This window comes from Hyla sarda, chromosome 6 (assembly GCF_029499605.1).
Source record: "Hyla sarda isolate aHylSar1 chromosome 6, aHylSar1.hap1, whole genome shotgun sequence".
Taxonomy (NCBI): Eukaryota; Metazoa; Chordata; class Amphibia; order Anura; family Hylidae; genus Hyla; species Hyla sarda.
In genome coordinates, this window is record NC_079194.1 from 194,418,756 (window position 1) to 194,490,844 (window position 72,089).

The following is a 72,089-nucleotide window of genomic DNA, read 5'->3' on the forward strand; positions in this document are numbered from 1 at the left end:
ACAACATCCTTGACAAAAGTCTGCTCCTCAGGTTCTCAGGCTCCAAGAAGAGGGGGAGACCCAAGGGGGGGGGTACTGTTACGCCGAGCGCTCCGGGTTCCCGCTCCTCCCCGGAGCGCTCGCTTCACCTCCTCCGCTGCAGCGCCCCGGTCACGTCCTCTGACCCGGGGCGCTGCGATCCTGCTGCTAGCCGGGATGCGATTCGCGATGCGGGTAGCGCCCGCTCGCGATGCGCACCCCGGCTCTCCTACCTGACTCGCTCCCCGTCTGTTCTGTCCCGGCGCGCGCGGCCCCGCTCCCTAGGGCGCGCGCGCGCCGGGTCTCTGCGATTTAAAGGGCCACTGCGCCGCTGATTGGCGCAGTGGTTCCAATTAGAGTTATCACCTGTGCACTCCCTATATTACCTCACTTCCCTTGCACTCCCTTGCCGGATCTTGTTGCCTTAGTGCCAGTGAAAGCGTTCCTTGTGTGTCCCTTGCCAGTGTTTCCAGACCTTCTGCCGTTGCCCCTGACTACGATCCTTGCTGCCTGCCCCGACCTTCTGCTACGTCCGACCTTGCTTCTGCCTACTCCCTTGTACCGCGCCTATCTTCAGCAGCCAGAGAGGTGAGCCGTTGCTAGTGGATACGACCTGGTCACTACCGCCGCAGCAAGACCATCCCGCTTTGCGGCGGGCTCTGGTGAAAACCAGTAGTGGCTTAGAACCGGTCCACTAGCACGGTCCACGCCAATCCCTCTCTGGCACAGAGGGTCCACTACCTGCCAGCCGGCATCGTGACACAGTTTACAATTCTTATTTCTTTTTATCAATTTCAAATCCCCTGCACTCTCTTGCTCTTTTCTATAGTGAACTACAAGCACCATCACTGCAGCCTGCATTCTGACCAGTGGTGTCTTTTTCTTACTGTTTCATGTCAGTCCCAGCCATTTTGGTATATCTGTGCGTAATAGCACATACTGTTGTTTATTATTCTATGCACCGTGTGGATGGTTGTGGTTTACTTTATCCTCACCCTATCTACGTGGTTACTCTCTGATCCTCCTTAATCCCATATTCACTTCTTATTCGCTTGTATCACACAGGATGCCTTCCATTACCGCCTTTTACTTCCTCTCATGGTCCCTATCTGGGATGGTCTTGCGGGGTCGCTCTTTTAAGGACGAGTGTTCTGCGATAGATAGGTAGGGACTCCAAATAGGGAGGGGTTCCTGGCGGAGTCGCCCTTATTGGAGGTGGGTGCCCTACGTTTTAGGTAGGTAGGCAGGGATAGCTTTCAGGGCATTTTTTGTGATAGTATTTGGTTACCCCTAGTGTATCCTTACTATCACCCATCCGGTTGGTATAGTAGTTTTTATGCATTAATATTCCAAATATATTATGAGCTATTAATTCAGATTTATTATATATCATCTTGATATACTTCATTTTATATCATACTTTATTTATGCACAGATACCAATACTCCCCTATTTCTGTCTGGCCATCGGTATCTGGCCTTAATTGGTCCCTTCTCTTCTGATTTATCTTAGCCTTATCAGCAATGGCGGTCCGTTTGGCTGGGTGACTAATACTGACCCTCTTATCCCTTTTTATTTGGTAGCATAACAATGAGCCCCCCCCCCTATTCATTCATTACTACATTCATTTTTTTAATGAATATTTAATATTACAGCTGCATTAACATTGCATGCATACTTAGGACATAGCATCAAATGATGGCTACTCAATCAGCTGACTCTGACTGGATACTGCTCATAGGGGGGCATTATTTTGCTTCATGTTTCAGCGCCCTTTTTGTCTATTTATCAGTATCCCAAAACAGTTGCAATTGAGGTTTTGTATATTATGACTATCATTGACTTACCACCAGGATCTGAGTGAGTGGTCCCATAGTGGACCGGGTGATTATACCTACTGGCTGACGTCAAATTATGCTTACCTGTATCTTTGTTGCTTTCTAGTTGCCTCTAGTCCCCTGATAAACCCTGCTATTATTTATGATTATATAGTGTTCTGTTAAACGTGTTGGGATGCTTTAACCATGTACCATATTTAATGTTTCATTAGTAGGAATTGTTAACAGTACTTTAAATACAGTGGGGCAAAAAAGTATTTAGTCAGCCACCAAGTGTGCAAGTTCTCCCACTTAAAAAGATGACAGAGGCCTGCAATTTTCATCATAGGTATACCTCAACTATGAGAGACATAATGAGAAAAAAAATCCATAAAATCACATTGTCTGATTTTTAAAGAATTTATTTGCAAATTATGGTGGAAAATAAGTATTTGGTCAATAACAAAGTTCATCTCAATATTTTGTTATATACCCTTTGTTGGCAATGACAAATGTCAAATGTTTCTGTAAGTCTTCATAAGGTTTTCACACACTGTTGCTGGTATTTTGGCCCATTCCTCCATGCAGATGTCCTCTAGAGCAGTGATGTTTTGGGGCTGTCACTGGGTAACACAGACTTTCAACGCCCTCCAAAGGTTTTCTATAGGGTTGAGATCTAGAGACTTGCTAGGCCATTCCAGGACCTTGAAATGCTTTTTACAAAGCTACTCCTTTATTGCCTGGGCGGTGTGTTTGGGATCATTGTCATGCTGAAAGACACATCCACATTTCATCTTCAATGTCCTTGCTGATGGAAGGAGGTTTTCACTAAAAATGTCACAATACATGGCCCCATTTATTATTTCCTTTACATGGATCAGTCATCCTGGTCCCTTAGCAGAAAAACAGCCCCAAAGCATGATGTTTCCACCCCCATACTTTACAGTAGATATGGTGTTCTTTGGATGCAACACAACATTCTTTCTCCTCCAAACACGACGAGTTGAGTTTTTACCAAAATGTTCTACTTTGGTTTCATCTGACTATATGCCATTCTCCTAATACTCTTCTGGATCATCCAAATGCTCTCTAGCAAACTTCAGATGGGCCTGGACATGTAATGGCTTAAGCAGGAGGACACGTCTGGCACTGCTGATTTGAGTCCCTGGCGGTGTAATGTATTACTGATGTAGTCTTTGTTACTTTGGTCCCAGCTCTCTGAAGGTCATTCACCAGGTCCCCACATGTGGATCTGGGATTTTTGCTCACCATTCTTGTGATCATTTTGACACCACGGGGTGATAATAATGGGAGACTTTAACTATCCTGATATAAACTGGCCGACCAGAGGGGGCACCCTACTAGACTTAATATTAACCAACAGACCTGACAGAATAACTAATGTGCAGGTAGAAGGATACCTAGCGAATAGTGATCATAATATAATACATTATAACTTGTTCTGCAATAAGGTAACCTCTCGAGGGGCTACAGAAACAATGAGCTTTAGGTAGGCAAAGTTTGATCAACTCAGAGAAGCTTTTAACAATATAAAATGGGATAATGTCCTCAAAAACTAAAATACTGACACTAAATGGGAGACTTTTAAGAAAATTTTAAATTCTCTCTGTAAGAGGGAATAAAATGTTCAGGAATAGGAGAAACCCAATGTGGATAAATAAATATGTTGAGGGAGAATACATGACAAAAAGCAATTAAACTACTAAAACAGGACGGCAGTGAAGAAGCATTAAAAAGCTATAGAGAAAAATGTAAAATATGTAAAAAATTGATAAAAGCCCCAAAAATTGAGACAGAAAGACTCATTGCCAAATAGAGTAAAACTAATCCCAAAATGTTATTTAACTATATAAATAACAAAAAGGTAAAAAATGAAAGTGTAGGACCTTTAAAAAATGATCAGGAGGAAATTATAGACAGGGATCAGGAAAAAGCAAATATATTAAACACATTATTCTCCACTGTATTCACCAAGGAAAATGAAATGCCAGGTGAAATACAGTGAGATAAGGTAAACTTCCCAGTACAGGTCACCTGTCTAACCCAGGAAGAAGTACAGTGCCGCCTACAAAAAATCTAAATAGACAAATTGCCAGGTCCAGATGGTATTCACCCCTGTGTTCTAAAGGAATTAAGTAATGTAATAGACAGACCCCTATTTGCAATATTCTAGGACTGGGAAGGCTGCCCAGGACTGGAGCAAATGGGGTGCCAATATTTAAAAAGGGGTCAAAAGGTAACCCCAGAAATTATAGACCTGTTAGTTTAACCTCCGTTGTATGCAAATTGTTTGAGGGTTTTCTAAGAAATGCTATTTTGGAGTATCTTGATAAAAATAAATGTATGACTCCCTATCAGCATGGTTTTATGAGGAATCGGTCCTGTCAAACTAACCTGATCAGCTTTTATGGAGAGGTAAGCTCCAGACTGGACAAGGGGAATCGCTGGATGTCGTATATCTGGATTTTGCCACATAAAAGATTAGGACATAAAATGAGGAGGATTGGGCTGGGGAAGAATGTGCGTAAGTGGGTAAGTAACTGGGTCAGTGATAGGAAACAGAGGGGGATCATTAATGGTACTTATTCTAATTGGGTGACTGTTACTAGTTTTGACACTCACCGGAGAAGACTGGAGGTGGATCCGCTGAGCACCGCGTGGCAGATGTAGAGAGCCGCACCAGGGAGCGGAATCTAAGACGCCGCTGGTCTTCACCAGAGCCCGCCGCGAAGCAGGATGGACTTGCTGCGGCAGACGACGTCCAGGTCGCTTCCGCTGGTACGACTCGACCACGCGGGCGGCCGAGGTGGTACTTGGCACAGAGAGGAGTAACCGGGAGGTAGGGAGCGGGCAAGCTGTCGGGCTGATGGTAGGGCTAAGGTCAGAGGCTGGAGACTGGGTGCGTAGTCAGGGACGTAGCAGAAGGTCAAGGGCTGGCGGCTAAGGTACGAAGTCGGGGACGTAGCTTAAAGGTCAGGTAGCACAGGTAGTCAATAGTAGTGGTACGCTTTCTCTAGGGCAATAGCACAAAGATCCGGCAGGGAACAAGGGAAGTGAGGTGCTTAAATAAGGTGGGACCAACAAGTGACAAATAGAAAGGGTACTGTCCCTTTAAATCTCACAGAGTGGCGCGCGCGCGCCCTGGGGGAGAGACGCGCGCGCACCAGCACTGCAGGAGGATGCACGGGAGACGCGCCGAGAGAAGCCCACAGACGCGGCTCCCGTGCGAGCGGGACGAGGATGCTGCCCAGCTGGAGTGACAGAGGAAGAAGGTAAGTGGCGGGGAGGAGAATGCCGGGGCACGGGCACACAGGAGCGAGAGAGGAGGCGCAGACGGCCCCGCGCAGGACACCGGGACACGGAGCGGGCCGTGACAGTACCCCCCCCCTTTGGCCCTCTCTTCCTTTTGAGTTGCAGGAACTTCTGGATTAAGTTCTTGTCCAGGATGTTCTCTTCGGGTTCCCACGACCTCTCCTCAGGACCAAATCCCTTCCAGTCAACCAAAAAGAACCGTCTTCCTCTGGAGAGTTTGGAGGCAAGAATTTGTTGCACTTCAAAAATGTCGGAGACACCAGAGATTGGAGATGGAATACAAGACTTGGTGGAAAATCGATTCAAGACCAATGGTTTGAGGAGGGAGACATGGAAGGTGTTAGGGATGCGAAGGGAACGAGGCAGGAGCAGCTTGTAGGCCACCGGGTTAATTTGATGAAGAACCTTGAATGGGCCTAGAAAACGGGGTCCTAGTTTATAACTGGGCTGTTTAAGGCGAACATGCTTGGCGGAAAGCCACACCTTGTCACCGGGATGGAAAATTGGTGGAGGCCTTCTCTTCTTGTCAGCCTGGAGTTTCATACGGGAGGAAGCATGGGTTAATGAACGTTGGGTGTCTTTCCAAATGGCCTGGAAATCTCGAACCAGGGAATCAACCGCAGGGACCTCGGAGGAGATGGGCAGTGGGAGAGGAGGGCGGGGATGGTGTCCATAGACAATCAAGAACGGGGAGTTGCCTGAAGAACCAGAGTCATGGTGATTATAAGAAAATTCGGCCCAGGGTAGAAGAGAGGACCAATCATCTTGTCGTGCAGAGACGAAGTGACGAAGATAGGTACCAAGGGTCTGGTTCACTCTTTCCGCTTGACCATTGGTTTGAGGGTGGTACGCAGAGGAGAAATCCAACTTGACTTTGAGGCGATTACACAGAGCACACCAGAACTTTGAGACAAATTACACCCCCCTGTCAGACACAATATGGAGAGGGAGACCATGGAGCCGGAAGATGTGACGGAAAAACAAACTTGCTAGCTGGGTTGCGGATGGTAGACTGGGGAGCGGGATAAAGTGGGCCATTTTAGAGAATCTGTCCACTACAACCCAGATTACAGTGCAATTGGAGGACGGTGGCAAGTCCGTGATAAAATCCATGGCTATATGGTCCCAAGGAGATTCCGGAATGGGAAGCGGTTGCAGTAAGCCAGCAGGCCTCTGGCGAGAAGTTTTATTCCGGGCACAAATGACACAAGCACGAACAAAATCGGAGACATCGCGTTGAAGGCTGGGCCACCAATAGTGACGGGAAATGAGGGAGATGGAGTTCTGGATCCCCGAATGTCCTGCTAGGAAGGAGGAGTGGCCCCAGTTCAAGATCTTGGTTCTCAGGTGAGGAGGTACAAAGGTCTTCCCAGGAGGTACCTGAAGAAGGGAAGCCGGTGCTGAAGGAATGAGGCGGTCAGGAGGAATGATGTGCTGAGGCTGCGAGTCTAGTCCCGTAACATCAGAGGCCCTGGAGAGAGCATCAGCTCTGATATTCTTATGGGCTGGACGGAAGCGGATCTGGAAGTTAAAACGAGAGAAGAACAAAGACCACCTGGCCTGTCGGGGGTTCAGCCGTTGCGCGGTTTGCAGGTAAAGGAGATTCTTGTGATCCGTATAAATGGAAATTGGGAGGACTGTCCCCTCCAACCAATGACGCCACTCCTCCAGAGCTAATTTAATAGCCAAGAGCTCCTTGTCCCCGATGGTATAATTTCTCTCTGCTGGAGAAAAGGTCTTTGAGAAGAAACCGCAGGTGGACATTTTGCCCTTGGTGGATTGCTGCATTAAGACTGCTCCAGCTCCCACGGAGGAGGCGTCCACCTCCAGGGAAAAAGACTTGTCTGGGTCGGGGCGTGTCAAGACCGGAGCAGAAGCAAAGGCAGGCTTGAGTTGGGAGAAGGCTTCCACGGCAGGGGGAGGCCAAGACTTGGGGTCCGCTCCCTTTTTAGTCAAAGCCACAAGGGGTGCTACTAGCGTAGAGTAATGTGAAATGAACTGCCGATAATAGTTGGCAAAGCCCAAAAAGCGCTGAATAGCTTTTAATCCAGAAGGCTGAGGCCAGTTCAGAACAGCGGACAATTTATTTGGGTCCATGCGAAGCCCTTGGCTAGAGATGACATAACCAAGAAATGGGAGGCTGGTCTTCTCAAAGAGGCACTTTTCGAGTTTGGCATAAAGATGGTTGCTTCTCAGGCGACGAAGAACTTGGCGTACTTGGGTCCGGTGAACCTCTAAACTGGGGGAGAAGATGAGAATGTCGTCGAGATAGACGACAACACAGGAGTACAGGAGATCCCGGAAAATGTCGTTGACGAATTCCTGAAAAACTGCTGGTGCGTTACACAGGCCGAAAGGCATAACAAGATATTCATAGTGTCCATCTCAGGTATTGAATGCAGTCTTCCATTCGTCCCCCTTTCTGATCCTAATCAAGTTATAGGCACCTCGAAGATCCAACTTAGAGAAGATCTTAGCTCCGCGTAAGCGATCAAAGAGCTCGGAAATGAGTGGAAGAGGATACCGATTCTTGATAGTGATCTTATTCAACCCTCGATAATCAATACAGGGGCGTAGCGAACCATCCTTCTTTTCCACAAAGAAGAAGCCGGCTCCCGCAGGGGAGGAAGATTTTCGGATGAATCCTCTCTGTAGGTTCTCCCGGATGTAATCCGACATGGCCTTGGTCTCGGGCGCGGACAGTGGATAAATCCTACCCCGAGGAGGAGAGGTGCCTGGCAGGAGGTCGATAGGGCAGTCATAGGGACGGTGAGGAGGTAGACACTCCGCTTGCTGCTCAGAAAAAACGTCGGCGAATTCACGATAGTGGACTGGAAGGCCAGGTAAGACAGAACTGGGAGGAGGGAATCTAGGTTGAACCGATTTCAGGCAACGGTTGTGGCAATCCGGACCCCAACGAGTAACCTCTCCGGAGCGCCAGTCCAAGAGTGGGGCATGAAGCTGCAACCAATGAAGACCCAGGAGAGCATCAGAAGTGCAGCGAGGTAGAACGTAGAAGACGATCCTTTCCTTATGAAAGACCCCAATCTGCATCTCGAGTGGAGCAGTCACCTCAAGCACTGCGGTATTAAGGCACTCCCCACTGATGGAAGATATGTACAAAGGTTTAGTGAGCCGAAAGACAGGAAGGCGGTACTTAGAAACTAGGTGAGCGGAAAGAAAATTGCCGGCAGAACCAGAGTCCACAAGAGCGGAAACAGTAAAGGTATTACCCTAAGGAGAAGTGATCTGAACTGGGATATTCAAGCGGGGAGAGGAGTTCCTCTCACCTAGGGTCGCCTCTCCTACGTCTCCTAGGTGTGAGCGTTTCCCTGGCGAGGAGGACGGAGAGGGCAACGATTCAAGAAGTGTTCTGGGCTGGCACAGTAGAGGCAAAGATTCTCCTCCCTGCGACGGGTTCTTTCCTGAGGGGTAAGACGGGCCCGGTCCACTTGCATGGGCTCGTCAACAACTGAAGATGAGGAGGCCTCTGGTGGGTGTTGTAATACCGGAGCCAGCCTAGGGAAGCGACGTGGTCTTGGTTGCTGGCGCTCCTGGCGGAGTTCCCCTTGCCTCTCCGCAAAACGGACATCGATGCGGGTAGCCAAATGGATTAAATCCTGAAGAGAAGAGGGGGGGTCACGAGTGGCCAGGGCATCCTTGACCCTACTAGACAGGCCCTTCTTGAAGGTGGCACACAGTGCCGGTTCATTCCAGTCCAGTTCAGACGCTAGGGTGCGAAACTGGATGGCGTAATCACCGACTGACAAATCTCCCTGACAAAGGTTCAAGAGGGCAGACTCGGCGGAAGAGGCTCGGGCAGGTTCCTCGAAGGCGCTCCGGAACTCGGTAAAAAAGGTTTGCAGGTCCGATGTAATAGGGTCACCTTTGTCCCAAAGAGGGGTGGCCCAGGCCAAGGCTCTTCCAGAAAGAAGACTGAGGACGAAGGCCACCTTGGCCCGTTCCGAACGGAACTGGTCTGCCATTAATTCTATATGCATGGAGCATTGGGACACAAAACCCCTGCACGCCTTGGAGTCACCCTCAAACTTGTTGGGCAGAGAGAGTCGCAACTTGGGACCGAGAGCAGAGGCTGGAGGCTCAGGTCCAGGAGCAGGCTCGGGAACGGGTTGCCGTGGCTGCGGCTGCTGAAGCTGCTGCTGCTGCATGGTGAGGAGCTGCTCCATCATGGCGGATAATTGGTTCAGTTGTTGAGCCTGCTGTGCCAACTGCTGGGACTGCTGAGCCACCCCAGTAGAGAGATCCGCGATGCTGTGAAGAGGCACCTTGGCGGGATCCATGGCCGGATCTTGATGTGACACTCACCGGAGAAGACTGGAGGTGGATCCGCTGAGCACCGAGTGGCAGATGTAGAGAGCCGCACCAGGGAGCGGAATCTAAGACGCCGCTGGTCTTCACCAGAGCCCGCCGCGAAGCAGGATGGACTTGCTGTTGCAGGCGACGTCCAGGTCGCTTCCGCTGGTACAACTCGACCACGCGGGCGGCCGAGGTGGTACTTGGCACAGAGAGGAGTAACCGGGAGGTAGGGAGCGGGCAAGCTGTCGGGCTGATGGTAGGGCTAAGGTCAGAGGCTGGAGACTGGGTGCGTAGTCAGGGACGTAGCAGAAGGTCAAGGGCTGGCGGCTAAGGTACGAAGTCGGGGACGTAGCTTAAAGGTCAGGTAGCACAGGTAGTCAATAGTAGTGGTACGCTTTCTCTAGGGCAATAGCACAAAGATCCGGCAGGGAACAAGGGAAGTGAGGTGCTTAAATAAGATGGGACCAACAAGTGACAAATAGAAAGGGTATTGTCCCTTTAAATCTCACAGAGTGGCGCGCGCGCGCCCTGGGGGAGAGACGCACGCGCACCAGCACTGCAGGAGGATGCACGGGAGACGCGCCGAGAGAAGCCCACGGACGCGGCTCCCGTGCGAGCGGGACGAGGATGCTGCCCAGCTGGAGTGACAGAGGAAGAAGGTAAGTGGCGGGGAGGAGAATGCCGGGGCACGGGCACACAGGAGCGAGAGAGGAGGCGCAGACGGCCCCGCGCAGGACACCGGGACACGGAGCGGGCCGTGACACTAGTGAGGTAACACAGGGGTCAGTCTTGGGTCCTATTCTATTTAATTATATTCATTAATGACCTTGTAGAGAGGTTGAATAGTAAAGTAGCAATCTTTGTAAAGTGGTCAACACAATCAAGGACTGTGCACTGTTACAAATGGATCTGAATAGGTTGGAGGTTTGGGCTGGGAAGTGGCAGATGAGGTTCAAAATTGATAAATGTAAGGTAATGCACATGGGGAAGAAGAATCCGGGCTGGGATTATGTATTAAATGGGAGAACACTTGGGACGACTGACATGGAATAGGACTTTTAGCTGTAGTGACCAGTGTCCGGCAGCTGCTGTTGGCAAATAAAATCATGGGGCGGCATCAATAGGGGCATAGATGCCCACGACAAGGAAATCATTCTACCACTGTACAAATCACTAGTCGGACCACACAGAGAATACTGTGTACAGTACTGGGCACCAGAGTACAAGAAAGATATAGTGGAGCTGGAGAGGGTTCAAGTAACCAGAGTAATAAGGGGAATGGGAGGACTACAGTACCCAGAAAGATTATCGGAATCATATATCAGGGGAACGTACAGAGATGGCATCAATGATCTATTTATACCCAAGACTGTATCTATAACAAGGAGGCATCCTCTAAGTCTTGAGGAAAGAAGGTTTCTACACCAGCAGAGAGACTATGAAACTTACTGTCAGAGGAGGTGGTCATTGTGTACTCTGTAAAAGAGTTCAAAAGGGGTCTGTATGCATTTCTGGAGAGTTATATTATTGCTGGTTATGTACACTAGATTTATAGGAACAGAACAGTGATCCAGGGATTTATTCTGATGCCATATTGGAGTCGGGAATCAATGTTTACCTCTAGTATGAGGGTTTTTTCCAATCATCTGGATCAACTCAGTAGGGACTAATTAGGGTTATAGGTTGAACTTGATAGACTCTATTTTTTCAACCTTATTAACTATGTTAATATGTGGAACCCCAGACCGAGGGAGATTATCAGTGGTCTTGTATGTCTTCCATTTTCTAATAATTGCTCCCACAGTTGATTTCTTCACACCAAGCTGTTTGCCTATTGCAGATTCAGTCTTACCAGCGTCGTGCAGGTCTACAATTTTGTCTCTGGTGTCCTTCAACAGCTCTTTGGTCTTGGTCATAGTGGAGTTTGGAGTGTGACTGTTTGAGGTTGTGGACAGGTGCCATTAATACAGGTAACGAGTGGAGGACAGAGGAGACTCTTAAAGAAGAAGTTACAAGTCTGCGAGAGCCAGAAATCTTGCTTGTTTGTAGGTGACCAAATACTTATTTTCCACCATAATTTGCAAATAAATTCTTAAAAAATCAGACAACATGATTGTATTGATTTTTTTTTTCTCACTCTGTCTCTCTCTGTTGAGGTATACCTATGATGAAAATTACAGGCCTCTCTCATCTTTTTAAGTGGGAGAACTTGCACAATTGGTGGCTGACTAAATACTTTTCCCCCCCCACTGTATGTGAACCTACTCGTTATCTTGTGGTCAAAATAGCTCGACCCCAATTCCAGTCATTATCGTTTTTTCTCACTTTAGTACTGTGTACAGTGTAACTCTATTGCCAGACAAGTTTTGTATTGTCTGTAGCACACTTTGTGACATTCGAAGGACGATTATATTTTAATGTCATCTGAGTAAAAGTTATGTTTTAAAAGAGCCATGCTACTTTATGTGATACCCTTATACCTATATCATGCATGCCTAAACTCCTTCACTGTATTTGCAGCGACCACTTCTGCAGAAAATCTTTCCATGCATTCACTACTCTCTCAGTAAACTAATACTTCCTGATATTACTGCATAAACTTTTTTCTTTTGCCTCTCTAACTTAAAACTATGTCCTCTTGTGGTAGTTTTTCTTCTTATAAATTTGCTCTCCTCCTTTACCTTTATGCATTTAAAACTTTCTATCATATCCCCTCTGTCTTTTCTTTTTTTTAATCTATACATGTTAACCCCTTCAGGACCAAGCCCATTTTGGCCTTAAGGACCAGAGCGTTTTTTGCACATCTGACCACTGTCACTTTAAACATTAATAACTCTGGAATGCTTTTAGTTATCATTCTGATTCCGAGATTATTTTTTCGTGACATATTCTACTTTAACATAGTGGTAAAATTTTGTGGTAACTTGCATCCTTTCCTTGTGAAAAATCCTAAAATTTGATGAAAAATTTGAAAATTTGGCATTTTTCTAACTTTGAAGCTCTCTGCTTGTAAGGAAAATGTATATTAAAAAAAAAAAAAATTTATTCACATATACAATATGTCTACTTTATGTTTGCATCATAAAAGTGACGAGTTTTTACTTTTGGAAGACACCAGAGGGCTTCAAAGTTCAGCCGAAATTTTCAAATTTTTAACAAAATTTTCAAACTCACTATTTTTCAGGGACCAGTTCAGGTTTGAAGTGGATTTGAAGGGTCTTCATATTAGAAATACCCCACAAAAGACCCCATTATAAAAACTGCAACCCCCAAAGTATTCAAAATGACATTCAGTCATCATTTTAACCCTTTAGGTGTTTCACAGGAATAGAAGCAAAGTGAAGGAGAAAATTCACAATCTTCATTTTTTACACTCGCATGTTCTTGTAGACCCAATTTTTGAATTTTTACAAGGGGTAAAAGGAGAAAATGTATACTTATATTTGTAGCCCAATTTCTCTCGAGTAAGCACATACCTCATATGTCTATGTAAAGTGTTCGGCGGGCGCAGTAGAGGGCTCAGAAGGGAAAGAGTGACAAGGGGATTTTGGAGAGTACGTTTTTCTGAAATGGTTTTTGGGGGGCATGTTGCATTTAGGAAGCCCCTATGGTGCCAGAACAGCAAAAAACTCTCACATGGCATACCATTTTGGAAACTAGACCCCTTGAGGAACATAACAAGGAATAAAGTGAGCCTTAATACCCCACAGGTGTTTCACGACTTTTGCATATGTAAAAAAATAAATAATTTTTTTTCACTAAAATGTGTGTTTCCCCCCAAATTTCACATTTTTCCAAGGGTTAATAGCAGGAAATACCCCCCAATATTTGTAACCCCTTCTCTTCTAAGTATGGAGGTACCCCATAAGTTGACCTGAAGTACACTACGGGCGAACTACAATGCTCAGAAGAGAAGGAGTCATATTTGGCTTTTTGAGAGAAGATTTTGCTCGGGGGGCATGTCGCATTTAGGAAGCCCCTATGGTGCCAGAACAGCAAAAAAAAACACATGGCATACTATTTTGGAAACTAGACCCCTTGAGGAACGTAATAAGGAATAAAGTGAGCCTTATTACCCCACAGGTGTTTCACGACTTTTGCATATGTAAAAAAAAATATTTTTTTTTTCACTAAAATGTGTGTTTCCCCCCAAATTTCACATTTTTCCAAAGGTTAATAGCAGGAAATACCCCCAAATATTTGTAACCCCTTCTCTTCTAAGTATGGAGGTACCCCATAAGTTGACCTGAAGTACACTACGGGCGAACTACAATGCTCAGAAGAGAAGGAGTCATATTTGGCTTTTTGAGAGCAAATTTTGCTCGGGGGGCATGTCGCATTTAGGAAGCCCCTATGGTGCCAGAACAGCAAAAAAAAACACATGGCATACTATTTTGGAAACTAGACCCCTTGAGGAACGTAATAAGGAATAAAGTGAGCCTTATTACCCCACAGGTGTTTCACGACTTTTGCATATGTAAAAAAGTATATATTTTTTTCACTAAAATGTGTGTTTCCCCCCAAATTTCACATTTTTCCAAGGGTTAATAGCAGAAAATACCCCCCAAAATTTGTAACCCCATCTCTTCTGAGTATGGAGGTACCCCATAAGTTGACCTGAAGTGCACTATGGGCGAACTACAATGCTCAGAAGAGAAGGAGTCATATTTGGCTTTTTGAGAGCAAATTTTGCTCAGGGAGTATGTCGCATTTAGGAAGCCCCTATGGTGCCAGGACAGTAAAAAAAAAAAACACATGGCATACCATTTTGGAAACTAGACTCCTTGAGGAACGTAACAAGGGGTACAGTGAGCATTTACCCCCCACTGGTGTCTGACAGATCTTTGGAACAGTGGGCTGTACAAGTTTTCATTTTCACTGACCACTGTCCCAAAGAGCAGTCAGACACCTGTGGGGGTAAATTCTCACTGCACCCCTCATTACATTCCGTGAGGGGTGTTGTTTCCGAAATGGGGTCACATGTGTTTTTTTTTTTTTGCATTTGTCAAAACCGCTGTAACAATCAGCCACCCCTGTGCAAATCACCTCAAATGTACATGGTGCGCTCTCCCTTCTGGGCCTTGTTGTGCACCCCCAGAGCACTTTGCGCCCACATATGGAGTATCTCCGTAGTCGGGAGAAATTGCGTTACAAATTTTGGGGGGCTTTTTTTTCCCTTTTACCTCTTGTCAAAATGTAAAGTATAGGGCAACATCAGCATGTTAGTGTAAAAATTTTTACATATTTTACACTAACATTCTGGTGTAGACCCCAACATTTCCTTTTCATGAAGGGTTAAAGAAGAAAATACCCCCCAAACCTTGTAACGCAATTTCTCCCGAGTACGGTGATACCCCATATGTGACCCTAAACTGTTGCCTTGAAATACGACAGGGCTCCAAAGTGAGAGCGCCATGTGCATTTCAGGCCTAAATTAGGGATTTGCATAGGGGTGGACATAGGGTTATTCTACGCCAGTGATTCCCAAACAGGGTGCCTCCAGCTGTTGCAAAACTCCCAGCATGCGTGGACAGTCAACGGCTGTCCGGCAATACAGAGTTGTTGGAGCTGGAGGCTCTGCTTTGGAAACAGTGGTGTACCGGATTCTTATTGGGGGAGGGGGTGTGTGTAGGGGTAGGGGTATATGTAGTGTTTTTAACTTTTTATTTTATTTTGTGTAGGTGTAGTGTAGTGTTTTTAGGGTACAGTCACATGGGCGGGGGATTACAGCGAGTTTCCCAGCGCAAAATTTGCTGCATCTCAAACTTGCAGCGAGAAACCCACTGTAAAAGCCTCGCCCATGTGAATGTACCCTGTACAGTCACAGGGGTGGGGGGTGCACCAGCTGTTGTAAAAAACCACAACTCCCAGCATGCATGGTCTGTTAGTGCATGCTGGGAGTTATAGTTTTGCAACAGCTGGAGGCACACAGGTTAGGAAACACTGAGTTAGAAACAGACAATGTTTCCCAACCAGTGTGTCTCCATTTGTTGCAAAACTACAACTCCCAGCATGCCCAGCCAGCTGAAGGGCATGCTGGGAGTTGTAGTTCGGCAACATCTGAAGGGCCAGATGTTGCTGAACTAAAACTCCCAGCATGCCTGGACAGTCAGTGCATTCTTGGAGTTGTAGTTTTGCAACAGCTGGAAGAGCACAGATTGGAGACCATTATACAATGGTCTCCAAACTGGGGCCCTCCAGATGTTGCAAAACTACAACTCCCAGCATGCATGGTCTGTTAGTGCATGCTGGGAGTTATAGTTTTGCAACAGCTGGAGGCACACAGGTTAGGAAACACTGAGTTAGAAACAATGTTTCCCAACCAGTGTGTCCAGTTGTTGCAAAACTACAACTCCCAGCATGCCCAGACAGCTGAAGGGCATGCTGGGAGTTGTAGTTCGGCAATATCTGAAGGGCCAGATGTTGCTGAACTAAAACTCCCAGCATGCCTGGACAGTCAGTGCATACTGGGAGTAGTAGTTTTGCAACAGCTGGAAGAGCACAGATTGGAGACCATTATACAATGGTCTCCAAACTGGGGCCCTCCAGATGTTGCAAAACTACAACTCCCAGCATGCCCAGACAGCCAAAGGCTGTCTAGGCATGCTGGGAGTTGTAGTTTTCAGACTCCTAGAAGCAGCAGTGAAGTTCTTCACTGCTGCTTCTGAGGACCATATACTCACCTGCCGGTCCCGTCGCTGCTCGTCCACGTGGCCGGTCCCGCGCTGCTCCTCGGTCCCGCCGCTGGATCTGGTAAGGCTGCCGGTCCCCACGTGTTCCCCCACCTATGCCGCGAGCCCCCGCAGCCATCGTCCCCCGTTCTGCCCGACTTCCAGGGGCGGGCAGTGCGGGGGATCTAAACTTTCACCCTAGATCACTGTGATTGGTCCACAGGGACCAATTACAGTGATCGCTGACCAGGACCATCAATGGATGGTCCTGGGGGTGAAGCAGAAGTTGTCCCCTGCTGGAAACAGCGGGACTTCTGCCAGTTAACCCGTGCGATGCTGCGCATCGCCGGGTTAACTGAATGTCATTTATAAACGCCGGGATGCGCGAACGCACTGCACAACCCGGCGTTTATATATGCCATTCTGCGGGAAGGGGTTAAAGGGGTTATCCAGGAAAACACTTTTTTTTTCATATATCAACTGGCTCCAGAAAGTTAAACAGATTTGTAAATTACTTCTATTAAAAAATCTTAATCCTTTCAGTACTTATGAGCTGCTGAATTAAGGTTCTTCTTTTCTGTCTAAGTGCTCTCTGATGACATGTGTCTCTGGAACCGCCCAGTTTAGAAGCAAATCCCCATAGCAAACCTCTTCTAAAATGGGCGGTTCCCGAGACACGTGTCATCAGAGAGCACTCAGATAGAAAAGAACAACCTTAACTTCAGAAGTTCAATAGTACTGAAAGGATTAAGATATTTTAATAGAAGTAATTTACAAATCTGTTTAACTTTCTTTAGCCAGTTGATATATAAAAAAAAGTTTGTTCCTGCATAACCCCTTTAAGGTCCCTTAACCTTTCCTGATAAGTTTTATCCTGAAGTCTATGTACTAGTTTAGTGGCTCTTCTCTGAACTCTCTACAATGTATCTATATCCTTCTGGAGATACAGTGTCCATTAGTGTGCACAATTCTCCAAGTGAGGTCTCATGAGTGTTCTGTACAGCGGCATGAGGACTTCCCTCTTTGTACTGCTTATACCTCTCCCTATACATCCAAGCATTCTGCTAGCATTTCCTGCTGCTCTATTACATTGTCTGTCTACCTTTAAGTCTTCTGAAATAATTACATAGTGAAATGATTTATAAGGTTTAAAAACAGACAAGAGTCTATTAAGTTTAACCTAAAACCCTAAGTTTGACCCAGAGTAGTATAAAAAAAAAAACAAAAAAAAAAAAACATGAGGCTGATGCCAATTTCCCCATGACAGAGGAAACATTCCTTCCCAAATCCAAAATGACAATTAGAATTTACTCAGACATCCCAATATCATGTGGCAGAGAGATCCATAGTCTTACTGCTCTTACAATAAAGAGTCCCTGTCTATGATGATGATAGTAAAACCTTTTTTCCTCTCTAGTTATATAGTTTGTAAGATGGAAAAAAGACAAGAGTCCATCATTTCCATCTTGACTCCTTAACCCCTTTCCTTAGATACTGAGGTTAGGAGTGTATCAAATACAGTGATACCTCGGTTCACAAACTTAATTTGTGAACTGACTCTGGTCGCGAACCGAATTGGTCGCGAACCGAGGCACATTTTCCCATAGGGTTCAATGTAAATCCGGTTAATCCGTGCTGACCTTTTTTGTGGGGTTTTTGAAGCACAAAAATATGAAACAAATTACAATACACATTAGTACAGTATAGTAATGTATAAACAGAGGACACTAACCTTGCTTGAGATGACTTCTGGCCTGGAGGAAGGCAGGTGGGATGCAGTTATTGTTTGGAGGGAGAATCCCCCTCCATAAGGACATCAGGGGGATCTCCTTCAGGGGTTTCCTCTCTCCTTTGTCTCCTAGCTGCAGGCTCAGTTTTGCTGAAAAATCTGTCGAATGTCACTTGTCTCTTCCTGCGCTGCATAACCCTCCGGACATGAGAGACCACATTATCATTCATGAGATTTAACACTCTGTTCGTGACAGTTATGTTGGGGTGGTGCTTTTCAAAAAAATCATGGCACTCATTCCATTTTTGCATAATGATTTTATGGCATCACTGCTAACCTCCTCCCTTTCTTACTCTTCCTCAAGAAGTGCCTTCTGTTGCTCACTGTGGAGTTCAGAAAGTTCTTCCGTGGTCAGCTCCTCCCTATGTTCCTCAACAAGCTCTTCCACATCAGCACCATCAACATCCAGACCTATACTCTTGCCCATGGACACAATTTCCTTCATTACCTCTGCATCAGACCCTTAAAAGTCATGTTCACGTTCAGCGACACATTCTGTCACAGTTTCCTCCAGGCCGAAATTAGGGTTCGGGGAGTGACCTCTTCCCAGGCTTTGTCAATGAGATTAATGCAGTGGACAACATTGAAATGTTTCTTCCAGAAGTCTTTCAAAGTCAAGGACGTCTCTTCAGTGACATTAAAACACCTAGTGAAGAGCGCCTTTGTGTACAGCTTCTTGAAGTTGCAGATGACTTGCTGGTCCATGGGCTGCAGAAGTGGTGTTGTGTTGGGGGGGAGGAGCTTTACCTTGATGAAGTCATACTCAGCATCCATATCATCCACCAAGGCTGAGGGTGTGCCGGGGCATTGTCCATCAGAAGAAGGCACCTTTCAGGCAGCTGGTTATCAGAAAGATATTTTCTGACGGTGGGTGCAAACACCTCGTGCAGCCATTCCATAAACAATTGCCTTGTGACCCAGGCTTTGGCATTGGCTCTCCACATGACGGGCAGTCTGGCCTTGTTGACATTTTGTTCCCTAAATGCACGAGGGGTCTGAGAATGGTACACCAGTAGTGGTTTAATTTTCAGATCGGCGCTTGCATTGGCACACAGCAAAAGGGTCAATCTGTCCTTCATGGGCTTGTGCCCTGGCAGTGCCTTTTCCTCCTGCGTGATATAGGTTCTGTTCGGCATTTTTTTCCAGAAGTGCCCTGTTTCATCACAGTTGAACACTTGTTGAGGGACGTATCCTTCTGTCTTCATGAATTCCACAAAGTCTAACTTGTAGGCTTCTGCTGCGGCCTTGTCAGAACTGGAAGCCTCACCATGTCTAATCACACTGTGGATGTCACTTCTCCTGCGGAATTTTTCAAACCACCCCCTACTGGCTTTAAATTTGTCACTTGCTGCACTTGTAGAAGGGCTTCTTTGCAGTAAATCACTGTGCAATTTCCTGGCTTTCTCACAGATCATAGCTTCACTAACGCTATCACCTGCCAGCTGTTTCTCATTCAACCACACCAACAAAAGTTTTTCCACCTCTTCCAGCACTCGCGTCCTTTGCTTGGTTAACATTGTTACTCCTTTTGCAACATCAGCTCCTTTGATGGTGGCTTTGTTTTTCAGAATAGTCGGGATTGTTGACTTTGCCATCTTGTACTCCGAGACCAGATCAGTCACATGAAACCCACGGTCATGCTTTTCTATAATTTCCTTCTTCAGCTCAATGGTTATTTTCTTCACAACCTTGCTGTCACCTTTACTACTGCTCTGCACTTTCTTTTTGCCACCATGCTTGAGCTGCACATTCTTGTCACCTGCATTTCAACTTTGCACATTGTCACCTGCAATTCCACTTTGCACATTGTCACTTGCATTTCCACTTTGCACATTGTCACCTGCATTGCTGTTCTTGTCACCTTCATTGCTGCTCCGCCCTTTCTTCTTTCCACTATGCTTCTTGGGAGCCATATTGGGTGTCCAGTGAACTGTACAATACAGTAAGTACAGTACTGTAGTACAGTACAGTACTGTATGTGCTAAAAAGCACACCAAAAATCTAAAAATCACTTAAAATGTTTGCAGAGTACTCACAGTACTTCTTTCTGTGTCTCTTCTTCTCTCCACGGTCTTCCTACAGGAAGTCACGACCATGTGACAGCCTGGAAATAGCATTAAAATGGCCGCGGCTCCTGTTCGTGAACCGAGGCGGAGTTCGTGAACCGGAGCATATTTTTATGAACTTTTCTGTTCGTGAACCGAGTTGTTCGTGAACAGAAGCGTTCGTGAAGCGAGGTATCACTGTATCCTACATTTTGCCCTTGGGTTTTTAGGCCCAATGTGCATATCTTGCACTTTTCTATATTACATGTCAGTTACCAAAGTTCTGACCATTTTTCTAGTTTACCTAAATGATATTCCATTTGCCGTATCCCTCCAAGAATATCAACATTGTTACAAACTTTATGTCATCAGCATAAAGACCAATACCAAAAGTACAGATCCCTGAGGTACAGGTCCCTATGGTACATATATCATCATTACATTCACAAGTGTAAAGTTTAATGCTATTCCAAAAACATGTGGTGCATTATTATTTTTGTCAATGAGTGTAATTTCAGTGTCCTTCCCTGGATGTATGCATTATAAAGTCAGTCATTCAGTTATTCATATAAAGGGCTAGCACATAACAATATGTTCCTCTTGCAGTGGAAGCATAGATAGCCAGATAAGGGGGGGGAGGGAGGGGGGGAGTGGCTTGACATCACTCTGAACACCGGAGCAGGAGCCAGAAGCTCGTGACATCATAGCCCCGCCCCCTCATGATGTCATGCCCCACCCCCTCAATGAAAGTCTATGGGAGGGGGCGTGACAGCCGTCACACCCCCTCCCATAGACTTGCATTGAGGGGGCGGTGCATGACATCATGAGGGGGCGGGGTTATGATGTCACAAGCTCTTGACACTGGCTCCAGCGTTCGGAACAGTTTGTTCCAAATGCTGAGCAGTGGAGTACCCCTTTAAGTGTTTCCTTTACAAGAGTGCCCTTTTACATGCCTTGTCAACAACTCTACCCCTTTAAGCATCTTTTTGTCAGAATTCTCTTTCAACTCTCCCTAGTCCATATGCGTGCTCCTAAAGTGTGCCATCCATTGGCTTGCTCTATAAGTGACTCATTCACAGATCTCCTCAGAAGTATAGCAATAATCAATGTTTTATTAAGTGCCTCAGCCAGACATTTATTTTTTCAGAAGCCTTAGTTATGAGCGTTCTTGATTAAACATTTGCCCTAATGATTGGCATAAGCTGCTTATCACCCTCTGATGGGTGGCTAATGATGAAGTTATAGTGCCGCACAAACGATCTAGCGATAGTTTGTGAAGCCCGGCTGCACTATTCCTCGAGCCGTGAAAAATCTTGGTAAACAATACATTGGCACTCATTATCGGGCCAAAATGGCTTGAAGTGATCACTCTATGGAAGTGTACCTCTACTATAGATGCCCTGAATATTTCCCAAACTTTGTCATAAAAAGAATCACAAATTCTAATGTTAAAGACCAGACAAATGTGTTCATTAAGTTGCAGAAAACAGCTTTTCCCTGACTTATGAATGATCAATATAACATTATAACGTTAAAACTACCTGGTCTTATCCACAGCGATCTTATTTGTGACACATCTCGCCCACCGCAAGCCAGGATTATCAACTTATTCCATTCATTCAATTCATTTCATATTTATCTCATTCCATTTCAAAGCCTGCTGAGGGCCAGACACCAGGGCGGGAGAGAGATGAAGGTCATAAATCGTTGACTGGTTTCAAAAGACTCTTTACAGATAGAGAATGCAAAGCTTTGACAACTTTTTGTGACTAGCTTTGAAAGCATATGTAATATAGATTTTTTTTTCTATTTTTATTTTTAAATTATTCACAGTTTGACACATAGGAATTATCCAGATCACCACTGGGCTATATTTCAGAATTAGCATACACAGGAACAAGTGGTAGAGTCTCTTTCAAGAAAATTAATTCCTCATCCGAGGTGGTAACAGCTGCGATCTGTGTGGTAACTGTGCATCTGTGCTAAACATCCATTAAGACCAGGAACTTGTGGAAAAATACGCTTATAAGCAGATTAACTCTTAAACCTTTCTTTTTTACCAGAGGTTTTACTTGTCTAAAAATGCATTCACTGATGTAGGAAACCTAAAATTGTTATTTAACTCCTTAACGGCCATGGATGTGTATACACGCCCATGTGCCGTTAAGCAGGTATGGTGCGGGCTCCCGACTTGAACCTGTGCCATACTGGCCTGCCCCCAGCTGATTCCTGTTGCTGGGGGTCAGCGTTAATAGAAGACATTCTGCGATTGCCGCTGCCAGCTATTAATCCTTTAGATCGCCACTCTCAAAGCTGACAGTGGGGTCTATTGGTACCTTTAACTGCTCCCTGGTGGTGTAGTGGGGTGGATTGCCCACTGCAGTGCGATTGCGGGGGTTGGGGGTGGCAATCCACTTCTGAGGTAGCTGGAGGGCTTACCTCTCCTTCCTGGGGGGCTGCTGTGCTGTGAATGATAAAGCCTGGCAGGACCAGGCTTTATCAATCTACGGCAGAGCACACAGATGAATGTGGTTCTGTGGAACCACGTTGTTCTGTATGAGGAATCAATTGATTCCTCCTAAAAGTCCCCTAAGGGGACTAAAAGTGTAAAAAAAAAAGTGTAAAAACACACACATTAACCCCTTCCTTATTAAAAGTTTAAAGCACCCCACTTTTCCCAAATTCTATATAAAAAATATATAAACATAATAAAAACTAAATAATGTGTTATTGCCGCGTGCATAAATGTCCAAAACTATAAAAATATAAGGTTAATGAAACCGCACGGTCAATGACATACACATAAAAAAGTAAAAAATCCAAAATTGCGTATTGTTGGTCACTTTGTATACTCTTAAAAAATGCATAAAAAAACGATCAAAAAGTCCCATCAAAACAATACCTATGAAAAGAGCCCTCACACATTCCCGTATACAGAAAAATGTATAAGTTATAGGGGTCAGAAGACGACATTTTATCATACTAATTTTCATGCATAAAGTTATAATTTTTTAACAGAAGTAAAACTTATATAAGTTGGGTATCATTTTAATCATATATTATATATATATACATATATATATCTCACAGAAAAGAAAACGTCCGGCACTCGAGAAGATGCAGGTAAAACTTGTCAATGGCTTTATTCACACGCTTAGGCAGGACACAATCTGACGCGTTTCGCACCCTCAGGTGCTTAGTCGTAGATAGACATACACTCAATAATGCAGGTTAAAATACACATGAGTTTGGTCACATGACCACATGGATCTTAATTAAAAACAGTTGGTTACAAAACATGGCATTGGGAATCATGATCACATTTGATCGTTCGGAGAGAGTTCACACAAGGATGCAATCAATGCGGCTTTAAATTTCACATTTCAAGTAACATTAAATTTCAAACTTGAATGGTCCAAAGGCTAATCTACCAATACTACCGATATTCATATTGATTTAGGGGTGCATATTTAACCGTAATAAGCAATTTAAATTATATCTACACATCAAAATCCGAGATATTTTTATATATAAATCGATAACCGCATGGTGTGTATCACACCATGTGAACAACCCCCTATAATTTGCGACAATTCAAAATTTATTATATGTACCGATATTCATATTGGTTTAGAGGTACATATTTACCGAAATAAGCACTTTAAACTATATCTAAGCATCAAAATCTGAGATATTTTTATATATAAATCGATAACCGTATGATGTGCATCACGCCGTGTGAACATCCCCCTATAATTTACAACAATTCAAAATTTATTATATGTGCACAGGAAACGAAGAATGAATATTAAACCGGGGACTAAACTTACGTGATTAATGATAAATTGTATACATCCACCATATTTACTTATTCAATTTATGCACACGTTAACATTAAATCCAATCTTTTATTTAATCCTTGCGGGAATCTTGTTCCCAAGAGGAACATCCAATGTGCCTCTCTATTGTATAATTTCTTTCTAAGATCGCCTCCCCTAGGTCCTAAGGTGACTTTTTCTACTCCCAATACTCGTAAATGGGTAGTGTCCCCTGAATGGGACTCTCTAAAGTGACGTGACAGCATGGACATGTTTGTCAAACTACTTTTAGCATCCGTAATATGTTTCCTAAACCTCACTTTTAATGAATTCCCCGAGCATCCTACATATTGCAAATTACACGCAATGCATGTGGCTACATATATGATGGATTTAGTATTACAATTGATGTATTGGTGTATATTGTATGTCCTATTTGTTGTGCAAGACGTTACAGTATTTGTATTCACCATATGTGTACATGTGATGCATCTGGTATGACCACATTTGCGATTACCTATATTCCTCATTAAAAGTGAGGTTTAGGAAACATATTACGGATGCTAAAAGTAGTTTGACAAACATGTCCATGCTGTCACGTCACTTTAGAGAGTCCCATTCAGGGGACACTACCCATTTACGAGTATTGGGAGTAGAAAAAGTCACCTTAGGACCTAGGGGAGGCGATCTTAGAAAGAAATTATACAATAGAGAGGCACATTGGATGTTCCTCTTGGGAACAAGATTCCCGCAAGGATTAAATAAAAGATTGGATTTAATGTTAACGTGTGCATAAATTGAATAAGTAAATATGGTGGATGTATACAATTTATCATTAATCACGTAAGTTTAGTCCCCGGTTTAATATTCATTCTTCGTTTCCTGTGCACATATAATAAATTTTGAATTGTTGTAAATTATAGGGGGATGTTCACACGGCGTGATGCACATCATACGGTTATCGATTTATATAAAAAAATATCTCAGATTTTGATGCTTAGATATAGTTTAAAGTGCTTATTTCGGTAAATATGTACCTCTAAACCAATATGAATATCAGTACATATAATAAATTTTGAATTGTCGCAAATTATAGGGGGTTGTTCACATGGTGTGATACACACCATGCGGTTATCGATTTATATATAAAAATATCTCGGATTTTGATGTGTAGATATAATTTAAATTGCTTATTACGGTTAAATATGCACCCCTAAATCAATATGAATATCGGTAGTATTGGTAGATTAGCCTTTGGACCATTCAAGTTTGAAATTTAATGTTACTTGAAATGTGAAATTTAAAGCCGCATTGATTGCATCCTTGTGTGAACTCTCTCCGAACGATCAAATGTGATCATGATTCCCAATGCCATGTTTTGTAACCAACTGTTTTTAATTAAGATCCATGTGGTCATGTGACCAAACTCATGTGTATTTTAACCTGCATTATTGAGTGTATGTCTATCTACGACTAAGCACCTGAGGGTGCGAAACGCGTCAGATTGTGTCCTGCCTAAGCGTGTGAATAAAGCCATTGACAAGTTTTACCTGCATCTTCTCGAGTGCCGGACGTTTTCTTTTCTGTGAGAGTTCTACTAAGCCGGGAGCGGTACCGGTGTCCGTAGCACGAGATAGTGCAGCAAACGCGAGAGTGGTGAGCAGCCTGACCTTATCTGCATCAAACAGTTCCCGCATTGGAGTGCTCCCACCACGTGGATTAACATGGCTGAATCTAATTTGGAAACGCCAAGGCTAGGACTGGGGGAACCTGTAACCGCTGATGTGAGTAATATGGACAAATATGGTCCGAGCAGAGATGCGAAAGCTCAAACAGTGTTCAATGATTTTGTAACAACCACGGTTAACGTGGTTCCCCCTGACATGCTTGCTATTACAAGACAGTTGGAGAATCTCATGATTAAAGAGACGAAGACCTGGTGGGATAACAAAACTCTCACTACATATTTAGAAAAGAACATTGTACCAAGGGGTCTCAGACTGAAAAAAAGACCCATAAAAACATACTCACAGGGATTCATTACCAAATGGGACTCCGCATTGCTGGAATGTTCAGCCAAACTTATGACATATATTGTGGAGGAGGAATCCCTGGAACTAGCCAGTATGCAGCAAGAAATGGAGGGCCTTAGGACCCAGCTGGCTATGTACAAAGAGCACAAGGATTTTGCCAGCGTGGAACAAGCAGCATTGGAGAAACTAGATAGTGTGGAAAACTCCATAATGGACATTAAAAAAAGTAAATTCCAAAGAGATATTTTGGACTACAACAAAGACCAAGTATTCTCGTGGCATCTCAATAAAGGGGACAATCCAGACACACCGCGCTCTATTTTACGCACACCACGATCCAGATCCAAACGCAGAAATCATCCAAGGTCCCGATCTGCAAGGAAAGTGAGCTTTTCAGACCCTGAAAGTTCCCAAGAGGAAAACACAGGTGCACAATACTCATCAGTACAACAACAGAAAAAGAAATTAACATCGATTGCCGCACCATCCAAAGAACTTGGAGCTATTCCAAAAAACCGTCTGGGTCAGACCGACAGCCTAAAGGGTCAAAAGCAAGGAGAGCTGGACGCAAACATAGAAGAAAGAAGATATCCCCTGCGCTCGCTACTGGTTCCGAGATAAATCCGGTAATGAACTTATCTGCATGCATCTTATCTGCTGACCAAATTACTGTACTTGGTAAAGGACTGAATTTTGTGCCGACAAGTAAGTTTGAACTTTTTAATACCATACTAGATGTTAATAAATTGGCAAGAGGACTCACTCTCAAAAGACATTTTCACAAGGGGGTTATGAGTCATGAGGAGGGAGAATCCTCAGGTACAGTTGTGGAAGGATCAGTAGCGAACGATGGTGATGAAATTAATGTTAATGTTACTAATTTCAAGGATCAAAATGTATTATTACAGCTTACCTGCTTGCAGAAAGAAAATGCAGTTGTCGATGATAGTAGGAATAATAACTACCGCTCGGCCAACCCTGGTTTCTATCCTGTTGCCTCCCGTTCGGAGGCGCTGGATAGATTCCAGGAGTTGGTCGAGCGGGACCTAGTGAAACTCAATGAACAGGTGTCTCGGAATAATGCTTATGACAATTTAAATAAAAATGAACGTATAGCATTGAAGGAATTATCTGAGAATAAATCTATCGTAATTCGTAATGCTGATAAAGGTGGAAATATTATTGTTCTGGATTCAGGGTTATACAAACAACTCAATGAGGATATGTTATTAGACACATCAACTTACTGTAAATTAAGAAATGACCCTACTAAAACGTACCAAATGGAACTTAAGAAAATATTGGAAGAGGGTGTAGCACTGGGGGCAATTAACAAAAAACTGGAAGAATATCTATTTGTAGAGAATCCAGTTACTCCAGTGTTCCACTCACTCCCCAAGGTACATAAAGGTGTATTTCCACCTCCCCTTCGGCCAATAGTTGCTGGCATTGGGTCGCTGGGTGAGCGCCTTGGAGAGTGGGTGGATCACCATCTCCAACCCCTGACTAAAATCACCCCCACATTCACACAAGACACTAAGCATGTGATCAATATCTTAGAAAAAATTGTGTGGGATGAGCAGTTGTCATGGGCAACGTGTGATGTTATAGGCTTATATCCATGCATTCCCTGGTCTAAAGGCCTCGAGGCCCTGTCCATTCATATGGAAAAGTTCAGCACATACTCCCCTGGTCTGCGGGAATTTATCACCATCGCCACGGAGTTTTTGCTCAAACACAACTACTTCGTGTTCGATGGTGGTTTCTACCTGCAGACCAGGGGAGCATCAATGGGTGCCAAATATTCCCCGTCTTTTGCAAACATCTACATGTTTCACTGGGAGCAACTTTTTATTTTCAGTCACAAAAACCCATATTATGATAACATACACTGGATCAGTCGCTACATAGACGATTTATTGATAATTTGGAGGGGTACAGAGACACTATTTTCGGAATTTGTTAAGTATATTGGGAATAACAACCTAAATTTGGGGTTTACCTCACATTTCGATAAAAATACAATTAATTTTTTGGACATTTCGTTGATTAGTGGGAGTGATGGCATAGAAATTCGCCCCTATAGAAAAGATACAGCCTCTAACTCCATTCTGTTAGCCTCCTCCTGCCATCCACGACATGTCCTGGATAATATTCCCTATGGCGAATTATGTAGAATAAAACGTAACTGCTCTAGTGAGATACAATTTAAAATTGCAGCAGAGGAACTTCATACTAGATTGGAACAGAGGGGTTATAGTGAAAAAATATTAAAAAAAGCAGAAATAAGAATAGAAGGACGGGGACGCGAGGAACTAGTATCCTATTCCAGCAGGCATCAGAATAGAAGGGACTCACATAAGGTTGGAAACAAATCAGCCAAAAATACAATCGAAAATGAAAATGTAAATTCGAGTAAAGATAGACCACCATTTTTCGTGACCTCATACAGTACTCAATTTGGACAGATTAAGAAAATAATAAATAGATATATTCCGGTATTAGAAACAGACCCAATATTAAGAGACTTATTATCAGAAGGTATTTCTATTGTGTCCAGGAGAGGCCCCACTATTGGAACCAGAGTCTCACCCAGTCTATTCATTAGTCAAAAGGAAAGTGTAAAGGACCGGGACTAGTTGAGGAATATAGGTAATCGCAAATGTGGTCATACCAGATGCTTCACATGTACACATATGGTGAATACAAATACTGTAACATCTTGCACAACAAATAGGACATACAATATACACCAATACATCAATTGTAATACTAAATCCATCATATATGTAGCCACATGCATTGCGTGTAATTTGCAATATGTAGGATGCTCGGGGAATTCATTAAAAGTGAGGTTTAGGAAACATATTACGGATGCTAAAAGTAGTTTGACAAACATGTCCATGCTGTCACGTCACTTTAGAGAGTCCCATTCAGGGGACACTACCCATTTACGAGTATTGGGAGTAGAAAAAGTCACCTTAGGACCTAGGGGAGGCGATCTTAGAAAGAAATTATACAATAGAGAGGCACATTGGATGTTCCTCTTGGGAACAAGATTCCCGCAAGGATTAAATAAAAGATTGGATTTAATGTTAACGTGTGCATAAATTGAATAAGTAAATATGGTGGATGTATACAATTTATCATTAATCACGTAAGTTTAGTCCCCGGTTTAATATTCATTCTTCGTTTCCTGTGCACATATAATAAATTTTGAATTGTTGTAAATTATAGGGGGATGTTCACACGGCGTGATGCACATCATACGGTTATCGATTTATATATAAAAATATCTCAGATTTTGATGCTTAGATATAGTTTAAAGTGCTTATTTCGGTAAATATGTACCTCTAAACCAATATGAATATCGGTACATATAATAAATTTTGAATTGTCGCAAATTATAGGGGGTTGTTCACATGGTGTGATACACACCATGCGGTTATCGATTTATATATAAAAATATCTCGGATTTTGATGTGTAGATATAATTTAAATTGCTTATTACGGTTAAATATGCACCCCTAAATCAATATGAATATCGGTAGTATTGGTAGATTAGCCTTTGGACCATTCAAGTTTGAAATTTAATGTTACTTGAAATGTGAAATTTAAAGCCGCATTGATTGCATCCTTGTGTGAACTCTCTCCGAACGATCAAATGTGATCATGATTCCCAATGCCATGTTTTGTAACCAACTGTTTTTAATTAAGATCCATGTGGTCATGTGACCAAACTCATGTGTATTTTAACCTGCATTATTGAGTGTATGTCTATCTACGACTAAGCACCTGAGGGTGCGAAACGCGTCAGATTGTGTCCTGCCTAAGCGTGTGAATAAAGCCATTGACAAGTTTTACCTGCATCTTCTCGAGTGCCGGACGTTTTCTTTTCTGTGAGAGTTCTACTAAGCCGGGAGCGGTACCGGTGTCCGTAGCACGAGATAGTGCAGCAAACGCGAGAGTGGTGAGCAGCCTGACCTTATCTGCATCATACATATATATATATATATATATATATATATATATATATATATATATATATATATACATTGGTTTTGCCTTAGATTTTGTGTGAAATTATTGATGTCATTACAAAGCAAAATAGGTGGCGCAAAAAAAAGCCCTCATATGGGTCTGTAGGTGGAATATTGAAAGAGTTGTGATTTTTAGAAGGTGAGGAAGAAAAAATGAAAGTGGAAAAACGAAAAAACCTGTGGTCCTTAAGGGGTTAATAGGTTATTTTCCTTAGACCATTGGGGCACTGGCTGTCAACACACCTACTGATCAGCTTTGTGTAGGAACCTCATCACTAAAGCGAGTGCTGCAACTTCTTTGTTGCCTACATGGCTCTGTACCCCTGCATGCTATAAGTTTAGTAGTTAATTCTTTATGGGAGACACCAGAGACAGTAGAGTACATTGCTCAGCAATCTGCGATGTTCCTATAGACAATAAATGGAACCGTGACCTGCCAGTCCTTTCCAACTGTAGACTTGGGTGCCTGTTCTCAAGGTCAAGGGGGTCCTATAATCAGACAATTCCTTATCCTATTGATTTGGAATAGGTGTTAAAAACTAGAATACCCCTTTAATTTGGTAACCCACCTTAATAACACCATGTGCCTCATGTAGGCCTTTTTCACATGTGCATTTTACAGACAAACTTAAAGGGGTACTCCTGTGGAAAACTTTTTTTTTTTAAATCAACTGGTGCCAGAAAGTTAACCCCTTAAGGACCAGGCCAATTTTCACTGTAGAACCAGAGCGTTTTTTGCACATCTGACCACTTTCACTTTAAGCATTAATAACTCTGAGATGCTTTTACCTATCATTCTGATTCTGAGAATGTTTTTTGTGACATATTCTACTTTATGTTATTGGTAAAAAATGTGTCGATACTTGCATCATTTCTTGGTGAAAAATTCCAAAATTTGCTGAAAAAATTGAAAATTTAGCATTTTTCTAACTTTGAAGCTCTGTTCTTGTAAGGAAAATAAACATTCTAAATAAATAATATTTTGATTCACATATACAATATGTCTACTTTATGTTTGCATCATAAAGTTGACATGTTATTACTTTTGGAAGACATCAGAGGGCTTCAAAGTTCAGCAGCAATTTTCCAATTTTTCACTAAATTTTTAAAATCGGAATTTTTCATGGACCAGTTCAGGTTTGAAGTGGATTTGAAGGGTCTTCATATTAGAAATACCCCACAAATGACCCCATTATAAAAACGGCACCCATCATAGTATTCAAAATGACATTCATTAAGTGTGTTAAAGGGGTACTCCGCCCCTAGACATACTATTAATATACAAAGGCGTAGTACCCCTTTAACCCTTTAGGTGTTTCACAGGAATAGCAGCAAAGTGAAGGAGAAGAAGGAGAAAATTCAAAATCTTCATTTTTTACACTCGCACGTTCTTGTAGACCCAGTTTTTGAATTTTTACAAGAGGTAAAAGGAAAAAAATCCTCTCAAAATTTGTAACCCAATTTCTCTCGAGTAAGAAAATACCTCATATGTGTATGTCAATTGTTCGGCGGGCACTGTAGAGGGCTCAGAAGGGAGGGAGCGACAATGGGATTTTGGAGAGTGAGTTTTCTGAAATGGTTTTTGGGGGGCATGTAACATTTAGGAAGCCCCTATGGTGCCAGAACAGCAAAAAAAAAAAAAAAAAAAAACACATGGCATACTATTTTGGAAACTACACACCTCATGGAATGTAACAAGGGGTACAGGGAGCCTTAACAACTTACAGGTATTTCATGACTTTTTGTTAAAGTTGGATATGTAAAGGAAAAAAATATGTTTTTGCTAAAAAGCTGTTTTTTCAGCAAATTTTACATTTTTACAAGGGGTATTAGGAAAAAATTACCCCCAAAATTTGTAACCCCATTTCTTCAGAGTATGGAAATACCCCATGTGTGGACGTCAAGTGCTCTGCTGGCGCACTACATGTTCAGAAGAGAAGGAGCGCCATTAAGCTTTTGAAAAGGGAATTTGTTTGGAATGGAAGTCAGGGGCCATGTGCATTTACAAAGCCCCCCGTGGTGCCAGAACAGTGGACCCCCCCACATGTGACCCCATTTTGGAAACGACACCCCTCACAGAATTTAATAATGGGTGCAGTGAGCATGTACACCCCACTGGCGTTTGACATATCTTTGGAACATTGGGCTGTGCAAATGAAAAATTACAATTTTCATTTTCCCGGACCACTGTTCAAAAAATCTGTCAGACCCCTGTGGGGCGTAAATGCTCACTGTACCCCTTATTACATTACATGAGGGGTGTAGTTTCCAAAATGGGGTCACATGTTGGTATTTATTATTTTGCATTTATGTCAGAACTGACAGCAAACTGCTGTTTGGGCATGCTAGGAGTTGCAGTTTTGCAACATCTGGAGGGCCACAGTTAGAGATCACTGCCAGTGATCTCCAAACTGGGGCCCTATAGCTGTTGCAAAACTACAAATCCTTGCATGCCCTAACAGCTGTCTGGGCATGCTGGGAGTTGTAGTTTTGCAACATCTGGAGGGTTACAGTTTAGAGACCACTGTATAGTGGTCTCAAACTGTACCCTCCAGATGTTGCTAGGCAACTTACCGGCTTCCGTCGGATCCAGGTAGCCAGCCGCACGACATTGTCGGACTCCAATCTCCTCCACCGATGGTCGCCCGCAGCCTCGTCCGCGGGCTTAGTGGACGTCGGTGCCGGGCCTCTGTCGGTTCCCCGTTCTGCCCTGCCTATTGTGGTTGGGCAGAACGGGAGACCGAAAGTAAAGCCCCCCGCCCCTGATCTGCTATTGGTGGTCGCGTCTAGACCACCAATAGCAGGGATAGGAGGGGTGGCACCCCTGCCACCTCACTCCTATGCCTTTAGGGGGATCGTGGGTGTCTTGGACAACCGTGATCCCTGTTATATTCCGGGTCACCAGGGTCACCATAGACCCGTATGAGCCGGAATAGCCACAAATCGCAAGTGTGAATTCACTTGCGATTTGCGGCGATCGCCAACATGGGGGGTCTGATGACCCCTTTGGGCATCTGCGCGGGTGCCTGCTGATATCAGCAGGCACCCCCATCTGGTTCCCGCCTGGTGCGCGGCAGGGACCGAAATTCCCATGGGCGTACAGGTACGCCCTTGGTCTTTAACCCCTTAAGGACCAAGGGCGTACAGGTACGCTTTTGCTCCCTGGTACTTAAGGACCAAGGGCGTACCTGTACGCCCATGGGAATTTTGGTCCCTGTCACGCGCCGGGAGGGGACCGGACCAGGGTGACTGCTGATATCGATCAGCAGGCACCCCGCGCCAATGCCCAGTGGGGTCATCAGACCCCCCCATGTAGGCGATCGCCGAAAATCACAAGTGAATTCCCACGACCCGGAGATACAAGGTGATCGGGGGTGTAGAATACACCCCCTATCACCCTCTGTATCTATGGGGAGGTGGCGATTTCGTCACCCCCCCCAGGAACGCTGCTATTGGCCGGCATGGGAGGGGTTAATGGCCCCTTCTCGTGGCTCTGCTAGTCCCCTGAGTTCATTCAGCGGGCAGAGCCAGGGACCCCCCTCTGTGAAGATCGGAGCCCCTCACAGAGGAAGACCCCCCTTAGAGCAGGGAGAGAGTACCGCCCAAGGGACAGGTAGCGTTAACCAGTAAAGTAAAAAAAAAGTGTAAAAAAAAGTAAAAAAATGTTGTCGTCCCCCCTGACCCCCTAATAGGACCTAAAGGGTCCGCCACAATTTTTTTAGTGTGACCCGGGCCCTATTAGGGGTTCAAGGCACTGCATTTGGCCCCCCTTTTTTTTTTTTTGGCCACAGCGCTTTTTTCCCTCCATACAGTTACAGTAACACCAATCACACACACTACATACTCACCCCCCCCCCCCCCACACACACATATAAAATGACCCATATCTGCAGCATTATACAGTAGGTCAGTGGGATGCTTTAGTTTGGGTCCCTAGACTCACATTCAGGCCAGGACTCATTGTGGGGCAGGATAACACACATATGAAAGTGGCCTAAGGTTGTATTCCCACACAGTGGTTAAGGTCCATGTTAAAACTGCACCATAAGACAAACAAAGATATTGCAGTACAGTAATTGGCCACAAAGTTTTTATAAGTGAAGAAAAAAAAGAATGATTTTACATTTTTACCCTGTAAAGAAAACTGTGTGGTCATTAAAGGGGTACTCCAGTGGAATTTTTTTTTTTTAATCAACTGGTGCCAGAAAGTTAAACAGATTTGTAAATTACTTCTACTTAAAAATCTTAAAGGACATCTGCACAAAAATACAACTTATCCCCTATCCACAGGATAGGGGATAAGTGTCTGATCGCGGTGGTTCGACTGCTGTGACCCCCTCGATCTCCCAAATGGGGCTCCACATTGCCGCTCTATATGAGCAGCTAAAGTGCGTAGCGTCAACCTCTCTGAGGTCAATGATATGCCCCCTCCCCATACAGTTCTATGGGAGAGGCGGGGAGGCACGATCGCTGCCTCCCTGCCTCTCCCATAGATATACATGGAGGAGGCGTGTTGGTCGCGACGCCATGCTGCGGCTGGCGTGCAGGAGATCAAACTCTTGCACGCGATCAAACACTTATCCCCTATCTTGTGGATAGGGGATAAGTTGTATTTTTCTGCAGATGTCCATTAATTCTTCCAGTACTTATCAGCTGCTGTATACTACAGAGGAAGTTGTATTTCTTTCTGGAATTCTTTTCAGTCTGACCACAGTGCTCTATGCTACCTCTGTCCAAATCAGGAACTGTCCAGAGTACAAGCAAATCCCCATAGCAAACCTATCCTCCTCCAGACAGTTCCTGATATGGACAGAGGTGTCAGTAGAGAGTACTGGGGTCAGACAGAAAAGAACTCCAAAAAGAAATACAACTTCCTGTGGAGCATACAGCAGCTGATAAGTACTGTGTGGCTTAAGACTTTTAAATAGAAGTAATTTACAAATCTGTTTAACTGTGTGGCACCAGTTAATTTGATTAAAAAAAAATATTCCACCAGTGTACCCCTTAAATTACTTAGCAAAACCCACTGAAAGGAACATGTGATCATTCAACATTGGTAAAACATTGTCCAGGTTCTTATCCATTCTGTTCAGTAGCTGCCAAAGTTTAACCATTTTGACCTTAAGGACGCAGCCGTTTTTTGCAAATCTGACCTCTGTCATTTTATGCATTAATAACTCTGGGATGCTTTAATTGAATTTGATTCAGAGGTAGTTTTTTTGTGACATATTCAACTTTATGTTAGTGGTAACTTTTCTTCGATACTTGCATCATTTCTTGGTGAAAATTTCAAAATTAAATGAATAATGTAATTTTTTTTGCATTTCTCTAACTTTGAAGCACTCTGCTTGTAAGGAATATCTATTTTGTGTTTGCATCATAAAGTTGACATGTTTTTACTTTTTGAAGACATTAGAGGGCTTCAAAGTTTAGCAGCAATTTTTCCAATTTTTTACAAAAATTTCTAAATCGTAATTTTTCAGGGGCCAGTTCAGTTTTGAATTGAATTTGAAGGTCTTTATGTTAGAAAAAATAGGAAAACTGAACCCCTCAAAGTATTCAAAATAACATTTAGTTTGTTAACCCTTTAAGTGTTTTTTTTTTTTACAGGAGACCCATTATTTTTTTCATTTTTACAAGGGGTAAAAGGAGAAAAAGCCCCCCAAATTTTGTAAGCTAGTTTCACTCCAGTAAGTAAAAAAAAAAAAAAACACATAGCACACTATTTGGGAAACTATACCCCTCAAGGAATGTAACAAGGGGTACAGTGAGCCTTAACAACACACAAATGTTTGACAAAATTTCGCTAAATTTGGACGTGAAAATGTAAAATTATTATTTTTTTATTTCAGTAAAATGCTGGTGTTACCCCAAATATTTCATTTTCACAAGCGGTAATAGATAAAAATGTCCCGCAATCTTTGTAACCCTATTTCTCTCAAGTAAGGAAATACCTCATATGTGGATGTTAAGTGCTCTGTGGATGCACTAGAGGGCTCAGAAGGGAAGGAGTGACATTGGACTTTTGGAGAAATGGTTTTTGGGGGGCATGTCTCATTTGAGAAAAAAAAAAAAACATGGCACACTATTTGGGAAACTTCACCCCTCACGAAACCTAACAAGGGATACAGTGAGACTTAACACCCCATAGGTGTTTGACAAATTTTTTGCTAAATTTGGATGTGAAAATGAAAAAAACTATTTTTTCACTAAATTGCTGGTGTTACCCATAATTTTTCATTTTTACAAGGAGTAATAGGAGAAAAAGCCCTCCAAAATTGGTAACACCATTTCTTCTGAGTATGGAAATACCCCATATGTGGATGTAAAGTGCTCTACGGGCACAGAGCCCTCCTTCCCCCAGCCGTTGGCACAGGATGCCTGCTGAACGATTTCAGCAGGCATCCCGTTCCGTTCACGTTCAGGGCATACAGGTACACTCTGAGTCATTAAGTCCAAGGATGTGTTCTGGATGGGTTAAATGTAGAGTTCACTCTTTATTTCATGGTGTAATGTAGTGTGGGTGTAGTGCTTATTTTTTTTTTATATATTGCTTACTTCTACTGTAATAAAGTAGGTGGTTTTTTGCACCTTTTTGGGGGCATTTTGCGGTCCATGACACCAGCGATTGTTTTGCGCTGTGTGGCTGGGCATACCCTGTGTGCAGACTGCCCTGATTGCTGATCATTGCTTTATTACTGATCGGAACTTTTTGGGGATGTAGGCTTATGTGTTTTGGGGGATTTTTGGTACTTTTTAGTGGGCATTTGCGGTCTGTGCCACCAGTGACTGTTCTGCACTGTGGGCTCGGACTGCAAACACCCCTAGAAAAAGAGCAAAAGGAAACCCAAAAAGGTGCTGATAAGTAATAAATCACTGATCAGCAATCAGTACAATCTGCACATGGTGTATGGTCCGACCACACAGCACAGAACATTCGCTGATGGCACAGACCGCAAGTGGCAAAGTGGAAAAAAACCTGCACCACAAAAAAGATAGGAGCAGGCAGAAGCAAGCACTGATGGATCACAGATCAGTGGTCTCCAAACTGTGGCTCCCAGATGTTACTAAACTACAACTCCCAGCATGCCCAGACAGCTGTTGGCTGTTTGCATATGCTGGAAGTTGTAGTTTTCTAAAATCTGTAGGGCCGCAGTTTGCAGACCACTGACTAAGAACCCCACATCAGTACAAGGTGTCACTTAGACCAGTGGTCTCAGATGTTGCAAAACTACAAATCCCAGCATGCCCTGCTAGCCAACAGCTGTCTGGGCATACTGGGAGTTGTAGTTTAGCAACATAAGGAGGCTCACAGTTTGCTGAAATCACTGCATTGTGACAATCAGCTGTCCAAGACAGCTGATGTAACCTAGACAGGAGCACTAGGATGGGTATGGAGTGGTTCTAGGGGTCTTTTTGGGCTTGTGTGATGTTTTAATTCACACAGAGATTACACAGCTGTCCCCTACACAGCTCTGCACTGAGATCGGAGTTGTTAATGGCAGTGTTTTCAACTGCCTTTGCTGTAATTGGTCAATCTGGATAAATTAACCAACCCCAGCAATCGGGGCCAGACGCAGGGGGTGGGGGCAACATGAGGGCCCGTGGCTGATGTCTGTGACCATCAGCTGTCTATGACAGCTGTGGTCACTACTCTGTCACATCATGTTTACATGCTGTGACAGTTTAGCTTTAGGACGAGCCTAATGTGGCAAGTACTCGCTGATTAGGACAAGCCGGCTCGTCCTGGGTCGGCAAGCAGTTAAAGAGAACATTGGGAGAGATCTATTAACTGGGAAAAATGCAGAGAATGCATGGAGACTTCCAGACACTTGTCTCAGTGCCATGGCTCGATTTTTCACTATGTTTCTCACTGACACATTGCAGTGTTTTAGAGTGAACCATAGTTGTTAGTAACAAGAGATCCTGCTGGGATATCCTGCTGCCCACTGTTTAAGCAGCATAAATCTCCTGACAGCACTCTTTTTTATTTTATTTGTGCCCATATAATGCTATCTCACCACCACCATTCCTACAGAATGATTTCACAACCAGAAAATTACACACGTTAATATGTAGAAACATTTTTAGTATCTCCTGTGTAATTTACCACCTGTACTATAGGATTACCCCTCCTTTCCACACCCATTTAAACTGTACTTGAGCTTCTGTATAGTCCCCCATACACACAATGCTGATTAAAAAAAAAAATCAATGCTGCCCTTTCTAAGAGATCAGAAGTGCAATAATATACAATACAATGATTACTTGCAGAACTATAACACTCCCCTGACTCACACTGACTGTCTCTATGAGCTGTGTGTAGATTTTCTAGTGTGTTCTTTGAGATACAGCCTGACATCTGCTCTCCAGTGTGTAAGAGCTACAGGGAGGAGAGGAGATAGACTATCTCATATGCTACTTTATAGCGTCAGTTAAGGGACACAAAACCTATGTCATCGATCTATCACTTGGTGCACTTACATAAGACTCAAAACCAGTGCAATGATGAGACTCATCTCTCTCTCTTAGCAAAGTTAGAGACATCAAGGGAAAAGTAGGCTATATTAGGAAACAATATAACATTGGAAAGGTGATTTAAGGTGGCTTACAACCAAAGCACTATTTAACCCCTTAAAGACACAGCCCATTTTGGCTTTGAGGACACAGGACATTGTTATTTTTTGCATTTTTGCTTTTTCCTCCTGGCCTTATAAGAACTTTTTTATTTTTCCATCCAAAGACCCATACAAGTGCTTGTTTATTGTATGACCAATTGTACTTTGTTGATTTTGATGACCCAATCCCCCTAATGGCCCCTCTTATTTTTACCATAAAATGTACAGAGAAGAACTTGAAATGAAGACTATAATTTGGCTTTTTTTTTTTTTGGGGGGGGGGGGGGGGAGGGTGGTTCTTATGCAGTGCACTTTATAGTAAAAAATAGGTGGCCAAGCAACGATGTTGCAGAGGACACCTATTGTTCTTACTCAGATTCTTCTTATTATTTATATTATTCTTATTCCGCCACAAATTTCTGCTCTGTTACTCCAAAACACATGTGGCTTTGCACAGTCTAGACCTGTGATCTGTGCATAATAGTATGTAATATAAAGGTCATAGGTCATATGTTAAGGTCACCATTTTGGTTTGTGTGCCGATTTTTGCACAGTATTCAAAAACCTTCTTCTCTGGAACTGCTAAAGCAGGTAAGGGGACCCTTCTCTGCCATCTTAGCTTATGGGACCCCCACATCACAGAGTTCCCATAAACTCCTCCGAGTTACCACAGATGTTTTACGTACACTTTAGGTGCCGTGATCAGCATTGATCATGGTGTCTAAAGGGTTAATTACAGGCAGCATGGGGATCCCCGCTGTCTGTCATTGGCGGTAAGTATTGCTATTAATAGTAGCCAACAAGCACTCCAATGAAGCGAGCACAGCTCCTGCGCTCGCTTCAAAGATACTTAATGCTTCAGGGCCTTAAAGGGGTACTCCACTGGAAACATGTTATCACCTATCCAAAGGACAGGGGATAAGATGTTAGATTGCGGGGGTCCCGTCGTTGGGGATCCCCGCAATCCCCGATGCAGCACCCATGTCATTTGTTGCATGGAGCAAACTATGCTCTGTGCCCGATGACTGGTGATGCAAGCCACCACACCCCCTCTATTCATATCTATGGGAGGAGGCGTGACAGCTATGTACTAGCCCTCATGCCTCTCTCCCATAGACATGAATGATGGGTGTGTGGCGTGATGTCACAAACACGGAAGCTGCAAGCTTCCGTGTTCCGGATACCACTGCTGCCGACTCGGAGATCACAGAGGTCCCAAGCAGCAGGACCCCGAGGATTTAACATCTAATCCCCTATTCTTTGGATAGGGGATAAGATGTTTGCAACAGAGTACCCCTTTAAGTCCCAGCCAGCAAAGAGTTACCTGTACACCCTGTACACCAGAAGGGCTTAAACAAAAAAAACTACAAAAATAATAAATGAATAAATAAAAACATTTAAAAATTCTAGATTACTTTTTTAATTGTTGTGCAAAATGGCATGCTCATCTTTGGTACATCTTTATCTTAGAAGAGGGTCAGATGAAATGATATACCTTTACAACTATATTAAAATGTTTCAGCTTCTGTAGATAATGCAAAGAAGTATCAGCGTGTAATATAAAGCTTGGGACTGATGGTTATTGTAGTGTGGCATTCAGCACTTTACAAAATGAAATATTGATTGGTCAGACTTAGCTGAAAATATAAATGTAGCAAAGCACAAAAGAAATGAATTATACTCAACATATAAAATAAAGGAAACACATTGAAAAACTATAACATGTAATAATGATGATGATAATAATAATAATAATAATAATAAATATAGTGCAAGCAGCAATACAGGTGTCCAAGCTGCACAGCCGGGGTAGAGCACACGATTGCTGTGACCCCTGATGGTGGAGAAGGTGATCATGGACATGTCTGCTAATTTTTGCACTTTTCTGTCCAGTTATTTTAGAGAAAACTATGTTTGCTGAATATTGTGCAATCCAATATGACAGCCAAATCTGGTAATCAATTGTGGTACAAAAAGTGATAACAAATATGTGTGCTAATTTTCATATTGTTCTGACCAGCTATTTTAGAGAACACTTTGTTAGCAGAATATTGCGCAATCCAATATGGCCACCAAATGTAGTGATCAATTGTGGTACAGAAAGGGAGTACTCTACCAATGTGCAAAGAAACACACCTTTCAGATTAACAGTAAAAATATTACAAAAATTAAAAAAAAAGTTGCATGTTTTTATTAAGGGAGATAATGTGAGAAAAAGCCGGTACAATGGAGGCGCTGCTCAAATGGCGAAATTACAGGAATACTCAGGCGGTGCAGGATAACGAAATTTTATTGAAAGTAATAGGACAACGCATTTCGGCATCTGCTGATGCCTTCCTCAGGTCCACTTAACAGTTCCCAAACTTCATTGGTGTTCAGTGTGAGAGAGCTGGATAATGATCCTGTCCGGCGTCCGCACCGCTGCTGGTCATCAGCAGCGGTGCGGATGCCGGACAGGATCATTATCCAGCTCTCTCACACTGAACACCAATGAAGTTTGGGAACAGTTAAGTGGACCTTGCAGCTCACCACTATGCAAAGTCACATGTGATTTGGAGTTATAGTGCAGAAAATATAAGCATTTGAAGTATGCAGCGGAATAATAACAAAAATAATAATCTGAGCAAGAACAATAGGTGTCCTGAGCAACTTCGTTGCTTGGCCACCTAATAATAATAAAATACAGGGCCAACCAAATTCACAACTTTTTACAATTTTGAAGGTACAAATAAAGACAAATATTAGGGATTACAATATTACACATTAAGGGTACGTTCACACTTACAGGATCCTACGCAGATTTGATGCGCAGGATTTGTAACTGCCCATTGGAAACTGAACAGTCATTTAGTTTACATTGAAATCTGCAGCAGAAAATCCTGTGCATCAAATCTACGTACGTGTGAATGTACCCTAAATATTCAAAACAGAGTTGTGAGTCCTGTTCCTGAGAACTTACAGTCTATGAGCAGCCTGAGTATCAACTTACCCATTGGTTATAGTTCTGCAAACAGGTGTGCGCTCAGCAATGTTTGGAAGTCCCATGGAAGTAAAATAGACTACTGGTAGCACTTGATTGCTGCCTCAACTTTCATTTGGAGGACATTTGGCTTCTGTTCTCAGGATCAATGAGGGTCCCAGAAGCAGGACTCACAATAATCAGGTAGCCATTTCTTATTTGGGGATAGGGATAACTTTTGCTTATAAGATATTTTTCTGGGAGCAACCTGTACAGAACACTAGAAAAGACTCTCCTTCATCACCATACTCCCTAGTCCTAACAATTGGTCACTAGATAGTCCACCCATTCACCAGATTGACAACCAGGCCCACTCAGACAAGCAGCCAAATTGCTTCCCTTCAGAGTCTCCCTCCTTTATGCCCTAAGTCATGCTTTCTGCTCACCAGCCCAGCATCTCTTCTGTGAGAGTGTGATCGTCTTTAGCCAACCCATGCCTCTCTCTGTGAGAGTGTGATCGTCTTTAGCCAACCCATGCCTCTCTCCTGTGAGAGTGTGATCGTCTTTAGCCAACCCATGCCTCTCTCTGTGAGAGTGTGATCGTCTTTAGCCAACCCATGCATCTCTCCTGTGAGAGTGTGATCGTCTTTAGCCAACCCATGCCTCTCTCTGTGAGAGTGTGATCGTCTTTAGCCAACCCATGCCTCTCTCTGTGAGAGTGTGATCGTCTTTAGCCAACCCATGCATCTCTCCTGTGAGAGTGTGATCGTCTTTAGCCAACCCATGCCTCTCTCTGTGAGAGTGTGATCGTCTTTAGCCAACCCATGCCTCTCTAGATGAACAACCCCTCTCTGAACTAGAGTTCACCAACATAAGACAGGTTCTTCAGCCACTTTCCAAACGTATTTGACTAGTGCCCAAAACACTTCTTTTTGCCCCAAACACCAGCACTGTGGCATAGGAAAACCCTATTAGATATGTGAAGAGCTCGAATTTATAAGACAGTTTCTGGTCTTGTTTAAATTCTACAATTCCCTAATTGCTGACAATATTTATCCTATTGACTTAGCTCAGCAACTGTTAGGAAGATTTGTCAGTAGCCCCTGTTCTCCTATTCATATCTTATCTCTGTAATGAGAACATATGGAAGCCATAAAGATGTTTGGAAGAACACTGGGGCTATAAAATTTGGAAACACACAGCTGCAATCCCCATTACTGGACAGGTTTACACAGGTCATAGTCATCACTGCCAGAACTGAACCGTTTCTCTCTCCGATATATTATTTTGTACATTATTCAAGAGTGGAATGAAATTTACACCTCTTGGCAAAACCAAGAAATGGATTATACAGCAGATGTCTCCTATCCAGCACTGACAGCTATTGTTTTGCATTTAATATATCAAAAAGGCATATATTTTAAAAAGCTTTTAAACCTTTATTTTGGAACTGTCTACAGTTTTTATTGTTATTGATATTTTATTGTGCAGACCTCAGCTGTAGAGACAAACGCGATTGTGTTTTTGACAGAAAACACCTCTGAATACAGCCATAGTTTCAGGCTACATATATATTTTAATAAAAGGGTGTTCTGCTTTCAGACAAGCTTTTTTTTTTTGTTTGCTTTCTTAGATCATGTGGATTATTTTACAAAGGAATTCTTCTAATTTGGACCAAGTTTATTAAATAAATATAAAAGCTATTCTTGGGTAGCTCTAAGAAATAGTGGGCAGACCTACACTGCTCAAAAAATAAAGGGAACACTAAGATAACACATCCTAGATCTGAATGAATGAACTAATCATATGAAATACTTTTGTCTTTTTTACATAGTTGAATGTGCTGACAACAAAATCACACAAAAATTATCAATGGAAATCAAATTTAGCAACCCATGGAGGTATGGATATGGAGTCACACTCAAAATCAAAGTGGAAAACCATACTACTGGAAAACCATACTACAGGCTGTAATGTCATGTGCTGCCCCCCAAAGAAATGCCACCTAACACCATTACTGACCCACCGCCAAACCGGTCATGCTGGAGGATGTTGAAGGAAGCAGAACGTTCTCCACGGCTTCTCCAGACTCACGTCACGTCTGTCACATGTACTCAGTGTGAACCTGATTTCATCTGTAAAGAGCACAGGGCGCCAGTGGTGAATTTGCCAATCTTGGTGTTCTCTGGCAAATGCCAAACGTCCTGCACAATGTTGGGCTGTAAGCATAACCTCCACCTGTGGATGGCCCTCATACCATCCTCATGGAGTCTGTTTCTGACCATTTGAGTGGACACATGCACACTTGTGGCCTGCTGGAGGTCATTTTGCAGGGCTCTGGTAGTTCTCCTCCTGCTCCTCCTTGCACAAAGGCAGAGGTAACAGTCCTGCTGCTGGTTGTTGCCCTCCTACAGCCTCCTCCATGTCTCCTGATGTACTGGCCTGTCTCCTGGTAGCGCCTCCATGCTCTGGACTCTACGCTGACCAAAATGACCAAAACATCAGACAGAAAGCATAGGAACTGAGAAGTGGTCGGTGGTCACACCTGCAGAAACACTCCTTTAATGGGGACGTCTTGCTAATTGCCTATAATTTCCACCTGCTGTGTGTTCCATTTGCACAACAGCATGTGAAATTGATTGTCAATCAGTGTTACTTCCTGAGTGGACAGTGTGATTTCACAGAAGTGGGATTGACTTGAAGTTACATGGAGGTCAGCTGAAACAGTTAACCTAATTTGTGGGAGGAGTCTGGTCTTTATATACTCACCTGATCCACACAGGTGCTGTCGGCAGCATGCAAGATGTCATTGCAACGGATGCTGTGGCTTGACGGGAGGTTTGATTGCATACATTGCAGAGATGCACTGTGCGCTAGCCTAACTATGATGCAGGGAATACGGTAATGTGTCACGGTGCCTTTCATGCTGCAGGCTGTGAAGTAGCTACATATTGTGCCTACAATATCCAGTAAACATGCAGTAAGCAAATGTTGCTGTGCAGGCTCCAGCCCTGGCCTGCTGGTCATGAGGTAATTTGCATATTTCGACCTGAGGTTAACTCTTTCCTGCCTAAATCTCTTAGTCTGCTGAGATCACTTATAGTAGGTCTCTATAAAGTCAGGAGGTCACAGCTGTGGCTTATACATATAATTGACTGCAGCAGGAGTATGTGTTTGGGCTGACAGAGCAGCACAGGCTGCTGAATCTCCAGGTTTAACCCTCTCAGCGTTGGGCTTCATATTCCTGCTAAGTGTTATGTGTTTTGACTGTGTTTTTACATTTATGAGATTACCTCTCCCTTCATGACCTGGTGTAATCCAGTTTTATGCTCACAAACGCTCTCCATACTGTCCCTCGCTGGAGACTCTTCTGCTGTGTCTCTTCATCTGTATGCTCTTTCATGTTGCAGCCCAGGATCGAGCTCTATCTCAGACAGCATGTCATCCATTATAGGCCATGTATAAGTTGTCATTATACATTGTACTGTTATCTTCACCACCAGTGCATTTATTTACTGTTTGTCACAGTTATATGTACACCAAGTATACATCCCTTAGTATATACCATGTAAGTTGCTGTCAGTATACTGTTATACGTCACTGTGGTTATGTCACATCATACATACATCACATGTCTCTACTATACTGTATTATGTCACCATTCATATAACTTGTATACTTATCATTACCTACACGTAGTCACGTACGGGTTATGTCACCATAGAACATACTGTGCGCCCACCTGCTAAGTCAGTGGATGTTTCATAGCTTTTATTGTCACATTTATCTCTGTCACGTTAGGCTTTCATTAATTTATGCAGGTCAGGTATTTCAAACCGTCACAATATTACTCTCATGGTTCTCAGGTGGAGTATGTTAGGCTGTTTTCATGGCATTGCTTTTACATTACATTTGCTCATGTTGGAGATGAGGTGTGATAGGATGTCCTTGCTGATGTTACCACATGGTATTCCACATTTTTGTTTCACACTGTGCCACACTTATGTTTCCTTACAGCGTTGTGTGTTACGTTACCATACACGCCTATGTTTCCCTGCATTTATCACACATAGGGGGAGATTTACTAATCTAGTCTATTCTGGGTATGCTTATAGACCAGCAGCGTATGTGGTAGTCTCCTGTCTATTGTGCTCCTAATTTATCAAAGGTCTCACAGCCCTTGATAAATTCTGTGCTCAGACTTCAGGGTCTACAGCTTAAACTGCATTTAGACCTGCTCCAACATGGTCTGACATTTCAGCGTATTTTGGGCAGATGCGACTTGTCGCACAAAAGTCGCACTTGATAAATTCAGCACCAATGCATTTTTCAATGCATTTCAGTCTAAAATAGACTTGCATGCATCATGTTCTAAAAATCCTCTAGAGCAAAAGTCGCAGAAAAGTCGCACATATTTAGACTGCGACTTTCTGTGCGACAAATTTAGACAGGAAAAACCAGTCTAAATCCTTTGATAAATCTCCCCCATAGTGTTCCATGCTTATGTCCCACACTGTATACCACGCTTACCTTCCACATAGTATTCCATGCTTATGTCACACACACAGTATACCACGCTTACCTTCTGCATAGTGTTCCATGCTTATGTCATACACAGTATACCACACTTACCTCCAACATAGTGTTCCATGCTTATGTCACACACAGTATACCACGCTAACCTTCCACATAGTGTTCCATGCTTATGTCCCACACTGTGTACCACGCTTACCTTCCACATAGTATTCCATGCTTATGACCCACACTGTGTACCACGCTTACCTTCCACATAGTGTTCCTTGCTTATGCTCTTTGCAGTATACCATGCTTATCTTCCACATAGTGTACCATGCTTACGTCCCACACAGTATACCACGCCTACCTTCCACATAGTGTTCCATGCTTATGTCCCACACAGTATACCATGCTTGTGTTCCACACAGTCTATTACTCATGTTCCTACTCAGTGTACATCCATATGTTTCCCTAGTGGTGTAATATGTACATCTTCCTTCAATGTGACCCACATATCTGTCTTACTGTATTGTTTCCATGGCTTATGTTCAGCGCTGTCATGTCACTCTTATGTTTTATAAATAAACATGAGTCATTTTACCTCATAACGTTCACACTACGCAAATGTTCCTATAGCACATTACGCACACAATTATGTATACATTTCTGGAGCTGTCACATTGTGCATACGTGACTATGACATTTATGCTACATTTGTTCCAATAGCATGCATTACCTGAGAGGATAGCGTGATTCATGTTATTATATCAGTTACAGTACCAGGCGTTGATACTATAGCTGATGTACTGTGCTCGTTTTGGTATAGTTGATATACTGGGCTTGGTGTTAATAAAGCCGATACTGGCCCTCATTTACTATTCTAAACCCGACCTCTTTTGTCGGGTTTTTTTGTCGCATCTTTGTCTGCGCCATGTCGCAGACATCGTGCGCCAGTCTGCGACACTATGCGACATTTTTTCCCGACGGACCCGATGTGGATTCTCCCAAACCCGAAAAAGGGGCGTTACCCGACATTTCTGAGCTTTCCCACATATTTATTAAGGTTTCCAACCCGAATTTGTTGAATTGTTGTGGATTTTTTCCCGACAGCTCAGAGGAGTTGGAAACCAAAACCTACAAAACCCACGTGCGACAAACGGGATGCGACATAATAATAAATACCAGGGGAAAAAAGCAGTCGGGTAAGAAAGCAACATAGACTTACAACCCGATTTTCTTAGTAAATGAGGGCCAATGTGTTTACGTTTCCATAGCTGTCATGTGGTGCATTATTGTCCTTATGGTGGTCATACGGTACTTATGTTACTGTAGCTGATAATTTGCATTACTAGTATCTATATGCTATGCGTTAGTGTTAATTAACAGATATACGGTACATTATGTTACTTGGGGCTTATGTTACTGTAGCAGATATACTGAGCATTTAACATTATTTTAGCTGACATATGGGCCTACGTTACTATTGCTGGTAATTTGTGTTTGTTACTGTTGCTTATAAATGCTGTGTATTAGTGGTTAAGTTAGCTGTTATGCTGAACATTAATGTTATTCAGGGCTTACGTTACTATAAGCTCATATACAGTGCCTTGATGTTACTAGAGATGTTATACGGTGCTTACGTTACTTCAAGTGATATAACATGCTTCAACGTTAACAGTTCCCTACGGTGTCACATACATACAACTTCCTACAGTGTGACATACATACTGTTCCCTACACGGTACCATGCACACAGTTTCTTACAGTGTGACAAACATACAATACATACGGTTCCATACAGTGTGATATACGTACGATTACCTACAGTGTGACATACATACATTTCCCTACAGGGTAATACGCATACAGTTCAATACAGTGTACGTTTCATAGTTATTGTCCCATTCTTTTGTTTCAGCTGTCATGTTATGCTTATGTTATGTACGCTAGGTTGTTTTAAGTTCTGTGTGGTTGGAGGCTGATTGCTGTCGTCAATTCGTAAAGCTTCATCTTTATAGTTTCCTTTCTGGTCATTACACGCGCCTTGTCACAGCCAGTTGACCTCGCCGTTCCAGGTAAGCTTTAAGTCGTCACTTAACATGCCTTTCGTACGTCACACGCTCCGGTGAGAGATAGGATACAAGACAATTCTCGAGCCTCATATTGTTGTTATTCCTTTGTACATTACAAACCTTCTCATTTGGGGCAGATTGTATCATGAATCCACGAGCCTCTTGTCATCATTTGTTTTTGTACGTTACATACGCCCCTGTTAGAGGTAGATCGCTTATGTTATACTGTGCTTACGTTACTTCAAGTGATATACCATGCATCAATGTTAATGGTTCCCTAGAGAGGGGCATACATATGGTTCTCTATAGTGTCACATATGATACACACGGTTACAAAGAGTGTGACATACATACTGTTCCCTACAGAGTACTATGCATACAGTTCCTTACAGTGCGACATACATAAGATACATACGGTTCCATACAGTGTGACATACGTACGATTACCTACAGTGTGACATACATACTTTTCCCTACAGGGAAATAAGCATACAGTTCCTTACAGTGTACGCTTCATAGTTTATTGTCCTTTTCTTTTGTTTCGGGCTCTGTCGCGTCGTGCTCATTTTATGTATGCCAGTCAAGTATTTTAGGCTGTGGTCATAGTATTTCACTCACATTTTCATGTGCTTAGGTCAGGTATATTAGGTTGTTATATTGTCACGTTGTTCTTGTAGGCAGGTCAGGTATGGTAAACATCATTATAGTTGGCAACATTCCTAGGATACCCAATCAGGTATTACTCTATGACCAGGTTGTTGTACCTCTCAGCACTATACGTTCTGTGTGGTTGGAGGCTGATTGTCAATTCGTAAAGCTTTATCTTTCTAGTTTCCTTTCTGGCCATTACATACACCTTGTTACAGTCAGTTGACTTCGCTATTCCAGGTAAGCTTTAAGTCGTCACTTTACATGCCTATTGTACGTCATACGCTCCCGTGAGAAATAGGCTGCCCGACAATCCTTGAGCCTTCATATTGTTGTTATTCCTTTGTACATTACAAAGGTTCTTGTTTGAGGCAGATTGTATCATCAATCCACGAGCCTCTTGTCCTCATTTGTTTTTGTAATTTACATACGCCCCTGTTAGAGGTAAATTGCTTGACAATAAACAAGCCTCATGTTTCCGTTCTATGTTACATACGATTGTGTCCGAGGCAGATTGCATTGTCAGTCCAGGAGCCTCAAGTTGTTGTCATCTCTATGTTCCTCTGATGTTTGTCACTATGCGTCTGATTGTGGTCTTAGTTGTACAAGTCTTAGTGTTAAGTTCTTTGGTGTGGGTATAGCTAGTTCATCTCTTATCATGTGTGTACCTGTTGGAAATTTGCCCTTATTGGTCTTTGTAACTTGCTGGTCATGTATATTTTCTTTTGCAATAAGCCTCAGCAGTAATAATCTTCTTTACACCTGCAAGTATGAGGATACTGCCTTACTGGTACACAAAACCTCAGGTTAAGTATGTTATACCCTTTTATGTTTCGTCTATGCGGGTCTTTCTGTTATTGTCACTTTATGTATGGCATGGTTCAATAGGATTACTTATATGTGTAGCTCGCGACACTTTGCAAATTTTCTTCTTCTGGCACTACCCATCTAAATACCTACTGACATCTGTGTTTTGGCCACTTTTCAATCTAACTGACTAATTGTACCTTCTGTCTATCTACCACTTCTCCAACATTTTCTATCTCTGTCACTTGGGTTACCTTTATCCATGCGCACCCTGGTAGTACCATTCTGGTAGGCACTATGGGTCCAGTAGTGCCAAGTGGTCTATCCAGAATTCTATATTGGTTTTGGCTCCATAACAGCTGAGTCAGCTTCTAGGTAGGGGCTTTTCTTTGTCAGTTATCACTTAGATGTTATATAAATTAGGGCACTGTTATCACACTGTTCCATTGACACGTTCCAACCTTCGGCTGTTAACTGGAGCATTTTGTCTGTTATCTTGGGTTCATATGACGTAGGTTAGGCATAACCATTAATTCATGCATTACCTAACTGAGGTATTTTTGCCCCCCTTTCTTTAGGACACCCCAGGCCTAATTATTCATGCAAATGGTACTCTACTCATGGTACATGTAACCCAACCACAAGTGGAGGTTATCCGAAACAGTTAACCTAATTTGTGGAAGGAGTCTGGTCTTTATATACTCACCTGATCCACACAGTTGCTGTTGGAAGCATGCAATATGTCCCCAACTTCCCTCCCTTTTCTTTCTACAGTCACTCTCAGGGTATCCCCCTTTCTTTAGGATACCCTTCACGGCCAGCCAGGCACACACCAGGCCTAATTATTCATGCAAATGGTACTCTACTCACAGTACATGTAACCCGACCACAAATTGTGTTGTTTAAGTGTTCTCTTTTTTTTTTTTTGAGCAGTGTATATCACAAGGTTTGGGAGTCAAGAGGGCCAAGAGGCTTCACAGACCTCCGTAATTGGGCAAAGTGCTATTTCAAATAACATTTCATCCACATAATCCTCTCCCTCTCCTTCCCTAAATTTCCCCAAAGCTTCAATCAAACACGGTGTTGCACCTTTTAAATGAACTGTATAAGGACATTATGAGCACCCCCAAATATGTGTGTGGTGGATCATGGGGGTTGGTCTGATGAGGGTAGTAGAGCTTTCTTGTACTTGAATGTAGGTGACTATCTGATGCACTAGCTTGGTGTCCCTATTACTTGAGCTAACTGAACAAGGGGTGAGAACACATGACAAAACAAGAAAGATAACAAGACATGACAAGAAACTAAAAACCTCCCTCCACTTACTTTTATGGAAAAGTGGGATATGAAACTCAGAGAGGGGCATCCAGGAGAGATGACCTGATGGTGAGCACTGGTCCGACCTGAAGCAAAATTAGATCCAGTGTAAAGATAACACAGTTCTTGCGCATTTCAACCCTGCTATACCCCTTGGAAGAGCTGATTAATCCTTGCAGAGGGACTTGTACTTGCTAAGAAACAGACATCACTTGCTGTAGACAGGACTAGTGAAATATTCCACCAACAAAAGTATAGTAACCAGAGTTGCCACAGTTTGTTCACATAACCAATATCCACAAACAAAAAAGAACTATAATGTGTAAGATTAAATACCTTTATTAAACATATATCAAAAAAGACATACACTTTAAAAATAGAAAGAGCATTAAAACATAGGCACATTCAGTAACAAGAACAGATGACTGGAAATGGTACAGGAGGTAAAACACTAGATGGAATACGGAGACAGGACCAGGAATATAGTATAGTTAATTCTCTGAAAGATGACAAAGTATATAAAGAGGAGAAAACTGAGACTATGAAGGAAACCAGAGATAAATGACTATGACATGAAAAGAATCATCCTGTAAACATGAAGCTGCAAAACAAAAAGGAAAACAGCAAACACCTAAATACTGTCCGCCATGCATGCTACTACCTACCAAGTCCAACCCCAACGTACGTTTCACGTTGTGCTTCATCAGGGGGCGTGTCTAAACCCCCAAACAGGTGAGTACAGCCACACAGCAAGAGTCCAATCACAGAATACATAGCGAGGGAGGGAGAACTCTGGAAATGGTCCGGCCGTGTCACATGACCGGACAGGGTCACATAACCCGCCGGCAGCTCCGTCAGAGAGCAGGAGAGGCAGGGTCTGCTCTGTCCCGATCGCTGAAAGAGAGTGAATGGACAAGACTCGGAGGGGGGAGGGGCTGCTGAGCCACTAGCAGAGGATGCATGGGAGGCCTCTCTTTTTACTAAATATTTCTCTTGAAAAATCACTTGGGGGCAAAGCCAAGAACATGATCAATCTTTATCCTGTTACATGATTACAGGATAGAGGACATGAAAGCTAAGGACTCCTTTTTACAGCATATGGACTGCAGTGGACATGAGTTGCTTCTAGAGCTAAAAGTGTTTCTATGTTCTCTGTTATAACTTTAATCTGGGCCTCAAATGCCACATACCCTGCCTTCCCCTCACCATGTAAAAGCAGCCTATTATCACATTTTTAAATTTTGGAAATCCAGTTTCCCGACCCGCTGCAACCAATATTTAATATATATATATATATATATATATATATATATATATATATATATATATATATATATATATATATATATCGGGGTTTTTTTTACTGCTTGTTTCCTGGCCAGTATCCTTAATGCTGGTATCTTGTTGGCCTTGGACATCTGGACTGTGAGTGCTTCCTAGTTAGGCTGGAGGCTGAATTTCCACGTGCACCTAGGTCTTTTCTGTCACTGACACCAACAGCCCCCTTCTACTTTCATTTAGGCAGTTTGGATTTTAAGATAGGTGATAAACTGGCCATCTTGGAGTACAACCTAGTAGAGCCCTAAAGCCTAGGACTAGATTTATTGACTCAGCAGGCCATTTAGCTGCCTGAGGTAAATAGGGAGACCAACTGGATCAGAGACACAGGGGAAGTACCACCATACTTAAGCACCACTTTTAAAACCTAGTCTTTTTGCCCATAGCCAGAGCAAAGGACTCCACTACTTCCCCTAATGCACCTATATATTCTGTCTGCTTCACATATGACCTCAAGAGAAGGCTGAGCTGGCATTCTTGAAATATAATGAGTGTAAAAGCATTGACATTCAGTTCGATCCTTGCCACACTCAGCTTTTCTGTCTGAGTTTATTGAAGGCTTCCTAGCCATGAACATGACCCCAAAAACTATGGGGAGGAAAAGATAGGTGAAGACTAAGACAGAATATAGACTATAGTTGCATCCTTTACTACTGTCACTAGCTCCCTAGAGTGAACTGAATGGTTATCTGAGAGTACTTAGTAGTTTAACTTTAACAAACAAACATCAAATTGTGCAAGAACCTCTTTGAACTGTCAGATTTCCACCCTATAAAAAGCTTATGGTGAATATTTTTTGTTGTTTGTTTTTTAAATCCCATGGTAACCAGTGAAGCCTTTATTTGCAGGAGACATTGCAGACCTGGTTATGTTGAGCATTGTGTGCTTTTTACTGTGTAAATATATTGAACACCGAAAAGATACCTTACTAAAAAGTAAGTAACTGTGCATTGGAAACTGAGAACACAGAAAAAAGAAGATTATGCACAGGACTATGACACTGAAATTTATTATAACAAATACAATTTTTTTTGAATCATATATAAAAATATGATAAAATGGTAGAACACAAAATATGCAGAAAATAGAAGACAAAGACAACAGAATATAGCAAAAAAGTGGGTGGGTACAAGGTCTAACAAAATGGCTATATATGTAAAAATACAATAGCCAGTGTGAGCACAAATCTGGAGGGTCAGGCAGAAGCTTGATCCTAAGGCCTACAATAGAAGCTCACACCTCCATAGAGAGAACATGATACAGAATAAATATACCATAAAACAATTGAGGGTGCCAGATCTTACCCACCAGACCCCAATGATCGTTTCGCTTCTAAAGTGCTTCCTCACTTTTGAATAAACAATGTATCATTTTGGTGGGAACATTACCTGAGAAAGAGGAAAATGACAACTAAACCCAAACACCTTAGAAATGTGAAAACAGCCTTTGTCCAGAAATATATAAAAATGCTCTAAATGTCTGGTCCTAAAGGGATTACAAAAATATTCTTGGAAACTACAAATAACATTTTTATCAATAAGTTTCTTGACACATGAAAACTTACCGTAGCAATGATGTGTCTAATCTTAGATTGCAAACATGTCATTGTTACCACAGTTCTAAATGTAATAGTTATATAAGTTTGTTTCTAAAAAATAAATAAAAAAAATGATGTAAAAATAAACTTTTTCTAAAAGATGCACAATTTTTTCTTCTTCAAATGTTGCTGGCTATGTATTGTAATCTCCCTGTATATTCTCCGTTGATGCCTGTGGCTATAGAGGATTCTGTGATATAGCATCTGTAAAACCTGTTATGTATTTTTAAAAAGTATGATTTGTATGGAATGTGAACTGAATGGAGAAACCGAAGCCAAACGACCCTATGCTACCCATTTTATGTTTATAGTGAAATGATTTGTGATATGTGCAGCCCTTCCTATGAAAAACTTGGATAGTACTACCGTACATCATAATGTTCATTATGCAGGGAACTGGTGCAACTTGTTGTCCACATCCAATAATCAAATCCATTTGGATTAAACGTAAATAGAAATAAGCAAAACTAGTGTGGGATAATTTGTAACCTAGGGCCGAACTATTTCGGCTTGAGCAGATAGAGCAGAGATGTATGTGAAATTTAAATTGGTTATCCGGTTTTATAAATTGATGGTCCATGCTTCAGATAAGCCATCGATATTAGATCGACCAGGGTTTGACTCTTGGCAACCTGGATGATTAGCTGTTTGAAGGGGCTTCAGCATTTATAAAGGGGTACTCTGGCCCTAAGACATCTTATCCCCTAAGATAAGATGCCTGATTGCGGTGATCCCACCGCTTGGGACCCCCGCAATCTTTCATGCAGCACCCCGCTATCATCAGGGTCTGGAGCGAACATCGCTCCGGGCCTGATGAATCATGATCAAGGGGCTGGAGTATCGTGACATCACTGGGCCACCCCCATGTGATGTCACACTCCACCCCCTCAATGCAAGCCTATGGGAGGGGGGCATGGCCGCTATCACGCCCCCTCCCATAGACTTGCATTGGGGGGCAGAGCGTGATGTCACATGGGACGGAGCCATTATGTCACGATACTCCAGCCCCTTGATTATGATTCATCAGACCCAGAGCGATGTTCGCTCTGGAGGCTGATGATAGCAGGGTGCTGCATGAAAGATTGCGGGGGTCCCCAGCAGCGGGACCCCCGTGATCAGCCATCTTATCCCCTTTCATTTGGATAGGGGATAAGATGTCTTAGGGCCGGAGTACCCCTTTAATGTTCACTGCCACCCATACCTGCATCACCATACATTTAGCGGTGGTAGTAAGAGGTACTGCAGCGTTGTCCTATTCAAGTGAACAGAATGATGCTGCTGTACCCAGCACTGCAGCTACAAAAAATATCTAATATTGAAAGTCTATCTGGATACAACAACTCTCCCTGCCATAATAGTTGAAAGAGAGGACTAAAAAGTGGTACATCCCTTTCATTTTTTATCTGTCATTGCACCATGGCCTAATGAATCTGTTTGAAACCAGAACTGTAAGTTTTTATTTTTTCATAACAACCAAATTTTTCAGAACTCCAAAAGGGCATAGGGTGTAAATTTACCCCCTGGCTGCCTGGTACTTAGCGCACCATTGCATATCTGTACGCCCTGTGGTGTGTATGATCTATCAAGCGAGGGCATGAGCAGTGCTTGCTTCATAGAACACGGATCTTGGCTGCTATTAGTTAATGGCTAATGCAAACATAAGCAATCCTTGTACAAGTGTGGTGTTGGACGGGGTAATGTATGTATTAACCTCTTTGTGACGCCAAGGTGTGGTTGACCTATACACCACCCGAGGTAGACCAGCTTCACCTGTGCCAGGCAAGGGGCAAATAATCACACTGACGCCAGGTTAGGGTTAACTGGTATGCCTTAATGAGGTAGATAAGGTGTTAAAGTCCATACAGCTCAGACAGGCACTAAGGAGATGCAGGGTGAAGCTTATCGGCTTGCTTGGACTTATAGTTGTAATTGACTTGACCAATGCAGCCACACTTGAATTTAGAAATCAGCAGACTTGACTTGACTGACTACTTGGACTGGACTTCAGCAGAATCCCCACTATGTTTAGGTCCTACCGTTGGCTTTTACTTTCACCCACGGTGCAGGGGTTAACTTAGTTGCGTGGTTGCTGGACTAGGCCTCAGGCCTCCTTTAGGAACACTCCACAAACTCCTCAGACTTCTCTTCTCTGTACCTAAGCTGCAAGAGAGAGAGAGCTGAACCCTGACCTTACTATAAGGGGGACAGTTTAGAGAGATGCCATTGGGTAGATATGTTACCTGTTTAACTTGCATACTTCCCTTAACAACAAAGGTTCCTTAGCAACACAGATTTAAGGTAACAGTGCATACATATAACATGACACTAGTAAGTTCAATAAAGAAAGTTCTAAGGACAGGGGACCCATGATGGATATTGAGCAGGATCTGCCAGACAGGATGGGCAGAAGTACAGAGGAGTATGTGACTCTGTACTGGGTAACCACAAACTCCCCCTCTAGAGGAAAGCCGTTCTCGGCGTAATGTTCTGGAGGGCAGGTACAATGAAATGGCCTAATGGGCCTGGGTTAAAGCACACAATAATTCCTGGGGCATTTTTAGGAATGTCCTTCTCAGGGCTATGAATAGTTATAAGAGTTCATGTGGCATTTGTACAAATGTCCTTACATACTCCATTGAACAGGATGAAGAACAGGATGAAATGAATGGTTGTTGTAACGGTTTTGTTGTGAAGGGTCCTATGTACCTTATTTGTACTGACACTTAACCCTTTAATACTTAATAGGAGGGTTTGGGTTCATGGAAAACTGGACTGACTTTGCTGTTGGATACCGGCTCTACCGTAGGGACGGGCTGCACCTCAATGGGGAGGGTGCAGCTGTGCTTGGGGAGAAGATGGCTAGAAGGGTGGAGTAGTGTTTAAACTAGGGACTGGGGAGAGGGAACCTACAACATAGAGGGGGAAGATAGTGTAGATAGAGAGGGGAGACTTATTAATGTACCTAGGGGTGGAGCTGAGGGAGGGGTTAAACTAGTTAATAGGGATAGGCTTCATAGGAAAAAAGAACATACACCATTGAATTGCAAGTTGACAAAAATAAAGCATTTAAACAACTAAAACAGTTACGACAGTGAAGTAGTACTAAAAAGCTATAGAGAAAAATGGAAATGATGTAAAAAACAGATAAAAGCCGCCAAAATAGAGACAGAAAGACTCATTGCCAAAGAGAGTAAAACTAACCCCAAAGTGTTCTTTAACTATATAAATAGCAAAAAGGTAAAAAATGAAAGTGTAGGCCCCTTAAAAAATAATGAGGAAGAAATTATAAACAGGGATCAGGAAAAAGCAAATATATTAAACAAATTCTTCTCCACTGTACTCACAGAGGAAAAATGAAATATCAGGTAAAGTACAGTGAGATAAGGCAAATTCCCCAGTACAGGTCACCTGTCTAACCCAGGAAGAAGTACAGTGCTGCCTACAAAAAAATCAAAATAGACAAATCACCAGATCCAGATGGCATTCACCCCTGTGTTCAAAAGTAATTAAGTAATGTAATAGACAGACCCCTATTTTTACTATTCAGGGACTCTATTGTGACAGGGACTGTTCCCCAGGACTGGTGCATGACAAAAGTGGTGCCAATATTTAAAAAGGGATCAAAAGGTGACCCCGGGAATTATAGACCTGTTAGTTTAACCTCAGTTGTATGTAAATAGGGGCATCAATAGGGGCATAGATGCCCACAACAAGGAAATAATTCTACCACTGTACAAATCACTAGTCAGACCACAGTACTGGGCACCAGTGTATAAGAAAGATACAGTGGAGCTGGAGAGGGTTCAAAGACGGGCAACCAGGGTCATACGGGGAATGGGAGGACTGCAGTACCAAAAAGATTATCAGAATTAGGGTTATTTAGTTTAGAAATAAGAAGGCTTAGGGGAGACCTACTAATTATGTATAAATATATCAGGGGACCATACAGAGATCTCTCCGATGATCTATTCATACCCGGGACTGTATCTATAACAAGGGGGCATCCTCTACCTCTAGAGGAAAGAAAGTTTCTACACCAGCACAGACGGGGGTTCTTTACTGTAGAGCAGTGAAACGTTGGAATTCTCTACCTGAGGAGGTGGTCATGGTGAACTCTGTAAAAGAGTTCAAAATGGGGCTGGATGGATTTTTGGAGAATAAGAACTATCCTTTTGGGTAGTGGATAAGATGTCTAGGGGCAGAGTACCCCTTTAAAGCATAACTCAAGTTTCTCCAGCATAGGGAAATACAGGACACACTGGGCAGTACATATTACACGCAGCAAGATCTATGTACAAGAGCTATAAATAAGAAAAGAGCCTGTGCATGGAACTCACTGGGGGTGGCATGGTTGCCTTGACAATACTACTGTCCAGGGTGGCCTGTGTTTCCCTATGCTGGAGCTAAAGATCACGCAGTCTTGAAACACTGGATTTACCATTTAAATGGAACTGGGCTGCTGAGAACTGCAATTCCAGACAAAACAATTATATAATGTTTTTCTTGAAGCTAACAGCCCCTTCATATAGCTGATCATAGGGGTGGTGGAAATTGGATTAACACTGATCAGATGGATAGGTTGTCAAAACTTTAATCATAGGGAACCTTTTTATTGCAACCATATCTTGCTCAACTTCAGATAACTATTCTCATTGTGGCAACCAGTAGCGTATATCAAAAAGGGGGCCCAATAATAAATATTGACATGGGCCTCCTATAATGGCATTTCATTTTGGGTATATATAGCCTTCTGTGTTCCTCCTACCTCCCAGGAGGAAGAAGAGCAAAATGTGTTGGAGGGAAAAAGTACTGGAACACGAGGGGATACTAATCTGCATTATGCTGTTTTACTATTTCTGCCCTGCTGCACTTCAAATGGAATGTGTCATCAGAAAGTGACCTATTGTTTGAATCAAGTTTTTATGTTATTCATGTTTTTCAAGAATTTTTGGTGATGTTTTTTTTTTATTTTCTATTTTACTATCTATATTTTTTTATTATAATCCTAAAATGTTGCAGTTTCCATTCTGGCCACTAATATAGGTCTACATCTGAGTCTAAACTTCCTGTTCTGTACAGATCATTTCTTCTAAGGAGGACAGTGAAAGATGACTACCGTAGAGGAATAACACTGAATCCGCCACCATTTACAGGAGAGCTCAGCATTTCCCCTTCCTATAGAAGTTCACAGAGATTGCTCAGTGGCATCTGCAGTTCATCTGAATGGGGCAGATCAAATACATTTGTGCTCTTGGTTATCCCCTACAGTTTTAATGCCATTGGGGTTTAAATACACTGCTCAAAAAAATAAAGGGAACACTAAGATAACACATGCTAGATCTGATTGAATGAACTAGTCGTATGAAATACTTTCATCTTTATATAGTTGAATGTGCTGACAACAAAATCACACAAAAATTATCAATGGAAATAAAATGTATCAACCCATGGAGGTCTGGATATTGAGGCACACTCAAAATCAAAGTGGAAAACCACACTACAGGCTGATCCAACTTTGATTTAATGTCCTTAAAACAAGTCAAAATGAGGCTCAGTAGTGTGTGTGGCCTCCATGTGCCCGTACGACGTACCTACAATGCCTGGACATGCTCCTGATGAGGTGGCGGATAGTCTCCTGAGGGATGTCCTGCCAGACCTGGACTTAAGCATCCGCCAACTCCTGGACAGTCTGTGGTGCAACATAGTGTTGGTGGATGTAGCGAGAAATTATGTCCCAGATGTGCTCAATGGGATTCAGATCTGGGGAATGGGCGGGCCAGTCCTTAGCATCAATGTCTTCCTCTTGCAGGAACTGCTGACACACTCCAGCCAAATTAGGTCTAGCATTTTCTTGCATTAGGAGGATCCTAGGGCCAACCACAACAGCATATGGTCTCACAAGGGGTCTGAGGATTCAATCTCAGGCTACCTCTGGCAAGCACATGGAGGGCTGTGCGGCCCCCCAAAGAAATGCCACCCTACACCATTACTGACCCACCGCCAAACCGGTAATGCTGGAGAATGTTGCAGGCAGCAGAATGTTCTCCATGGCATCCCCAGACTCTGTCACATGTGCTCAGTGTGAACCTGCTTTCATCTGTGAAGAGCACAGGGCACCAGTGGCAAATTTGCAAATCGGTCCTGCTGCTGGGTTGTTGCCCTCCTACGGCCTCCTCCTTATCTGGCAAATGCCGAACAAACTGCACGGTGTTGGGCTGTAAGCACAACCACCACCTGTGGATGTCGGGCCCTGATACCACCCTCATGGAGTCTGTTTCTGACCGTTTGAGTGGACACATGCACATTTGTGACCTGTTGGAGGTCATTTTGCAGGGCTCTGGTAGTGCTCCTCCTTGCTGATGGATTGTTGCCCTCCTATGGCCTCCTCCACGTCTCCTGATGTTCTGGCCTGTCTCATTGCAGCGCCTCCATGCTCTGGACACAACACTGACAGACACAGCCAACCTTCTTGCCACAGCTCGCATTGATGTGCCATCCTGGATGAGCTGCACTACCTAAGCCATTTTTGTGGGTTGTAGACTCCGTCTCATGTTTCCACTAGAGTGAAAGCACCGCTAGCATTCAAAAGTGACCAAAACATCAGCCAGGAAGACTAGGAACCGAGAAGTTGTCTGTGGTCACACCTGCAGAACCACTCCTTTATTGGGGATGTCTTGCTAATTGCCTATAATTTTCACCTGTTGTCTGTTCCATTTGCACAACAACATGTGAAATTGATTGTCATTCAGTGTTGCTTCCTGAGTGGACAGTGTTATTTCACAGAAGTGTGATTGAATTGGAGTTACATTGTGTTAAGTGTTCCCTTTATTTTTTTTGAGCAGTGAACATTATACCATTGCCCGCATATCTCTCTTACTTTCTTTCCTTTTTTTAATACTAAATTGCTGCCCCCTTAACAACACCTTAGGCACAGGCACACTGATGTCTAATGGAACATACAGCCCTGCATATTATCCTCACTGACATATTCATCCAGCATAGCTCACTCCAGCTCCATCTTACCCCTTTATCTTCTCTACCTACAAACTCAATAGAAATGTAAAGAGAGCTTATTTGTAAGGATCACAATGTCCACCATGATGGCTTCCCAGGTCTGATGACAGATTAAGGACAGGTTGGTTGACAACCACCAAAAATGAAAATATTGCCCTTTTCACAGCTTTTTCATAACTGAAAAACATGAATTCACATTGGTATGGTGTTAACCTCCCTGTGCCCTTGGTAGGTGAGAGGAAGAAAAAGAATTTAAGTGGTAACATTTGCACATTATTTTTTAAGAAAATGTAACATTACACCTCTGCCTAAGATCAATGGACACCTCTTAGACAAGCTATTTATTCATCTAAAGGTCACAATTTTTTTTATCAAAGGTTTTGTTAAAAAACAAGACACCCACGTTTACAAAATATGATGAGATCAGTTTACTGTCTCACTGACACTGAAGCGTGAAAAATCTACTCAAAGACAGTAATAATAATAACTATAAACATGATTATTATTTATCTTGGTCTACATCTATAAACACCGAAAACATGAAGGTGCTTTATCTAGGAAGAAGAAACTGCAACCAGGTCAGTGACTTTCTTGGATGTCAATCTCATCTTCCTCTTCTAATAAATAAGGTTCACTTGACTCGCTTCAGAAACCAGTCTATAGACAGTGACAGGAAAGGTTAAATCCGAGTAGTTGTAGTTTGTAGATACACCTTTCATCTTACCATAAAATGTATAGTGAAACCAATAAAATATCAAAATATTTGTGGGGGGGGGGGATGGGGGAGATACTGAGGTTATTTTTAAACAGTGCACTTTACGATTAAATTGGCATGTATGCTGTACTTTTACAAAATAAGTATGCTTTTTTTCCAACTATAAGGTTCATTTTTTGAGCTGTTATCTGTACCTTTTATTGGTTTAGTTTCTTTGGATATTTTGATTGCTTTTTAGGCCTCTTTCACACTATGAAATATCTCCGTTTAGGAACTTCCGTCAGAAGTTCCGTCACTATATCGGCAAAATTCGGCCGTTACAAAACCCCTGCAGTAATTTTTCCGCCACGATGTCCCGTCACTATATAACGCCCGTAATTAATTACGGGCATATGCGGGTACAAACGGGCAGTTACAAAACCCCATAGGCTACAATGCAATTTAGTCACGGCCGTCAGGGGTTTTGTAACGGCCGGGTTTCGCCGATATAGTGACGGAACTTCTGACGGAAGTTCCTAAACGGAAATATTTCATAGTGTGAAAGAGGCCTTAGATATATGCATGCAGTATTATGTGACCATCATGTGACTTGATAGGGGGATAAGATGTCTGATCGCAGGGGTCCCGCCGCTGGGGACCCCTGCAATATAGCATGAAGCACCCGCCTGTTACTGCTCCGGAAGCTCTGGAGGGGTCAGGAGCCAGACCCTCCAGCACTTCCAGAGCAGTAACAGAGGATAAGATGTCTAGGGGGGGAGTACCCCTTTTAGGCCCAGACATCCATGCTGTACATGTATGTCATGTGTTATCATGGGGTTAAGATGATTGCATGATATTTGACAAAGGGATTTGCTTTAGCAAAAGCTGCACGCCACTATATAAAAGCATCATTTACATTTAAAAAGCTACTAGGCTCTTTAAAATAAACACAAATAAACACTGTGTTTGCAGAAATAAGCACCATTTTTTAACGGTTCCCCTTGAAATTTACTGTAATAAACATTGCACCCAATGCAATTACTTATAATACAACGGTACATTCTGAAATGAGTTAAAATTAACACAGCTCCATAGAAGAAGAAAAAAAATAGGGTTTTAAAATATAGAAAGGCAAAGTAAATTTGGTTTCAGTTCAGTTCTCAATATCTTATATGGCAAATAAAAATACATGAAAAAATGAAGAAATAAAAATGGGCTACACTGTATCCTTAGGGTGTTAATGCTAAAACTCAAAAACAGCTGTAGTAATATTATGATACTTTGCTGCTCCTATTGCAGTCATCAATATTCGTTTCCAGAATCTTCACTTCATTTTTAACATCTGAATGGCTGAGGAGAAAAAAGTCATTTACATGCTGGATTGGCTTTAGCTTGATTTAGCAGTTGATGATGGATGAAAATCTACTGTTCCAATGTACCTGAAAAAGAGCAGTTCTATTGTAGACATATGTAAAGCACTTTTGTATGTGTTTTGCTGTATACTGTTTGAATGTAGACTTATGTTAGCTTGACCTTTGGTGTGGTAAAATCTGAAGAAAAATTAGGTGAAAAATGTAAAGCAGTTCTATTGATTGAAAGGAGTAGTCCAGTGTAAAGTTTAAGTTATCCCCTATCCGCATGAAGCTGTATCTCCGGCTCTCACATAGAAATGCATAAAGGTGGGGCATGTGGGCCATAGCTTTGTGCTGTGGTCAACACATTTCATTCATGCAGAGAGCCAGGGTGCCGGGCGGGAGAACACGGGGGGTCCCAGCCGGAAGGGATACATTTTCTTTTTATACTGGATAACTCCTTTGAATGGAAATGGTGTCATTCTTAAAGGGGTGCTCCGCCCCTAGACATCTTATCCCCTATGATGTCTGACCGCGGGGGTCTTGCCGCAAGGGACCCCCGTGATCTCGGCTGCCGCCCCCCAGACATCCGATGCACGGAGCGAACACGTGATGTCATGGCCACGCCCCCTCAATGCAAGTCTATGGGAGGAGGCGTGGTGGCCATCACTCCCCCTCCCATAGACTTGCATTGAGGGGCGTGGCTGGGACATCATGAGCGGGGCATGGCCATAATGTCACGAGCCTCCGGCGCTGCACCCAATGCTCTAAACATATGCCGAGTGCAGCAGGAAGATCATGGGGGCCCCAGCGGAGGGAACCCAACGATCAGACATCTTATCCCCTATCCAAAGGGGATAATAAGATGTCTAGGGGTGGAGTACCTCTTTAATTTATCCTGTAGTGGCACATCAGGTAAATGAACACATGATGATAGTTTTTTTTCTTGGATTACATTTAAAAATACTTGTACTCCCACCAGAATTACACCATGTCATTGAATTTAATAAAGTAACCATCCCTATAAATGTATTTTTTTTGTCTAATATATGAAAAATGTAAAAGTAAAATACAAATCCTTTATTGTGGCATTTTTAAACAGTATGGGTCAACTCGAGGTAGCAAATATTTTTTAAATTATCACTGCATATTTAAACTCTTTCTAGCTCACAATACATTCTGCAATATACTCAGTGGCAGAGACAGTGAAATTACAAAGACAGATATACTTAGGCGCAGCAAAATAAATATTTGGCTCACACTTTAATAAATTTCACATGACTTACACATTTACTCTTCGCAAAAGATGTATTGTCTATATACAACAGCTTTTTCTTGCCTAAATGTCTCACATCAGAAGAGTTTTTCAATGATCTGCTGTCAGGGGTTGCAAATCTTCACAAAAATTTGCTGATTTAGGCTTAAAAAATATTGCCTGCTTCTCAAAGCTATTTGCTTCAATAAATGAAGTTTGCAGCAGACCCAGCAGTATTGCAGATGTTAAACCTTTGTTCTGGTGATAATGATCTAGTCTAGGATACCTATTGTGCTGTTAAGAGCTGAAAATTCGCAGCCTCCTAGTCAAATCTGTCAAATCCAGGACGGGTAATCTGCAGAGATCTCTCTGTAGCACAGCATTGGCTTCGTAATTGCAGGAGGATGAGAAATATTAAGAGGAGACTGGTGATCACTTACCAAATGAGGCAAGTGCTCCTTGAGTACTAAATTGTATCAAAAGACACTGAATAAAGCATATGTTTCAAGAAAAGAGGGGTATTCAAGAGGAAAAAAGGAGTCCTCATAGGGAACAATCTAATCATGGGGGTGTACAACTGCTGGGGACCCCTTGCAATTTTTGGAATGGGGAACCAAGTCTGTTAAAATGGAGTAGTATGCTGCGCATGCGCATTGCTTCTCATTTTATTTATACACCGGAAGATAGGTAAAACTTTTAATTGTGGGACAACCACTATAACATGCTTAAAATGCTAAATTTACAGACCTGACTGGTGGTCTACGTCAGTGGGGTAGCGTAAAGGGGGATAGGCAGGCAGTCTCCCCAGGCGCAAAAATCTTAAATGGTCACTGTCAGATACAAAAAACATTTAATATGTTGTACATCTTGGCAAAACATTAACGTTTCTAATATACTTCATAAGGAAATGTTCTTTTCTTTTTATAGAAATCATGGCTTATAAAATCATAGCTTTGTCCAAGCTGAAGCACAGGCATGGACAAAGTCCAGTAAGTGAGGGTGGGCTAGCACATTTAGGTTGCATGTCCTTAAGAGGATATATGGTTTTCATGGGTCATGGTGTGTATTAGATTTAATTTTAGTAGGGCACAATGTGTATTATAATTAATTTCAGGGGTCTCGGTGTGTACTATTATGAATTTAAGGGGTCATTTTGTGTATTATAATAAATTTTAGGGGTCACAATATGTATTTTAATGTTATTCAGGAGTCTTGTTATTTAAAAGTTATTCAGGAGTCTTGCTTTTTAAGGGGTGAAACTACCCCTTCATCAGATTGACTGTACTACAGTCAATCTGATGAATGGGTAGTTTCACCCTGAAATGCATCATTGTTTTATTGCTTTACATCAAATAAAGTTGCTGCACTTTGCTACTTTATGACCTGAGTGTGACTACTTCCTCTGGGATCCTGAGTGCCTGCTGCCAAGGTCATTTTTTCCTATTTGTATCCATATTCCCAGTAGGTAGAGAGATGCCCCCAAGAAGCTAGGTAGATGCCCCCAAGAAGATAGATGCCCTCTCAGAGGTAGAGAGTCCCTGTCCCCCCCAAGTATAGTTGACAGCCCCTCCAGAGGAATATAGACATTCCCGCCCCAAGGGGAAAAAAAACAAAAAAGTATATTTACCTTTCCTCCGTTCCCTTGGTGCTCTTCGCCTGCTTGAGATATAAGTGCTCTGAATGACTAAATGCTCTTACCTGAGACAGCAGGACATAGAGGTCCTGTGCCACTGCTGGTCCCCTGAAGACTGCAAGATTCCTGAGGGTAAGAAATTGGGTGCCATAGCGCCAATGGCTCAACCAAGCCAGAGTAGGTGGTGGCACACTAGGCAAGTGCCTACCCTGCCTGTCCTTGTCCCAGCCCTGTTCATACTTTTGCAAAGATACCCACAGTAAACTGAGACATGTAAGTATAAGACAGTAATTCAATGGGAATAGAAGGCATGACATAAATTATATTGTAGTAATGTTGGAAAAAATTTTAACTTTTTGCTCTGTTTTCTAATACTGTACTGTATACCCTTTACTGCTATTTAAGGCTGATATAAACTGCACATACTACAGTGTCAGGTCTTAACACTAAACCTAGACTATAAAGTTAGCAAGTTCACACATCCAACTGACTATGTCCTATTATTTGGAGAAGAGGAGGAGGGGGGATAAATGTAATTATACCAACAAGAGTTTTAAAATCCATAAAAAGAAGAACTATATACCATTAATGTACAATGCAATGTTCATAGAGAGACTGAAGGGGGAGCCCTGGTAAAATGTCCTGTTAGAAGGTAGACCTGTTAGCTCACTTTTTATCGCGTTTCCACCTAGATACCAGCATTTTCTGGTGCCAGCCCTCAAACATTTGTATGGAAAAGGTATTCTATCTCTAAATGACTGTTACGATCCCATTGTGATTTGTGCATTTACACAATTGTGACCTGAAGTTTTTGGAAAATGTCCATACTATTGACACAGCCTGTATTCTCATCTGAATCAAACTGAATGAACTGGATGAGATGCTATGATGATAAATATTCATAAAGATAGAACCATATATGGAAAAGGAAGAACTTTGAACAACTAAACCGAGTGACTATGTCAACAGAACAAATCTTAAGTAAGTTTCATGCTTTGCATTGCCATTGGTATTCAATAGAACCAGATACTCTACCTTGAATAACCACTGATGGACATTGATTTTGTCTTTGCTCTTCACAGCACAGCAAAATTAATGTGAAAGTCAGGGTCAAATGAGTCCCAGCGGTGTCCTAGGCTCTGTGCTGAGAAGCACATTTCAAATACTAAAGAACTGGCAATCAACTGAGACCCATCATGCATTGTTACAATTAATGGATATGAATAGATACCACAAGGGAATGCAATTTACCTTTGTATCAACTTTGGAGGTTAGATTCCTACAACACTTGATTGTACAGTATGATTTACATGTTCTTCAACCCAGCGTATCAATGTAATATACTTTTATTTTCCTGACATATCAGTCTAACACTTTTCCCCATTTGACCTTGGTTATGCCACTTCCTATGCCATGTGCATTACACTAAGGGATTTATTGCTACACTGGGACGGGAGTTTGCCCGCACACTTATTCTAAGTATAGTGTTAACTCTAATTATGAACACATCTTTATTAAAAGCATTAATATTCCAAGCTGCAAGAGTGAACTTCTTGGCTTTAAAAAGCGTGCAACTTTCAGAATTGAAATTTATGCCTTAAATGATTACAACAAATGTCCATTAGCAGTCAAGGGTGATAAAGTTGCAGCTAATAAATATTAACTAATTTAAAGAGAATATTCCATAATTGCATTAGCCCCAGAGTCTTGCTTTACATTCTATTTGAAATTTTTAGTTCATTCAATGTACAGCCAATGTACTGACCACAGTAGTAACAGACGTTACTTCACCATAGAGTTGTCTTCCATAACGTTTTGTGCCATTGTAATTTACAGAATTTATATGTGAGGGATGGGGAAATACAGGTTAGTACCTTTAGATTGCATGAATATCTGCATCTGGTGGAGATGGTCCCCTTCTTCCTTTTTTCGCTATCAAGTCAATTAAAGGGTTTGTCCAGTGAAAAATAGCTTATCCCCTATAAGTGTCTCATTGTGTGGGGTCCAACTGCTGAGACAGCCTAATATCTCTAGAACTGGGCTCGGCTCTCAGGGAGGAACCTGTGCTGTAGAGAACATGCACTACAGTAATTTGTATGGGAGCGCCAAAGATACCTGAGGACAGCACTCCGGCACCTCCGGTGTTCCCATAGAAATGAATGGAGCATGTGTTGTCCGCATCACGCACTCTCTCTAAGAGACGGGGCCCCATTCTGGAGATCACAGGGGGGGTCCCAGTGGTTGGACTCTTCACGATCAGACATTTATCCTCAATTATGTGGCTAGGGGATACGTTGTTTTTCACTGGACAATATCTTTTAAATTCATCTTGGCATAGAATGGATAATCTTGAGGCGAGTTGAGAACCCTTAACTCTTATTTGTAACCTCCATCTGGTGGTAATTGTTCTACGGTAGAAAAAAGATAAAGAACAAAATCAGAGTTCCCCCAGATCAAAATAGATTAATAAAACTATATCTTACTTGACAAAAAGTTTCCTTTGTAACTATTTTAAATGACTTAAAGCTTGTCCACACTACGGACATTCCAGTCAGGACATTACACAGAGAAAATTGACTCCAATGGAAGGCTTCTGCTCAGTTCACTAGTTAAAAGTTCTGTAGCGGCAAGGAACTGGATTCTGAATGAATGAACATGTTTACTCTTTTCGCTGAATTCATTTTTACAGAAAAACCCATTAGTTATTTTCCATTGGGAAAATTCAGCAACATAATTTATCACAAAATGCCCTTGCAGGAAAATGATCATAGTGTTGGGTGAATAAGAGACCAATTAGGGGTCTCTGACTATAATTCATTCATATTCATTGTCACTGGTCACATGAGCGCTTGCACCTACTGAGCGTTCTCGTGACCAGCAACAGTGAAAATTCTAATTGACCCGGTGGAGCACACCTCCAGCGCACAATTCAGAGAAGACAGTAGCTGATCTTCGGAGGAACATATATCCGGACCGAAGGTAGGTATTGTAGTCAGTGAACCTTCATTGGTGTCCTTTTCACCCACTTTATAACACAGTATATTGGGTTTAGTGTGGGTAAACAGGATAACCGTTTTCCTTTAATGTGAATGTACCGTTATTTTTGTAAAAATAAATATAAGGGGAATAACCCTTTTGAAATCATCGGTCATAGATATCATCAAGCAGTAGTATGATCATCTGCTTTGGTTAAAGGAACTCCATTTGCCGGGTCATAAATACATTACTCATTCCATTAATAAGATCTTGTCCTATAAAGATTGCTCAGAAATTTAAACCAAAGGTATCATGTACAGCCCTCACGACCTGGCGTACGGACACGTCCACGCCTCTCAGAAAAGAGTGAGCGGTCAAAAGAAACACAAAACCAGCAGAATATTTACTCTAATATTCTAACTCTAAGCTGCCACTGTGGCACGTTCACTCACCTTATGAGCCAGTGACACAACTTAAATACACACTGTTTGTAGGTCCCCGTGTCTTTCCTGCACACGTGACCTCGGCTGGGAAGGTATAGGGGTACTCTGCTTCCATGCTCACTTTCACACACACCGACCACGATAGGCCCTAAAAATGAGTTACACACACCCCCAAAACCAGTCCACATGCCCACACACCAATACGCTGCCACCATCTATCAGTGGGCCAATAGAACGCCTCCGTTCATACACAAATTCTTACATTCTGCATTTTGACACCAAAACTATGGTAATGGCACGAGCCACACTTATACACTAATACAACTATATAAGCTATAGGGCTATAGGTTCGTTAGAGAATACAAGGCTACGCATTAAAGTTATGGCTTTAACCCCTTAAGGACCAAGGACGTACCGGTACGTCCTTGGTCCTGCTCTTCTGATATAACGCGGGGTTACACAGTAACCCCGCGTCATATCATGGCGGGCCCGGCGTCATAGTGAAGCCGGGACCCGCCTCTAATAGCGCGCGGCTAAAAGTGAAAGTGAAAGTTCCCGGCTAGCTCAGTCGGGCTGTTCGGGATAGCCGCGGCTAATCGCGGCATCCCGAACAGCTGACAGGACAGCGGGAGGGCCCCTTCCTGCCTCCTCGCTGTCCGATCGCCGAATGACTGCTCAGTGCCTGAGATCCAGGCATGAGCAGTCATCTGGCAGAATCGTTGATCACTGGTTTCTTATGAGAAACCAGTGATCAACATAGAAGATCAGTGTGTGCAGTGTTATAGGTCCCTATGGGACCTATAAAACTGCAAAAAAAAAGTGAAAAAAAAAAGTGAATAAAGATCATTTAACTCCTCCCCTATTAAAAGTTTGAATCACCCCCCTTTTCCAATAAAAAAAAAACACAGTGTAAATAAAAATAAAAATAAACATATGTGGTATCACCGCGTGCGTAAATGTCCGAATTATAAAAATATATCATTAATTAAACCGCTCGGTCAATGGCGTGCGCGCAAAAAAATTCCAAAGTCCAAAATAGTGCATTTTTGGTCACTTTTTATATCATTTAAGAATGAATAAAAAGTGATCAATAAGTCGTATCAATGCAAAAATGGTATCGTTAAAAACTTCAGATCACAGCGCAAAAAATGAGCCCTCATACCGCCCCATACACGGAAAAATAAAAAAGTTATAGGGGTCAGAAGATGACAATTTTAAACGTATTAATTTTCCTGCATGTAGTTATGATTTTTTCCAGAAGTCCGACAAAATCAAACCTATATAAGTAGGGTATCATTTTAATTGTATGGACCTACAGAATACATATGAGGTGTCATTTTTACCGAAAAATGTACTACGTAGAAACGGAAGCCCCCAAAAGTTACAAAACAGCGTTTTTTTTTTTCAATTTTGTCGCACAATGATTTTTTTTCCCGCTTCACCATAGATTTTTGGGCAAAATGACTGACGTCATTACAAAGTAGAATTGGTGGCGCAAAAAATAAGCCATCATATGGATTTTTAGGTGTAAATTTGAAAGAGTTATGATTTTTTAAAGGCAAGGAGCAAAAAACGAAAATGCAAAAACGGAAAAACCTCCGGTCCTTAAGGGGTTAATGTACATAAAGGGTACAGTACTTAATTACAAAAAGAGTTAAAGAAACAGACACACAAAGTGTGCAAAAACAGTTATGCAAAATAAAAGAGGAATAAAAATCAGAAGAGTTCCATACTTAACGTCGTTGAGTAAAGTTCTAATCCGTCCTGGGGCCAAGGAAGAAAATAGCGGCACAAGTCCATTCAGAATGGGCCCCAAACTTGTAACAACTAGCTTGGTTGGACCACCACTTTTATGGGTGCAGCAAAGGGTTGGGTTAGAAGGAAGGTCTCCAGTGTCTTCTTAGATCAGCCCACATCATCCCACCTCCCAAATGTCCCAACCTCCTCTCAAACACAGATTGATAGTCCATAAATCATAACTCCCATCGTACACAACAGATGTGACATAGATGGCAGTACACTTATTGATATGGTGACATTATAATGCACATTTTGATAGGATACATGAAGGGGTTATACATAGGTATAGGATACATACAGCTTAGGGATACATACAGCTTAATCTATGGGTACAATGGGGTCATGTTTGGGTTCTACATACAGCCTATTATTCAGGGATCATGATTCTGGGGAATATATAACTATGGCTACTAAGGGGACATATTTCACTATATGTAAAATGTAAACCTTTTATTCCAGTTGGCACCAAACTGGCAGCATATGCACTATTAACCCAATCAGCAAACTAGCTGTCTTGAGGCTTTTCACAGCTAGGGGCCAAGGAATATGTTGAGTAACCAACAACAGGGAGATAACCAAATGGAGGCGAGATCAAACAGGACAGGGGGGTATACAGCCAAAGGAAAATAATCAAAGGTCAAGAGGATATATACTTTTCAAACAGGGTCCCAAACAGTAAGGAGACAGAGATCCACCATATTTTCCCCCAAAAAATAATATCCTCAGCCTATATTCACTACAAAAGGGATAAAATATGTAGTTTATTAGAAATGTCAGTCATATGTGTATGTCTCCTGCAGAATTTCTGTAGAAAGAATACAAAGTTTAAAAATGTCAAAAGATATGTTGTTTTTGATGTGTGAGCATCAGCATCCCCTCTATTTCAGGGCTATCAATCATGTAAACTATGATAAGGACATTTAAATGTCAGTTTAAATTAGGATTGAGGTTGAGATTATCTTCGGCATTATTTGTGTATCAGAGATCTGACCTATTTCATTTGGGTTATGAGAACACATAGAGGACAATTAGTATGCAGAACATTTTTTTCACTTGTCAAGGTTGCATATCTAAAGAGTCAGATCTTCTGAGGGTAGAAAGTTGCAGGTTTACAAAACAAGTGGAGATTTCCTTCAGTTATGATGCAATGCTAGTGAATTTATTTATTAT